Source organism: Genypterus blacodes, unplaced genomic scaffold, assembly GCF_046128005.1.
Source record: "Genypterus blacodes isolate CSIRO-AG114 ecotype Tasmania unplaced genomic scaffold, CSIRO-AGI_Gbla_v1 ptg000055l_1, whole genome shotgun sequence".
NCBI lineage: Eukaryota > Metazoa > Chordata > Actinopteri > Ophidiiformes > Ophidiidae > Genypterus > Genypterus blacodes.
Window position 1 is genome coordinate 2,425,771 of NW_027466867.1, and position 68,001 is coordinate 2,493,771.

Sequence of the window (68,001 nt, forward strand, 5' to 3'; positions counted from 1 at the left end):
CACATGAATGAGTGTGATCCCTGACTACACTTCCCAGAATGCACTGAACACGGTGACACTGATGAGAAGTAGAGGTCATAAAGGTCACAGGCCACAAAGCTGCTCTGGATCTCACACACTGCTCATCTGCAGGGGGGAAATAAGAAACAAAACAAGAACAAAGTCAATACTTCAGATTTCAAACATGAATGCAGTGAGATCCTGCAGCTTCAGATCATAAAAGTCAAACGTAAACAAAGCGTTTCCGGTGTTTTATATCACCATAAAGACAAAGATTCTATAAGCCAGCAGCTGAGTCAGGTGCTTTGCTTTGAAGTGTGAGGCTTTGGAGAAGCTTTCACAACTTCCTCAACTAATCTGAGGAGAGAATGTGAAGAATGACAGAGTTTCCCCAAAGCCCCCGGTGTTTACATGTTTACCACCGGTGAAGGGAGCGCAGCCACAGATAAGAGCCGCAGGATGGAGAGGCGGCTCATCAGGTCCATAAGTTGGCAGGATGAAGCAATGCAAAGCTGTCAGTCAGTGAGGTGTGTGTACACAGAGGGGACACAGGGAGCCTCTGAAGTGTCTCCTTCAAGGGAACAAAGGCGGGAGGAGAGGGGGAGAGAGAGGGAGAGAGAGACATCTTCTCCGACGAGTCAAAAACCAGAAACAGATGACCTACATTCTCTCTGAGGCCTCCTGGATCTCCGCCACACAGACAGACTGACTGACAGACAGGCGAAGGTGGTTCCAGACTGAGGAAGATGAGGAGCGAGAGGTGAGGAAGGCAGCAGGCAGGCAGACTTTCTAGTCAGACGAGGAGGGGGAAAGTTTTGACAGTAATCCTCCCAGCGGTTATATAAAACACATCACCAATTCTGTTTCCAAGCACATCAAAGAGGCACAACTGCTCTGCAATCTGCATATGATGCATCCAGGGAACAGTAGGAGGTGTGTGTGTGTGTGTGTGTGTGTGTGTGTGTGTGTGTGTGTGTGTGTGTGTGTGTGTGTGTGTGTGTGTGTGTGTGTGTGTGTGTGTGTGTGTGTGTGTGTGTGTGTTATAAGAGGGAATATTGGAGTCAGGAATAATCTTCTCGGGAGCGCAGCTCGATGGTTTTGCGTGGCGATGAGCCACACAGACGTGTAAGTGCTGACGTCGTCAAAAGACAATCACGCCACCACGGCAACCACGCTCCTCCAAACAAAACGCCGCCTCAGGAATCATTAACGGCGGAGAACGATTCAATTCAATTTACGTGCGGAGCTGTAAGCCTCTTCAAGGTGGAATGGCCGCGTTCACTCTGAACTGTCCCCAAAGACGAGAGGGGGCCTCGGCGTGAACGAGGCCCCCCCCCTGCTCCGCCCCCGTGTTGTGCTGCAGCTATCAAGGCTAAATCCGCCCCTGAGTGTTCATAACGACCTGGAAGCTTCTATGCCGCCGCTGGGATTACACGGCTGCAAATGAAGTCATCTCGTTGAGCAGCAGAGCTCAATAATTAAAACGGCTGCGGTTTACCCGGTGCACTGGCGCCCTCTGCTGGTGGGAAAGGGAACCTGCACATAGAGTCAGGGTCAGATTAGATGACTTTCTTCCGTCTTAATACTGGAGCACATTTACACACATTTGGGGCCGTTTGTGGATCAAATCTGACACAGATTCAGTACAAAAATAAAGGAAAATCTTGGGGAATTGACTTGAGGCATCATCAAACTTCTGCAAAACAAAATCGACCTCATAAGAGCGCTGTAAAACCAAAACAGTAAAGACCTTGACCCGCTTGTTTATGACCGACTGGATGAGTCTTTATTGTCTTACACACATCTGAAGGATAATGACATCACCCCTCGCAACATACAACAACACACAAGATCACATTTTGACTGTTATAGCGCCACCGTCAGGTCGATTGATGTGTGTGTACAGTTCTGTGACAATCCACCCAGGATCGTTACATTGAAATGCATACAATTAAAACACACACACACACACACACACACACACACACACACACACACACACACACACACACACACACACAGGCGTCACTATGGGAGACTAAGATTGAAACTAAAAGTATGTGGCTAAAGTGCAACATCCACACGTTTGATCACCTACAGGAGTTATAATTTAAGATAAGAGGAGTGTATTGATCCTAAGGGGTAAAGATCAATCTAGAACAATGCAGTCAAACTGAATTCTTAACTAATTCCCAGCTGAAACATCAGAGTGGTCTCACAGCTCACAGGCTCGGCCCCCAGGTCGTTTCAGTGTAATGACTCGTTTCCTCATCGCTGCCATCAGTCGTGTCCTCACTTCCTGATTGGACTGATTGTCTCCATTGGTTTCCTTGTGATGTCTCCGTAGTGAAACAGGACCCAGCAGGACCCAGCCGGACCCCCGTTCACATCGCCAGGGTCCTGCTGCTGGTGTATTTACTCATCCTCTTGGAGCCTATGCTGGGCTTGGACCCCATGCTGGGGACTTTCCTGCTGTTCATACTCCTCACTGAGCCGCCTTTGAGCTTCACGCTGCAGGGGGCGCTCTCCAACACCGCCTTCCCTGGAGGTTTCGGCTCCCGCTCCGTGTCTTCCTCCAGTATGAGGTTGTTGAGGCGATTGCAGTGGCAGACCCCCTCCTCCTCCTCCTCCTCCTCCTCCTCCTCCGTGGCTTCTCTCCTGGGGCAGAACAACTTCATGGAGCTGTAGCAGAGCTCCAGCGTGCTGGACGTGGCCGACACAACCCCCACTGCAAAGTAGAAGGAGAGGAAGATGGTTTTCTCTGCAGGGCGCGACGTGAAGCAGTCCACCGTGTACGGGCAGGGGAAGCGGCTGCAGGGGAACTGAGCCGCCACCCTGAAGCCGTACAGGCGCCACTGGCCGAACAGGAAGGCCACTTCAGCCAGAATCCTGAAAGCCACGTTCACGATGTAGAGCCTCCTCAGGGTGAGATCCTCCCTGCGGAGCTGGCGGCTCGTCTGGTTGAGCTTGGGGCTGCTGGTCCTCTTGTTGTGGTGGTGCATGGCGTACATGAGGAAGAGGAGGGACGGCGTGGCGATGAGGACGATGTGAAAGACCCAGAAGCGGTACTGGGAGATGGGGAAGGCGGTGTCGTAGCACACCTGCTTGCAGCCCGGCTGCAGGGTGTTACAGGAGAACTCCTCCTGCTCGTCTTCAAACAGGTCGCTGGCCACCGTCCCCAGGATCAGGATCCTGAAGACCAACATGAGTAAGAGCCAGAACCGGCCCAGCATGGGCGAATGGGCCTGCAGGTTGTCGAAGAGCCCCCCGAGGAAGCCCCACTCTCCCATGATGCGTGTGTGACGATAAGGCGTTACAGGCTGCTGTGCAGATCAGGGCGCCAAGTCCAAATGCCTGAAAGCAAGAAGGAGAGATTACTATCAACACAAAGACCCGATGGAAACATGATGACATCATCCTGAGCTGAAAGACAAAATGTCACATCTGCACATGAAGTTCATCTCAAAGGCACGACAAAGCATCAGTGTATGTACACGGTGACAAGCTGCTACATGTGGGCTCAAACTGGCTGGTTGACATTCATGACGACAAAATGAATCTGATCATTCACAGTGAAAGAACCGGTTCTCCTCAGGCTGGGCTCCTACCTCAGCAAACCCCTCTGCCAACAGGAAGAAGCCTCCAAAAGCTCAAGGAGGATTTCAACCAAACACGTCCATTCTGTCCGCTTAGTCGCTCGTAAATGGACCCCCGTGTCTGATGTTTGTTTGGGGGGAAGGTTGTGATTGAGGGGCGGCAACAGAAGGAACTTCCTGTTCCATCCTAATCTGTGGCCATCAAAAGCCCAGCGGACAGAAGTGATGTTTACACGAGAGGGGGCCGACTCTTGATGAGCGCTCCCTCATCGCAGGAAGGAGGCCCGACTCTGAGCTTCCCTCTTTACAGGGGAGGACAGAGAGAGAGCTTAGAACCCAGCAGCTTAGAACCAAGACACGGGGCGGACAACATGGGGAGCAACAGGGCCCAGCGGGCATCGACCCAACGAGGAAGAACAAACTCATACAAACATCAGAACTGATAAGAATTTAAGCTAAAATCTTTTGGCGGTGTGAGGAAAAAAAAAACTTGACTTACCCAGTGACCGTTCCCAGTGTAGATGTGTGTGTGCACGTGTGTGTGTGAGAGAGGTGCTGGGCTGATGCTCCTCCTGTAACGTCTCAAGGGAGGAGCTCAAAGGCCCAAGGTGTGTGTGTGTGTGTGTGTGTGTGTGTGTGTGTGTGTGTGTGTGTGTGTGTGTGTGTGTGTGTGTGTGTGTGTGTGTGTGTGTGTGTGTGTGTGTGTGTGTGTGTGTGTGTGTGTGTGGTGTCATCTTCTCAAATGATTCATCTCAGATAAGTGTCGGATGGAACGGATGGAAAGAGAAAGTAGCAGCAGCAGACTGAACCTTTGTACGCCGTAAAGCAGAGAGAAGAAATCACACACACACACACTCAAGTACACAGAGCCACTTTATTCTTTTTTTTTAACGTATAAAAGACAAAAACACAGAAATATTAACAAGAGGAAACAAACAATAAAACCATCACAGATACTCTTCTTCTTCTTCTTCATCATATAAAGTGAATGTTCTGCTTTCTAATCCAACAGACTGAAGTTCTTCTTAAAAACACCTTGGCTTGTCTCACACACACACACACACACACACACACACACACACACACACACACTAAAACCTCCACAAGTCCTGGAGAACCCGGACTCAAACGCTCAAACTGAGCGTGTGTGTGTGCGAGCGGCTCTGAGCGACACGCTGAGGCCTAAAAGTCATCGTCTGAGCTCATGTTGTAAACCACAGGCTTCCTTGCTCGACCCGCTTTGGCCCGCGGGGCGACCGGCGTGTCGTCGTCCGACGGCTGGACGGTGGTGGGCTCCTCCTCCTTCTCCCTCTCCTCCTGCTGCTGCTTGGGTTTCTGCAGGGAGGGGCGGGAAATGTGCAGAGATTAACGAAGGAGACGATTCAAGCAAAGCTGTTGGAGAGTGTACACACAGAGAGAGAGAGAGAGAGAGCAAGAGAGAGAGCGAGAGAGAGAGCGAAGGACTTGGTGGTCCGATGAAGCGGCTGGGAAAGAGAGTGGAGCTGAAAATGGAGAGTCTGCGGTGAAACCTGACCTTGCTGGCCACCGCCGTGGTCTTGGACTTGATACGGGACATGAGGTCGCCCGAGTCGCTGTCGGAGCTGTCGCTGCTCAGCGCCTGTTTCCGCTTGCCGGCCGACTTGGCCTTCGGCGCCTTCGGCGCCAACGGAGCTTTGGCTTCAACCTCCGAGTCGCTAGAGTTGAATGACGGAACCTTGGCGGCCGCAGGTTTGGGCTTGGACAGGGCGGCCATGATGGACGGCTGCTTGGTGTCCGGAGCAGCTGTGAGGGGGGAGGAACCAGAGCTTTAGAACCCTTATAGCGCCATCATCTAATCGATAGATGGTTGACTTTGTTTCATGAGTAGTGAGTGTGTGTGTCGTGGGGAATACCTGGCGACTTCTTCTTGGACGCAGCCGGTTTCCTGGCGGCTGCGGGTTTCTTGGCCCCCGCCCCGGCTTTGGGTCGAGCCGACGGCTTCGACGCGGCGGCCGGCTCGTCGGACTGAGCTGCAAAGACGAGGCAGATGTTAACTTCCTGTCGGGCCACCTCAGAACCTAAACGCGGCATTCCAGGAGTCGTGTCACAAATACTCACAGCTGGATTTGCTCCCCGCTTTGGTCACCGTTGATTTGCTTTTGGTCACTTTCTTTCTACTCCAGGTAGGAGAAGAAAAAGATGAGGAAGAAGATGAAGACGACAATTTAGACTCCAGCTGTATTGAGTGAGCTCTGTGGCGGGGCGGAGACTTACACAGGTGCTTTACGAGGCGGAGGAGTCGGGGAGGCCGAATCGATGTCATCGCTGTCATCGTGGTTATCGGCGTTGAAGCTCTCGTCGCTGACCAAGGCTCTCCTTTTGTGAGCGGTCGCCTTCCCCCAGTCGGCGAACTCGTCTTCGCTCTCAGACAGGCCGTACTTCACCAGGGCTGACAACACAGGGAGTCGCGTTAGCTTTCTGCTGCTGTGTGCTGCTGTGTGCTTTGGAGTGCGTGTGTGCGTGTGCGTGTGCGTGTGCGTGTGCGTGTGCGTGTGTTGCAGCTCCACCTTTAGTCTTGCGCTCCAGTCCCTCCTTGGGAGCCTCCTCTGCCCCGCTCTCGGAGCTGAACTCGTTGGAGAGCGAGTCCTTCTCGGCGAGCTTCTTCTCGGTGGGTTTAAACTTCAGGGTGGTCTGCTTGCCCGTCTTTGATGCGGCTGCGTGGGACGAGTGTGTGAGTGTGTGAGTGTGGTCAACTACACTTGTTACGGACATTTCATCCCAGCGGTCTGGTGCGCTCTTCCTCACCTTTCTCCTTGGGCGGGGCTTTGGTTTTCTTGGTCAGTCGAGCAGCGAGGCCGACCTCCTCAGGCGGAGCAGAGTTCTCTCCTTCCTCTCCGTCTTCTCCAAACTCCATCTTCACCACCACATCTTCATTCTGACATTGGAGGAACGGCCACGTGTCAAACGCTCGCCTCTTCATACCCATAATGCACCTGGTGGTTGATATGAAATCAGGAGAGGACGTACCTTGACCCTCTTCTTCGTCACCCCGGCTTTCCTGTTGGCGTCGGCCTTCATGGCGCTGGTGATGCGTGGGACGACGCGGCGGCCCTGCGGCGTGGGCATCGTCTCCTGCTTCACCTTCACCGTTTTGCCTCGTCCCGTCTTCCCCTTAGTGACGGGCATGGCGGCGGCGTCCTCCTTTTCCTTCGCCTCGACGCGCTGAGCAGGACGAAGAGGGGGAGAGAGAGAGAGGGGAAACGTTCAGCGCCGGCGGCCTCACATGTGAGCTTAAGGGCAGCGAGCTGACGAGCGGCGACCTGTCTTACCTCCAGTTCTTCAGAGAAATTAACCAGATCTTCCTTCCACAGGTCAGCTGGAGCCTTCATCTTCAGCGTGCTCAGCTCCGTCATCTACAAAACAACCAAGGTGAGGAATAACCAAGGTGGCTCAAACGCATCCCACACCTCTACTGTACAGATGTAACCATGGTTACCGCCGCACCTTGGCATCCCTCTGCTTGCACAGCTCGTCCTTCTTCTCCTTGCTCAGGTACCACATGGGCATGCTCAGCAGATAGTTGTAGTCCGGCCCGCTGGCGTCCTCCTCCTCCTCTTCCTGACCCTCCGCCTCCTCCTCGTTCTGACAGCAGACACACACACACACACACACACACACCACAGGCCGTCAGCTGGGGCGGAGAGAGTGACCGCTCGTCGCTCTCGTCACCGGCCCGTCTCTGGCTCTCCTACCTTCTCTTGCGCCCCCTTCCAGGTCTTGACCGGGTCCGAGTCGTAGCCCATCTCCTGCAGCATGCGGATCAGCTCCTTCTTGGGTTTGTTCTCTGCCGGCACACGGAGCAGAGTCACACTTCTGAACCAAACAAACTGCAGCCTCGCATCAAACACAAATCATTCCCAGAGGTACTGACCGATGACCAGAGTGCCCTGGATCTTCTCCAGGATGAAGCGGGCCTGGTTGGTGAGCTTGGAGCTCTCCGCCCCCAGCATGCCCATCAGCCAGTCCTTCCTCAGCAGGTAGTACTTCATCCTCAGCTCAAAGAAGTCCTTCAGAATGTCCTGCACCGACTCGTACTTCTTCAGGCTGCCCACGTGGTCGAACAGAACCTGTGGAGCAGAGAGGCAGAGGAGGAGTCAGCTGGAGTCGCAGGAGCTCGGCGGGCCCGTGGAGGAGGTGGCGGCGGTTCGTTACCATGGAGTTGCACGTGAGGGGGTTCTGCAGCTTGAAGACTTTGTGCAGCCCGTTGGACTCGGCCTCCCCCAGCTTCTCCTCCGTCATCTTGACCACGAAGCGCACGGTGGTGTCGGTGTGGTACTCCTTGTAGTCGGTGATCAGGGGCGGGACCTTCTCCGTGCCGCCCAGCATGGGCTCCAGCACGTTCTCCTTGTAGGCCTGAGTTGGGATTGAGCCACGGGGTCAAACGGGGGTCAAACTGCCGAGCGCTTCCCTAAGGGACGGGCGGAGGATTTACGCCGACTCACCTGTGTCCAAGTTTTGACGGGCAACTCGGAGATCTCGATGGTGGTGGAGTCGAGGATGGCAATCTCGCCGCTGTTGATGTACTGGTTGGCCATCACGTGTTCAATGGTGCCGCGGAAGCCTTTGTAGCTCGGAAGCTGTGAGAGAGAGCGAGAGCGAGAAAGTTGTAGGTAGGGTCAGAACATGAAGAGGAGAAGATGTTTAAATCAGACAGCAGACCCGTCCTCTCCCCTGTCCCCTCCTCTGTCCTCTCCCTCAGCCCCTCCTCTGTCCTCTCCCTCAGCCCCTCCTCTGTCCTCTCTCCCGTCCCCTCCTCACCATGAGCTGTGGCTCCTCCCCGTTCAGCATGCGGTGGATGTTGCCCACGATCTCCTGCACGTTGTAGTTGGGCAGCTTGCTGGCCCAGCCCGTGCCGATGCCGTCGGTGCCGTTGATCAGCACGGTGGGGATGATGGGGATGTACCACTCGGGCTCCACGCGCTGGTTGTCGTCGTAGATGTACTTGAGCAGGTTGTTGTCCACGGCCGGGAACAGGAGACGGGCCAGCGGGCTGCAAGGGACGGGACGAGGACGATTAGGTCAAGAGACGGACCACAACTCTGACATGTTTCAGCTGTGTGTGTGTGTGCGTGTGCGTGTGCTTGTCTGACCTGAGCATGGTGAAGATGTATCGAGGGCTGGCCGAGTCTTTGCCGCCGTGCAGCCGCGTTCCAAACTGACCCTGAGGCTGCAGGAGGTTCAGGTTGTTGCTCCCCACAAAGTTTTGGGCCAAACCCACGATGGTCATCATGAGAGAGGCCTGAAACAAGACCCAGCTCGGCGGTCGTTCATTTGAAAGCAACAAAGACACAGAGGGGCACAGGGGAAGGTGAAAGGTCAGCTCACCTCTCCATGGTGGTACGCAGACATCTCAGCCACAGAGCCGGCCAGCTGAGCCACCTTCACCTCACGCTTGTCGTTCCTCTTGAAGCAACAGTACAGCACCTTCCTCTGGCCCGGCTTCAGACCTGACACACACACACACACACAGTAAGCTCGGCCTCTCTCTCTCCGCGCCTCACACACACTCAGTCTTCCCCTCACCGTCCACCAGGCAGGGGATGGAGCGCTCGTTGTCAGAGTTGGAGAACTGCACCAGCTCCTTGTTGATAAAGTCGTTGTATGAGAGCGAGGAGGTGTGCTCGCCGTACAGGTAGTCCTGCAAAGACAAGACGGTCAGATCAGAGAAGAACAAACACCCACGGATCAAAGCAGCAGCGGGTGAAAGCGCGGCCGTCTCACCTCGGGCAGGTTGTGCTCCCTGCGCTGCCGTCTGTTGGTCATGAACTGAGTCAGCCACTCCTTACGCTCCTCCACCTTCTTCTTGCTGAAGGCCTGAACACACGAAGAGAAGGACAGGTTAGGACTAAGGTCAGACTTATAGTGGAGGTGGTTGAGTCCAGAGGCCACGTTACCAGGGTGATGGCTTCGTCGTCTTCAGGGCCGCTGTACTTGAAGGGGATGCGGTGCCTGTGCATGTCACAGAAGTACTCCTTGGCTTCCTGAGACGTGCTGGTCCCCAGACCTGGAGGGACACGCGGACAAAGACGACACACACACACACCGTTGAGGGATGGTAAAGCGACAGAGACACGCGGCGGCATGGGTCGGCTGTGGAGACGGACGCTTACTTGTCTGCTGTCACTACCACACAGGGGTCTAAGACAAACCTTTGTAGTATTTGACTTTCCAAGATTTGAAGTTGGACTGCTTCTCCTTCCAGGCGTTAAACTCAGGGATACTGTAGAAAGACATCTGGGTCTTCTTGAGAGAAGCCTGAGGAGAAAGAAGTTCACTTGATGAAGCCCATTGGTTGTGTGTGTGCCAGGGTTTAGCCACTAGATGGCAGCGTTGCTCAAAATTTACACAGACAAAGGTTCACTTCTTCTTCAGAAGCTCAGAGATCAAACTTGTTCACGGGCAAACTTCCTCAACCAGCGAGTGTTGTGAGGTCGTCTCCTGTGGGATCTGCCTGAGAGCACTTTAGCTCGAGCCGGACGGGACTAAGTACCTTGATAATGGGGGTGATGAACTCCTCCAGGAAGTTGTGGCGCAGCAGAGACGGCCAGTTGCAGTGGATGAAATTGATCAGCAGGCCCTTAATGTGGGAGCCGTCTTGATCCTGTTACAGGCAGGAGAAGGCAGTCACAGTTTAGTAAAACCATCAGTAAACTTAACAAGCTCAAAGACCGGAGGAGGGGGATCCTGTGAGAACACACCTGATCGGTCATGATCATGATCTTGCCGTAGCGGAGGCTCTTCAGGGACTCTGGGTCGCTGTAGTTCTTCTTGTACTGCAGGCCGAGGATCTTGATGATGTTGTTGATCTCAACGTTCTCCATAATCTGACGGGAAGGAGGAAGATCAAACACTGAGCCGACGACAGAGCTTTGACTGAACCGTCAGACTAAAGGGGGGGCGTTTCAGGGCCGAACCTGCTTGTGGGAGGCCTCCCGGACGTTGAGCAGTTTACCCCTGAGGGGGAAGACGCCGTAGCGGTCCCTGCCCACCACGCCCAGCCCGGACACGGCCAACGTCTTGGCTGAGTCTCCTTCGGTCAGGATCAGCGTGCAGTCTATGGAGTTCCTCCCGCCTGTCAGAGGACACGTTTATCTCAGCATGTCTGCAGCTCACCCAGGGTACCCAGCATGCATTGCGGTGTATGGTGGGGGTGGGGGTTGTCCCGGTGCGCTTACCTGCGTCGTTGGCATCATCCAGCTTTGGCACCCCTTTGATTTTGGTGTGTTTGACAGCTGAGCACTTCTTGTTGAGTTGCGACTGAGCCTTGAACTTCACCCAGTTCATCACGCTGTCCACGATGCCACAGGAGATGGCCTGAGAAGAAAGGAAAGGTGGACAATGAGGGACTGCCAGCTCGGACCGCCGTTTAGAGGGAAAGGTCTAGCTCGCGCGGTTGATTCCCACCTGCTTGATGAACTTCTCGCCGAGGGTACAGGTGGAGCCAAAGCTCTTCTGCTGCAGCGTCATGTTCTCTTTGGTCTGAGAGTCAAAGGTGGGGTTCTCCACCAGGCAGTTGACAAACAGCCACATGTGGTTCTTCACCTGTGACAAGCGAGGGGATGTTATGGTTAACAGTATTGGAGCGACTATGGAGGAGAGCAGGAACCCAGAGCGGGACAAGTGACCGTACCTGGAACGGCTTCACGATGACGCCGGCCTTGTTCCTCTTCTTCACCACGTCGATGAGCTTGGTCACCACCTGTTCAGCCACATAGTCCACGTGCCTCCCTCCCTGCGGGCCAGAGGACAAATGTTCACAAGGTCAAATCTCTGAAGTCTTAAACCGGAGCGACACAAAGTGGCTGGGAGAGCGGCCAGACAGAGACTTGGTTGCCAAAAGAGAAGAGCCGGCGAGTTCGGTCAATGTTTAAATGCTTTAGAGCTCCAGGATGCAAATTAAAAACCTCCTCCTCAGAAGAAGACTAAATAAATATCAGTGCTCAGTATTCCTACAGGACCATCGGTGGCTGTGATCGATCTGCGCACACACACAGCAGACACACTGACTGATCACCTTGGTGGTGGCGATGCTGTTGACGAAACTGACTTGCTGGAAGCCCTTCTCGCTCATGGTGAGGCAGACCTCCCAGCGTTTGTTGACCACATCGTGCACCACCATCAGGGGCTCGCCCGTCTCGCTGACCTTGTCCTTCAGGAACATGTCCACGTAGCTACGGAAACCTGTAACCTGGAGGGCAAAAGCAGAGGGTCAGTGAACAACACAGCTGCTTCTTCTGAACGCAGCAGCATTCTCTACCAGCATGATGACTTCAAGTCTAAAGTGAATCAGCATGAGTTTATTCACCGGCAGTTTGTTGCCGTTGAAGAACACGCAGATGCCGGCGGTGGCCCCGGCGATGTCATACGCCCGCCTGGTCAGCAGAGCCACCGTGTCTTTGTCCAGGGAGCTCATCTTGAACTTGCTCAGGTCCGGGCAGAAGGTGATGCAGGTGTACTCCTCCCCGTTAAAGGGTTTGATGTTCGTCTCCCCGGCCCGGCCCATGTTGTCGTACCAGGTCTGTAGCAAACACACACACACACACACACACAGACATATGGTGATGTGGTCTGCCATCGCCACTTGGAATGGCCACAACACAAACGTTGTGATTTCTATTTCCTCCCCACCTGCTTGAAAGTCTTCTTGGACTCTTTACAGGAAGTCTCCACCGTGAACTTCTTGCTGAAGATGTTGCAGAGCTTAGCCCCGTATCCGTTACGACCACCTAAAGAAGTGGGGATGTGCGTTACAAACCAGGAAACGGGATAATATTCTGAGATAAACAAATCAAATCCTATCATCAAAACCTTACCGGTGACTTTCTTCTCATCGTCGTCATAGTTACTGGAGGTGAGGAGCTGTCCGAAGATGAGAGCGGGCACGTAGACCTTCTCCACCTTGTGCTCCACCACAGGAATACCTTTGCCATTGTTCCACACACTGATTCTGTTGTTCTCACTGAAAGGAAACACACGCACACACACACTGCTGTTCAGCAAGACCCGAGTTGGGATCATTGGATGAGATTGGATGAATCAGTGCAGCTTTACACTCACACATCAACGGTGACCTTGATGCAGGACATTTCCTTGTCCCTCTGCTTGTTGTCGGCTGCATTTACTGTGAGGAGAAGAGAAGAAGAAACGCGTCGATTCAGTACAGAAGACCCGTCGCCTTTTCACATTAGAGAAACTAATCAATAAAAGCCAACGTTTACCCACCCAGGATCTCGTCAAAGATTTTGTACAGCCCCGGCACAAACGTCACATCTCTGCAGTTCAGCCCTGCATCGGCATCGAACACCCACATTTGCTAAAGATAGAAATTCAGCAGAGTAAATGAAAATGTCACCTGTTTTGTACTGTGTCAACAAAGGTATTATTCATTACAACTTCTTACTTGGGTGACCGGCTCCACAGATCCGATGTACGAGTCGGGTCGGAGCAGGATGTGCTCCAGCTGCGTCTTCTTCTGGTAGATCCTCTCCACAGACAGACGCTTGGGATCCTTCTTGGTCTTCTCAAGCGGGTTGTTGACGAACAAACCCTGTCACACATGAAGACATCGGTGCATTTAGGGGAAATCTAGCGCACTTAAAAAAGGTAATAGTTCCAGCAGAGTTTACAAAAGTGAGTCAGAAAATAAGTCAACATGAGAGAAAACGCTGTGAAGTAATGAACATGACGATTGCTAAACTAACTGGATACATTTAAATAGTTCAACAACCGCAGTTAAAACCCAAAGAACACAGTCGATCACCAGTGTTTCATCTTGAACAGAACTTACATCAAACATGTCTCAATCAAAAGTGTACAGCCAGAGGTGCAGAAGCGTAGGTTTAACTGTTTAATAAAAACAATATGACCAAGACAAACCTGTGTAAAAATATCTGATTACAATATTTTATATATATTGATTTTAATATTTTAAATAAATATGTGTTTAAATTACTGTTACTATTAATATAAATATGTCATAATAAACCAACTCATCTAAAAAAACACATTTCAAATCATGTTCATTGTTGGGAGGGCCGGTCAATTAATGTAATGTCATTGCGAAATCTACGTGATGACATGACAGTTTTACATCATTACACGTTTACGTCATTTAGCAACGTTTAGCAACAAAAAGAACTGCCTGTAGCAACTTCCCCTGAAAGTTAGGTGGCAACACTGAGTTCCACTTTTACTGCAAGTGAAGTAGCACAATGTACACACAAGCTACATGCAAAAACCTACTGGTCGCTTTACTGAAGAAAAAAGCACGCTGAAAGTCTGTTGGTGCGATCTAGATTTGGTGCCCTGCCAAAGGGAACTTCGGCAGAGGAGATGCTTCATGGTGAAAGAGCTCACAAGTTCACAGCGCGTGAATTGTTTGCATCCATCGTACATTTCTACAGTCAACACGGTCTAGTGTTACATCTGCATTTGAAGGCGAAATATCCGATTAGTTGCTAGAATAAAGCCGTTAAGCGGTTTTCGGTTCATAATCGTCTGAATGAAATCAAAGGTTAGCGGTTAGCAAACAAACGGCAGACTGAGGTCGATAGCAAAGCAGTAAGCGGTGTCGCTCAATGATGACGGTACCTTCAGTGGTTCAGCCATCCTTCTTCTTTTTACCGACACGAGTTTATAACGCTTATTTGTTGTTTTATCACGTTTTCCGTCGAGCTACACGAACCCTACAAGTGGCCGCGGCGTCCTGTCCTTCACGAACAAACTGTCCGTACTGGCGCTATAAGAGTTCGAAAGCAGAGAGGATCCTCGCGCCAAATAGCGGGCACCAATCAGCGGCACGCTCTCTGGGGTTTCATCCAATAGGAAACGTCCGTTCTGCTTCTTCAAGCCGGTGACCAGTGCGCGGCGTTGAAGCGACGGAAAGCCCGCCCACTTCATGCCCGACGTCCAATCAGGTTCCCCGGATAGAAAAGGAAGTAGAAAAAGAAAATGTGACGAAACTGAGTTTATAATTTTTCTGCATTTCCGAATTTAGTTATGCACACAATATCAATTAGTTTAAACTATAAAGCGTTACTCTAAGCAATTTTATTAAGGCATCCAAGATATATATATACGTTCAAATCGTTACCCCAAGATTACAGAAAAATGATCACCTTATCTGGAGAAAACGAACGCCTGTTCAAAGACATTATATATATATTTTGTTAAATTCTCCTAAATGTGACCAAATCTAAAAAACACAACATTGAAATCTTTGTTTGATATAGATTTGGCAATGATTTGTGCATGCACCAATGTAAAAAAAAACCAGGAAAAAGGTGAGTGAAATGTGTTCCATTTTCCTATTTAAACTACCGAGTTTAAGCATTTCATCACATCTCTGATCAATCCCATACAGCCACACAGGCCCATTGTACGTGACTGCAGCTGCCTGGAGGCTATTCAGTGGTAAATGGGTTTCTCTCTATGTAAGCGTGTGCTTGTAGTATCACAAGAGTCCTCAGATGGAGTGATTTTGCAGCAGAGCTTCGCCTCCTGTCTAACAGCTGTGTTTAACCAATTTAAAGAGAGTCCAATGTGCACCATTCAATAAAGCTCCATGAAAGGGAGAAAGAAAAAGGATTCTTTCTCTCCATGAAAGAGAGAAAGAAAAGGATTCTTCCATTCTTATCCGCTTTTGTTTCTGCCACCATGCCCACTCATCTGACCTTGACGAGGTAATAACAGGGCTGAGGAGCTCGAGCTGTACCAGTCCAGCAGATGTAGTGTAGAGTGTATAAACATGCACAATAATACACCCACATCTATTCACACACATGCACAGCACAGCGCATGATGTACTCTGTATCCTTAGCTGGAAAGAATGATCCGTCCTCATTAAGAGAAATAGCTGAATGTGTCTACCGCCTCCATCTTCTTTGCGTACATACAGAATCTAACTTGCATTTCGAAACTGTGTGTATGCCATCACATCATTGGCAACCAGAAACCTAAAGAATTACCAAAAACTATCCACACACTCTTTTATGTTACATCTTCCACTGCAGCCTTCACGTCGTCATCGTACCCAGAAGCGTCATTTTTCCATGCTTCTCTCATCAGAATACATAATCTGAAGGGGAGTACAGTTACGCTTTTGGAATACATAATGTGTCCGTAAGTATTCGCTTACTCTGCCAACCCTGTAACACACACACACACTCACTCACACACACGCTGCTCCTCTCATCTAGTACTTGTGTCCAGTTTGAACATGAATACCGAGTGCTTAGTATCCAAAAATAGTCTCCCATCTGAAGTTGTTCAGAGACGTTAGAGTAGATGGACCCTCGCAGGCTCCGTACCACCTGCTTCCCCCCCTTTATTTATTGATGGCCCTGTTTTCCTGATGCCAGATGCGATGTGACTGTTGAGAAACTGGGAGAGGGCACGGTGACGTTGATAGCTGTCTTAAAGGGGCTGTTTGGATGCATCTTGATGTCTCCCGTCAGAACCAGCATAGCGGTGTTTTAAAGAAGAGATGGGGCTGACAGGCAAACGGAGGCTTCTCCCATCTTAATGCTGGAGGAAGAGGTGAACTGTGAGGTAGAGGTAGAGAACACAACAATGTGTATTTTCCTCCATCTATACGTATTCCACCATCAATATAAAGATACTACTATAGATTAGTGTTTGGATGGACAAGAACCGTCTACCCTCTCTCTTTGACTTTCTATACATAAAGCAGTGACACAATAGAGAACACGTTTGTTTCATTACATGAGTATGAAGTTTAGCTGCCGAAATAATAAAATGTGTGTGAAATGAATAGATTTTCAAGCCTTTTGCTTAACAAATATCTAGATTAATTAGAGTTTCGCATGATAATCTCCTGAAAGAATGATGTCATTAAGTCTATTCCTTTACATTGCACAGAATGATGGAATTCCTTCAACATTTCTCAAATCTAAACATGCTTAAAGCTTGAAATGACACGTTGCCAAGAAGAAGAAAACAGAGGATATTGATATTCTAAAGGGAAAAATATGTTTGAGTGATTTCCATTAGTTCTGGTTGGTGTCGGGGAGGATTGACGAGAGGCAGAACAAAAGGCGACGTGCCTGCTTGAATGAAAACACTGAGCTACTGTGAAACAATGACAGAAAACATGAAACTCTGAGAATGAATCCAAAGCTTTGTGTTAACCCTGACGAGGCATTAAGCTCAGACAGCTCTGCAGATCTGTTTGCTCTTAAACTGGGATGTTTTCCGCCAGCAGTGTCCCCGGAGGTCGATAACATGACCTTTAAGGTACAACACCCCTCCCCGGTTCATTGTGAACAGGCCTGACAGACACAATGAAGGTGTAAGAATTATTAATTACTCTAAAGGGCAGTAGGAAACAGCTCCAGCCACCTCTATCCCGTGCATTCAGGCAACTGGAGGCCACCATAACATATTAACATTTGCGCTAACTCCTCCTGCGATCATTGACTCACTTTCTCAGTAAGTTACAGCGCCAAAGAAGGAGGAGAACACGGGGGTTTCTGCAAGGACAAAGGCCGGTCCCAAGCCACGCAGATTTAAGAGCTCACACAGCACATGTAATGTACAATGGGCTGAAAAATCAATACATTACTCTCCTTCAATCAGTTTCTGGCCATATTTCATTCAAACAGGCATTGACTCAGCTCCTCACATCACATCTGCCTAAAACGCTCTCCCGGCTCGTGTTCTAATACAGCAAACAAGTGTTAAACGCTCCACAACACACAACATTAATCTCTGGGAGCACTGAAGCGGCGTATACAACATTCCATTATGTTACCGCTGAAGATTCAAGGCTCACAGGCTTGTAGCTGGAGCACTTGACAGGACTCAGCCTGGCCATGGCTCCGTCAGCAAGGGGAATTCAACAAGGATCATTGAATAACTGCAACACTTTCACGCTGTTGGTCCATTGTTTCTTTCAAGGCGATGATAAAAACTTCAAAGGCTACATTCTGCACGGGGATGAATGTATGAGAGATGAGGTTAGGCGACCTCTCTCTTGCCTCTTTATGCACCTTTCTCACACTTTGATGAAACGGTTCAATACAGGCGAGGGAGTGAGAAAATGAAGCGGGTTAATGTTGCTTTCAGAGAAGATACAAAGACGTGGCAAGATGAAAGAGAGACAGAGAGAGAGAGAGACAGAGACAGAGACAGAGACAGAGACAGAGAGGTTCTGCTTGTTGTTTTGTTCCAAGGCTCCACATCAGGACTGTGTGGATGATTGTTAATGTGTGCTGGCATGTAGAAGCCACCGCCAAGACGCCTGGCAAAGAGGAAAGAAAGAGGAAATGGGGGGGGAAAGCCCTCTGATCCAAGTCTGGTCGGCTATAGGACCTGGTGATAAAAGCGTGCAGCATCCATCTCGCTGCCAAATGCAGCCGAGCATCTGACGTAATCTGATAAAGCTTGGAAAGACTGACTGCCAGTGCACTCTCCTCCTCTGACAGTAATCCCATTTTCTGCTGCTTCACTCTTATGTTCCCTATCTCATCTCCTCTTGACTTACATGGGTGAAGTGCAGGGGACAATGAGAGCCAATGACAGGGGCCGTCTGAGTTTCCATGCGGGGTTAAAGACACGGACGTGAATCACGGTCGTTTCCACGGATTGATCGATGTATTGACAAACGGACCGACCAATCCAATCAACCCAGATGACAGTTAGATGGTAGAAGACTTTGTTTCCCCAGCTGTTTGAATCAGCCATGGCTCTCACTCCTCCATCTTTGGCCCCTGAACGTCTAAACAGTGGAGAAGGAAAACACCACAGCTTTATTTAACAGAGACAATCATGTGGCCCGGCCTGAAATGTGAACATGAAAGGTTAGAACCCTGATATAATGAAGGCTGGGAAGATGTGAAGACACAGCAGACCCCCACTGTGTGTGACAGTTGAGACAGTGTGAGGCTCACACACTGGACTCCACTGAACAGCAGCTGCCTGCAGACTGAGAACATTTATATGACATGGGGGGACATGAAGAACAGCAGCAGAGAACAATAACTATATACTTGAGAGAGAAAAGGATTACACACACACACACACACACACGGACACACACCCATTAGGATCGATTTAATGATTCCCCAGCAGCAGGGAGGGAGTCAGGGTGGAGTAGCTTTCTCTATTGATTTCAGATCCATTAATGCAGCGCCACAGCTCCCGCTCGTCCTGTTTTCGCAGCGGGATGTGATCGGGCTTCCTTATCGGCAGGGAGCAGGCAGGAAAAGAGCCAAAGATCCACAGCAATGTAGCCTGTAATGCCTGGAACAGAAGATCAAACACGATTAGTGGAGCATTCCCAACCCAAGACTCCCCCACCCCCACCCCCCTTCTCTCTCTTACACACACACACACACACACACACACAGGGAGCGAGAGAGAGAGGCAGAGAGAGAGAGGGAGGGAGGGAGGGAGGGAGGGAGGGAGAGGGAGAGGGAGAGGGAGAGAGTCCTTGATTCACTTCATTGCACCTCAGAGCAACAGGTGCACATGATCCGTCACCTCGCTGCACATTTGCATTCATGCATTTCCTAAACTGGAATCTCTCCAGGATCCATCTTCATGTCTCCACTGGTTACCGGCTCCTGTGCGTAAAAGCGTTGCGCGCCGTCGCCGCTTTAACCGGCGCGTCGAGTCCCGTCCTGCCCGTCAGCAGCGCGGCCTGTCCCGCTGTCCTCACCGCTCATTACGCGCGGAGCTCCGGCGTCGTTGCCTCGGTCGTTGTTCCGGGTTGTGGAGCTTCTGACCTGAACTGGGGACCAGAGGAGGAGGGGGAGGAAAAGGAGGCTTCTCCAGTTTGAGTTCACCAGAAGGGATCCGAAGGTGGGGGAGACCTGATGGAAACGAACCAAGACACACCGCGCTCCTGTCGAGTCTGTCCATTTTGACGAGGACACTTGGTGGAGACGCGCACCATGAGAAGAAGAGGGAAAGCGGCAGTTAGGTGAGTGTGTGTGTGTGAGTGTGTGTGAGCGTCCATGCGGGCAGATACATATTTCTGGATAATTGGTGCGTAAATGTGACGCGCTGGATGATCTGCAACGACTGAAGCCGGATGAAAGGGAAACCTAAGAAGGCTTCAGCTGCTGGGTTTGTTTATTCTACGCCAGTTCAAAACATGTTGATACAGAAACTGAAGTTTTGGTTGAAGATACTCACACTGAAGACCGGATCAGTTCATCATCGCTAGTCTCCTCTTCCTCCAAAAGGTGTGTGTGTGTGTGTGTGTGTGTGTGTGTGTGTGTGTGTTAGCTATAAGAACATGTTTCCCTCTGTCATCCAAATCCTGGAGTCTCATTCTGTCAGAAGAATTGTGTACCAATGTTTATATCTCTGGTCTGACTGTCTTCCCCCTGGTATCTGTGGCGCTGGAGACCGTTCCAGTTCCAGCACAGCAGGGGATTTCTGAAGTGAGGAGCTGTGACCTTTGGCTCGGTATTTATGGTGTAAATTAAAAGCAGGAGAGCGATGACTTCATGAATGTTGACGGAGGCCGACAGATTTACGGCATGCAAATTGAACCGGGGAGGGATTTGGATCAATCAGAGGAGAGAGAGAGAGAGGGAGGGAGAGAGAGAGAGAGAGAGAGAGATCGCTGCTAATTGTGTCTGTGGAATTATTATTATATTATAATTATTATTCCAGAAAAGACAGTTTGAACCAGCGTGGCTCCCACCCTGCCAAGCTCTCCTCACCTCTCCTCAGCACCCACAGGCAACACCTCCTTCCCTCCTCTCTGTTTTTTTATAATTTCATTTCCTAGCCGATCCATGTGACTTTCCAGCGTCTTCACCCTGCACGGCGCCTGAGCTGTCACCCGGCCTCGCCACATCATTCTTTCTCTGCCCGTGTGTCCAATCTCCCTCAGAGTCCTCCCACCCTTCCTCCCTCCCTCTTCCTCCTCTCTGTCACCAACCTTCTCCTCCTCTAGCGGGGCGCTGGGGCAAATAGCAGCCTGGCAGTGCTGTGTGATGAGATAAGTGCAGCCTTCACAGGGGCCTAACGTTACCCCTGCTTCTTTATTTCCCCGGGTGTAATGCTGCGTCTGTCAGGCCGCATTGCTTTCTCTCCTACATCCGGACGATTAGAAGCACAGACGGGGAGAATTCACAAGTTGTTTTGTCTTATCTTGATGAATGAAGACGCGTAGATGAAGCCTCATGTCTGATGGAGGTAAACACAGCAGTGAGGGTCCGTGGCTTCATCCCAGACCTCCTTCTCCCCACAAACGCCTCATTATGGGGGCGGTTTGGCACGGATCTCTTCAACCAGAGTGACACAATGGGTGTTATTAGCTGTGTCCCCTCACACACACACACACACACACCCGGTTGCCACTCCACTGTGTCCTCTACCCCCCAAACGTCATGCGATACTGAGAGGTACTTAGAGATCGATTTCATTTTTTTAATCTTGGTAAGTGGATCTTGCCCAGTCTGCAGGCATTTTTACAGAATTTAAGAAGTCAGGTCGGGACTCGGAGGTTCAGGCCATCCTGCTGTCGACCGCGTTTAGCCTCGCCGCCGTTTGCAGCATTAGCCTTTACTCCGATTGGGCGCTGCTACACTGACTTAAGGAGTTTTTCCTTAAGAGGATTAGTAACAGGATAGGAGGGAGCCCTGATCAGCTATTAATGAAGTGTGTTAGGCTGCAGGGCCATTTTCAAAGGCTTACACACAAAATATAAAGTGTAATTTACACAACACGCAAACAAGCGTACACCCATGCCTCAGTGTTACTTGCACTTCCTGCCCCAGTCTCCCCTCGGTCAGCGGTGACGCGCCGACAGCAGCACAGAGGTCAAAACATTCAAATGGCTGCCGTCTTCAGCTCTGTGTTGATAGAAGTAACACTACTGCTTTGTTTGAAAGATTGATCTCTTTTGTTGGAAAAATGTTGTTCCTCTTGGTGTCACATCACTATGTTAATGTCAGTGTGTGTGTGGACTGAAATAGCCAAGATGCACCGCAGGGATGTCAATTATAAAAGAAGCAGAGTGAGAGCGAGCGGTGTTCTGAGCATTCCTCTGCTTCTTTATTGCACGGGGATGAAGGGACTGTTTCATACCTAAACTTTGCTGAAAATACAACTGAAATATATAAATAATAACTACCAGAACTATTTGACAACACAAACTGCACCTGCACCTCTCCATATCAACACAAGCCTTAAGCTGACATTTGTTGTTGTTTTCTTTCTGTCCCAGGCTCAACAGCTCCTGGGGCGGTTGATGAGGACTGAACCCTGTTTGCCCCGGTGTTCCTCCCTAGGAGCATGCTCACACCCCACAATGCCCCTCCTGGCAGGCTGGCTGCTGCGCCACTCGGTGGTCATGTGTTTGCTGCTGCACAGCCTGGTGCTGATGACCTTCTGCTTCCATCACGCCGCCACCAGTTGCTCCAAAAGCTGCTACTGCTCTGAGAGCGACATCGGAGGCAAAACCATGCGCTGCAGCAACCTTCAGCTCACAGAGATCCCCCAGGACATCCCCAACGACACGCGCCGCGTCTACCTGGACTTTAACCTCTTCACAACAGTCCCGACTAATGCCTTTGCTGGTTTGCCTCACCTGATGGAACTGGATCTATCCCACAATGAACTAAGCCAAGTGGAAGCAGGAGCATTTAGAGGCCTGGGCTCACTACAGTTCCTGGACCTTTCCTCCAACAAGCTAGTAAACTTTAACCCCGAATCCTTTGAGGGCCTGCGTGCTCGCGCCAACCTGACCAGCAACCCCTGGCACTGCGACTGCAACTTGCAGATGGCGTTGCCACGTGTGGACTTGGAGCCTGCGTCTCTGACAGGCATCGTGTGCCAGACTTCAGATCCAGCAGACATAGGTGTGGAGGGGCTGGCCTTCTTGTTGGCCCCAGACATCGACCTGTGCATGGTGACGAAGAAGACTACAGACGTGGCCATGCTGGTTGTTATGTTTGGCTGGTTCACCATGGTCATCTCCTACTTGGTGTACTACGTTAGAGCCAATCAGGAGGACGCACGCAGACACCTGGAGTATCTCAAGTCCCTGCCCAGCAGACAGGGCAAGTCAGAGGAGTCCTCCACCATCAGCACCGTGGTATAGGGCTGAGACTCGCAGGCCGAGCAACACATTTGCCTACTCAGTCAACGTCAGTGTCGGTCAGCTGTGCGTAGCTGCTGTGATGGAGCCAAGGTGGGCAGCAGAACGTGTGCCTGCACAGGAAAACCAGGCCAACGCAACCTGGCCCAGATGAATAATTCATCCCTCCGTGGCCCATTAGGAGTTTGTGTTGGCTGTGTTGATGTTCTAGTCTGCACACACACACACACAGAGGGAGTAAAAGCACCGGCGCCTCTCTGGTTAACTCCAAATATGGGATTTAAATGGGATTTATCCAGTGGTGCATGCACCTTGACACACACACACACACACACACACACACACACACACACACACACACACACACACACACACACACACACACACACACACACAATCTATTCAGGAAGCTGCAGCAACATAAACAGCGGGAAAAGGCAAGGATAGTATTAGAAACTCTGTAACTTCATATACAACTGCAATACAGCTCCATATAAAGCATACTTGAGGTATTTAACAGTATATTAACAGTAAAATGTTTTGCATTGAACTTGTGTGTGTGTGTGTGTGTTTCTCTGCTGTAGGTGAGATGCAATACAACAATCTCACCAAACACGTATGTGGTGTGGTGTGTGTGTGTGTATGATTGGATTGACCGCAGCTCTACTAGATTTCCATAGCGATGAGGACCGGAGGCCTTGAAACCGCGTCTGTACGTCTGACAGGAAACTCCTCCTATAGCTTTCCTGAAACCGCCACAGGATATAACTTCAATGATCGCTAAGCAACAGAGCTCAGTGCCTCACACACACACACACACACACACACACACACACACACACCGAGCACAAATCTCCTCCATGCTTGTTTCATTTCAATCAATCAGGGAGCTTTGTAGCGTCTGTGGTTGTAGGTTGATACACTGGCAGCGAGTCAACCCGGGGGCCCGACACCAACGTGACCCAGCTCTGTTTGTCCACCTGATAGCGCTAAACTTCTCGTGACATTTACTCTCTACCCGACACCGGTAATCCCGTATGTGGCATCGCTGGAGTTTATCCGTTAAAGCACAGACAATTAGCCTGAAGCTTAAAGTCACGCAACACACACAAGACAACAACGTCCCCCCCCTCGTAAGACAGTTTGATAAGTGGAGGGTGAGGTGGATCAGCTCGCTCTCAGTGTGATCAGAGGCTATTAAAGCAAAAGGGAGAGAGACTTATTATCCACATGAGGGCATTTCTCCAGCCAAACACTCGTTACTCTCACTTCTTCATCTGGAGTAATTAAGAAGCGGAATCCTCCATTATCGTGCCTAGTAATTTAGCATCTGCCTCTGTGGTGTGTGTGAGTGTGTAAGTGTGTGTGTGTGTGTGTGTGTCTTCCTTCCTTTTTTAAGTGCTCCAAAAAGCCACAGCGTTGTTGTCAGATGAAGTCACGGGTCATGAGGTTTATGACTAACATCTCCCGGCCCCACTGACCTGCTGATCCACTTAAAGGGAAGGCGTGGATCTCCTAATGCACCAGAGGCTGATGGGAGTCGGCGGGGAAGAGGCAGGAGTGTTGATTAAATGGGAACCAGACCTTCAGATGTGAGACAAACGATTCTCATAATGCTGGAAAAATGTCGCCTTTCTTTCTGACGTTTCCTGCAACACACACACAGAAAGAAAGAGAGAGGGGAGAGAGATAAAACACAAAGCAGTAACGGACGTGTGTATTTCTTTCAGCCCATCTATGCGAGTGTGTGTGTGTGTGTGTGTGTGTGTGCGTGGCCTTTTGTTCCCCCGTATGTACGACAGGTGTGTGTGCATGCTGGGAGTGAGGGTACCGGTAATGTAACACCTCTGTTCCCCGGCACATAACTGTCGCTGAGGTTAATTTAAATTTCAGGCAGGCTCAGTTTGCCCCCGCCTGCTGCCGTGGACACGTTACACTGGTGTGAGCATTACAACTACTGGGTAATGGGACACAAAGTGGGGGATAGGGTGACGGATCCAATCCCGCAGAGCGCAGGCCCGTTCGGCGTTGGGTTGCAGGTGAAAATGTTTCCAGGCACCGTGTGGGCACCTGTAGATTTCCTCCTCCGGCCCAAAGGTAAGAGACACTCATGACCCCGTTTGCGAGGGCCAAGACGAAGGACATCCCCTGGGTGAGTGACGGCCGACCTCAGATCGTCGGTGGGGGGGGGGGGGAATGCAAGACTTTGATGACAAAAGTCTGAGTCTGATGCATAACGTGTAGCACAGCGCCCCCTGGATCCACACAGAGGGAACTGTACACAAACCAATTCATATTCATATTAACTTCAAATTCCTATTATTAATATTCTATGTGATTGTAGCTATTAGATGTGTTTACAATCATTACACTATGCCTACGGACATGTATGTGAGTGTTAAAGGGTTAGTGAACGTAACAATAAGTAATGTTCACTGTTGTCTTCAACTGTGAACTAAAGCGCCAACATCATGACCTTTATCTGCACGTGCATTTGAAGGTCAAGGTGCTGGGTTCCAATCCCACGCTGGCCCTGTGTGCGTTTCCTCCAGGCGATCCCATCAACACATGGGTGTAAACTAAAGAAGTATTGATATGATTCAACACAGAATGAATTGAATGATGAAGATACTGCAGGGAGTTTTCTACAGAGTAATGGTTTCTGTGGTGAAATCTTTTTTTATTCTTTTACAAATCTTTTCCAGTCTGCACCCCCCTTAAAAGGTCAACTCCTCTAACCATTTTGAGGAGTCTGGACATGTTCTGACACAGATCCTCCCTGTAGGATTCAGATTCTTTCTCATGAAAAGGAAATTACGCAACACTTGTGTTCAGTCATATCCTGGGTCATCTGTTTTCTGTCCAGGGCTGAAGTGACTCACCCAACATGTTTTTTATTTATTATTTTTATTTTATTTCATCTTGTCACATTTTATTTCTTATTTTTTATTCCATTTTATTTATCTTGTATTATTATAGTTCCATTATTTCTTTGCCTGCTTATTTCATATTTAATTGTATTTTCTGAGACTTTAATCTATGTTTGGATGAGTCTCAGTGGTCTCCATGGCCTTTTTACCTTCTGATTGTCAGTGATCGAGTGTTAACATTTGAGATGGATTCAGTTCTCGTCGTGAGTGAACACGTTTGGTTTCAGCACCTGAAGGTAAACATTCGCATTCACAGGATTTTTATGTCCACAACAAAACAGCTGCTGTCAAACTGAGACAAACCCAAAGTAATTATAGCATCCGGTGACTTCTCTGCCTGAGGGCATCACAGACAAATGCTGAAAGGGTTTGACTGTCATTCTCAAAGCCTTCATAGAAATAAAGCTATAATTAGAAGCATTAGAAGTCATCACAGGACCATCAGCACCTGGTGAATCTTGTTTACCATCTTTAACTGATCGTTTAATACTCCTAACACTCCTCACATCCACATGCAGCATGCCACACTGATTCCAATGGAGCGCTGTGTAAATCAACGGATCTCTACGGTTACAGTTCCATTTGCAGTAATGGAAGCTTGAGTGAAACATCATGGCTGAAGCGGGCGGCACATTGTGCCCTGGTCCACCTGCGGGCTGGTGACAGGGCTATACAGCGAGGCCTCACAGGTGAATAATGGCCTCCTTTCATGTGCACGATTGATTGGAGATCAGACCAGTGTGGATTTCAGGGATCAGATTGGACAGCTTCACTTCACAGCCGATCAAGCATGGCCACGAGTAACACAGCTACACTGACGGATCAAGGGGCCCGGAGCACAGCGGCCTGCTACAATGGCCCCCTGAACGCCGTTTGCTTATGAGGTGATTACATCTCATCTCTGGAGGGGATGTTGAATGAAATGGATGAATTAAGCGGCTTTATTGATTAGAGGAAAGATGAACTTCATTGTTTACCGACTCCCTTCAAGCTATCTCATACTGTTTACATGTTTTGATGAATGGAATGGACCTCAATCATCTTTGCTTCGTTCATTTTGAGAAGCGCGGTACAAATGGAGACCCAACGCCTATCTTGCAACTGAATTCATGACACAAATCCTCCACTAGATGGCTCCCCTGAGTCACAGGCCCGGATCTTTACTCTGCAGCCACATTTTCACTCTTCCCATTACAAATCCTCTTTCCTGGGGTTTGATCAGTGATGCGTTCAAGGACAGATGCACTTGCAAATATTTCTCTCTAAAATCTGTTATATGTCACATTTTCCAGAATAAATACCAACAACAACTGGTATTAATAGAAACCTTTCCTCGCCTTGTGTTTCCTGTGTAGATTTCCCTTTGTGCTGTGTCAGAGGAAATGTCCGCTTCCTCCTGCTCTCTGCTCTACATGTGCGTTCCTGTCGCAACTGTCTGCTGCCTGTGTTGCATCAGTGAAAAAGGAAAATAAGAGAGAATCTCGTGAAGTAATTTCCCTTCATGAAATAAAACTCTTGTATTTTGTTACTTTGGAGGTTTACGCTGAATGTTTGATTGCGCAATAGAAAACGTATACAGTGACATAACGCATCTTCTCCTTTCTACTGCCTGGATCCTTATCTTTTATGTGTTACACTTGTTGTGGGAAATTACTTTCTGAGGTAAATGTTAAAATTAAAAGTTCCAAATCCAGATGTAACATATTGGGATTCTCTCAAAACCCATCTATAATCAATACATGATCAGAATTTTTGATTTCCTTTATTTTTACTCTTCAGTTAAACCAATATGAAAATAAACAGTATATAGCCTTATTATGTGTTGTGCTTGTAAAACAATGGGACCGAATGAATCTGTAATTCAAGCTACATACCATTACATCATCCTCATATCAATCAGTGTTACCAGTTACACGAATACTTTGAATCAAGCCCTTAAGTAATTGTGTAAGTTTCATTGGAAATCTCTCAGAATGAGTGGTGGGGAATTCCGAGAAGTTGGAGTAAGTATATATATATGTCCTCCATCAATCATGGCTGTGTGTTCACTTTCAGGTCAAACTTTAATACATTCCTCTGGACAGGCCAATGGACATCCTGATTGGTGAGTAATGAGGTCATGCATGCAGAGCGCCGCTTGGCGACCGACCGGCAGAGCGCTGAGGGAGTTGAAGGTTTAGAGCCGAGACGTGTTCGGACTGTGAAGCAGGTGGAACTTTAGGGCTGATCGGATTTTACGCACGGATCGCTTTTACGCACGGAGGTTGGGAGTGTTTACAGCAGAGCGGCTGGTTAATCATTACTGTATATCTTATCTGTATGTGTGTGTGTGTGTGTGTGTGTGTGTGTGTGTATTCAATCTAAGAGCTGCAGATACTTCTGGCGGAGGTTTCATGTTACAAACAGATTTATGAACTCATGAACTTCAGCTATTTTAGCTTGAGGGGAGAGCGGATCAGAGATAGAGACGGAGGGACAGAGACAGATAGAGACAGACAGAGGGGCTTCGTTCAGCCCCTGCACTGTGCACCAGGCTCGACGCTCACTTACTCACCCTTGCTCTTCTTCCTCTTCTCCAGCTCTTCTCCTTCCAATGGCCACCTTCGTCCGCGGCGCGCCTCTTCCGGAGCTCCGCACCGGAGGTGCCGCGGTCACCGAGGACGCGCACTTCCAGGAGTTGGCGCTGAGGAGCGCCAGCTTGGTCCAGAAGATCCTGATCTCCATTCCAGACACGCACAAGTCCTGCATTCACACAGAGGTAAGATGCGCCATTCGGGTATAGATGAGCTCATGTTTGACTGCGTGTGGTTCATCCGCGGGGGAGCAGGACCGCTGGGAATGAGAGACAAACGTTCAGAATATCTCCCGTCTGTGGAATCAAAGCTGCATTTGTAACTTGGGACATGTGTGATCGAACTGTTTACCTTAGTTACCAGTGTGAGTGTGTATATTTACAATAATACACTTAATTCCTTTTCATATGTGAAGTATAAGGCTAAGTTGCAATCCTCCAAAAATGGGAGGATTGGTATTACTTATTGTGCAGTGAATTCCTGAATTCCTCATCCGTCTCAATATCCTGTGGTTTCATCAGCAGCAGTAATACTTCACCATAGTGAATCCTTTGTGTTGCATCCTCTAACAACTTCCTTCTCTTTGAAACAGACTTTTCAACTCAACTCAACTGAGAATGCGAAGCTGACGATGATGATGGAGAGCATCGGCATCCCCTCTGCCCCTGTGCTCAACGTGGTGTCGGACACCGTCACCGCGGAGACCAGCTTGAGGAGAATGCTGGAGGGCCTCCAGCTGCACAGGTCCCTGCTGAGCTCCATCATGCCTCGGCTCAACGGCAAAGACAAAGTGACTGAACTCCTGGCTGACATCAGAGACCTTCTGATTCAGATTCCTAAGGTAACAGAACAATTGAATAGATCTTGGTTGCACAGGATTCACGTCTGACACGGTTCTTACAGCTGAATCTGCTTTGTGCGTCCTCCTCCAGATGTTGAGAACGACCCAGACGGAACCCGTGGTGCTGCCGAGCCCGGCCTCGGTGACCCTGAGCCTCCCGGGGGAATACGAGGTGCAGGTGGCGGCCCACCTCACGCTGGTGCAGCTCCAGGCCTTTGCCCGGGACATGGTCCGATCCCTCCGCAGCATGGAGCAGAGCGACGAGGACGAGACGGCCACGCCATGACAGCACAGCCAGCGTCTGGGCTGGAGCACAAAACATTACCTCATCCTGCCAACTTTTGCATGGCGTCTTATTTATTACTAAGATTATTTAATATTTGTATTTATGTATTTATGTATTTATTTATTACTAGAGAACTTTATTGTGATAGAGGGCTGCTTTTTGCTTTCCTTCCTTTGGTGTAACTTCTCATCTCTTGTCCAGTTGTGCCAAGGTTCATGTAAACTGCAGCTAATATGGAGACATTATTTAAAAAAAATGCCAATTATTTTTATAGGAATCTTATTTGTAACGTCTATTATTATATTCTATTTTTTTGATCATGCTTTCAATAAAGAAAAAAACATTTCCCTCAAAAGTGAATCGCTTCTCCTTTTTTAGTGAATAAGCACAACATCACACACACACACACACACGCGCCATATGACACGAGCACAACCTGCTGCTGCTGCTTCCTCTCAGCAAGGTTTTCCTAAAATTCCACTCAAGCCGATGTTGTGGTAAATCAGTGTAACACGAGGTGAGATGGAGGCGCTTGTGCCGGCTTTTTCTGCCTACACCACAGACAGGTTTGCTTGAGGAAGTGTCGCAAGGGGCGGGTGACTGGGTGGCGTTGGCATCATGTAGTACAGCGTCACTAAACATGGGACCATTCAAATGACTGTCAGGTCTGATGTCACTGCCCTGCTATTAGTCAGATTTACACTTCTATTGTTGTTGTTGCTATGCGTCTCTATGTCTCTCTCTCTCTCTCTCGCTCACCTTTCTCTATCTTTCTTCCTGTGAGAGGGGAATGTATCCTTGCCGCTGAAGTGAACTGTAATTCTTCAATGTTACCTGTTGATCCTCAAAGTGGGTTTATTTTTCTTAAAAATGTATTTACAATTTTTGTATAAGTCTGAAAAACAACATTAAGAAAACAGTGACATGAACACAAAGAGGTTTGCTTTCCAATAACGCAAGATCAGATTCAACCAATGATCCCAGACCCTGGATGGTGTGTGAGTCCGCGTGTTGACTCTCCTGCTGACGGCCAGCAGGGGGCCGACGGGGGCCGACGGGGGCCACAAGCTCCGGGGTCTACAGAGCTGAGATGGCTTTGGCCGCCACTCTCCTCCCTAGCGGCAGAGTCAGGTCGGTGATGGCCAGGACCACTTTGGGTTTGGCCAGAGCGGGAAGCTTCACCAGCTCTGACACCTGCACGCACACGCACACACACACACACACACACACACACACACACACACACACACACACATCATTACATTACAAATCCTCTTAATCCCTAAAGGTAAACATCTTCACTTCATCCTCCATCTTCCCTCGGCCTCCAGTCTTTGCTCAGAGTGACTTGCACTTTTTGGGGACTGATTAAAATGAAAATGAAAGCAGAAATGTTGCTACAAACTGGAAATGGGCCATCTTCCCAGTCTATAAACTACATGTTTGTTGCTTGTTTCTATGTTGCTGTTGCTGCAGTGTTTAGTGGGCGTTTGTCCTTCATCACAAACTGCTCACTTCCTCCTCCTACTCCCTGTCGTATGAGTTGCTCTTGCCAGAGAACTCGACCTTCTGGATTCCTTCTCTTCTACATTCATCACTCATCCAGATAAAAGCAATCTATCCCTGAAATTGCACAGGCACCTGCAGAACTCCAAACCTTTTCCCGTATCATCCGATGTTAGCCGTCACTCCCTTCCCTCCCCGATCATAACTCACCATGGTGAACGGCATGAACTGCAGGATGCTTCCCCGGCTCCCCTGCTCCAGGCACTGCACACACTCCTCCATGAAGCTCTGGACAAACTGGGTGTGAGGTCCGGCCATTTTAGACCCCAGGATGGAGGAGATGAGGAGGAAGAGGTTGGCTGAGGAGACGGGAACGGGCAGAATGCAGCCACACAGTAAATACAGGAATGTGGGTCGGTTGTTGCAGAGGTATAGAAGCTTTAAAGTGTGTGTTGTTTCCTCGTGGTGCATGGATCCATAAGGGTCCATTCCAATCCCAAGAGTTCATTTATCAGCAGTTAGTAACAATGCTGACTCACTAAACACTGCACAGATAATAAGGATGCAATGAGTGTTGCGTAACGTTGACAGCAGTGTGTGGAAGTTCATCATGCATGGAGGGAGGGAGGGAGGGAGGGAGAGAGGGAGAGAGTTCTCACCCAGGACCCGGTTAAGAGGATCTCGCATGTTGACGGTGTGGAGCTGGGAAGCGGAGAGGGAGCTGCTCATGGATCTGTCTCCTGTGAGAGAGGAGGGAGGGGGGAGAGGAGAGGAGAGCGGGGAGGACAGAGAGCATTGTGTAAGTACAGGCAACCACCTGCGTGCTTTGTCATTCTAGAAGCCAGCAAAAGGAATCTGTTCCTTCTCAAAAAGCCACCGCCATGGGTTCCTTCTCCTGCTGCGATGTCATCATTTTGTTCCTGAGAAATCTTCTTCAGTTTGACAGTCAGACTTCACTGACAACAGGTTTAGAGGTTATTCAATCTTGTTCTCAGTATTAGTATTATAAGTCAACCATGTGTCTCTTTCTGAATGATCTTCTTGTAATCAACAAAATCAAACACATCATCCATTTACAACCAAACATCACACCGGTGCTTTTGGTTTCACTTGTGACCTCAGCTGTCATAATAATAGGGACGTCCTCCCTCACATGGAGCAGTGTGAGGAGTTTCTATATGAGGCTACAGGTGCAGATCACTTGACTTGCATCAATACTGTAAATTCTAAGTTTCAATTTCAGTCTAAATACACCGAGCAAACCCTGAATGATGCAACACAGCTATCCTCACCACAGCTGTGGAAACTTCTGGATTCCTGAGCAGATTTCAGATCTCTCATATCCTCAGTTAACATGAGAGCGGATGAAGAAACAAACAAACGTCCACTGTCCTCCAAATACCTTTCGTTGAGTGCTGAAGTTTTCAGGTTTAACTTCAGATGATAAAAACGTGCAGAGCTCAAGTTAGAACGTGCTGACGGGTAAACACAGCAGGTAATTACAGATGCTACACCCGACTCCGGCTTGTCTGAGCTTATTTACCCTTTTCTTACTCATCAAAATATCCTTACAAGAGTGAACATGCTTGGAAGAAGGATTTGACAGAATCCTGTTTGCTTCCAAACCCTCCTGGCATTTTGCATTATCTCCGAGGTCAAAGGTCACAGGCGGCGTCGTGTCACATCACATCACTGACCTGGACTGGACAGGGCGACGGGCTCGTCCTCGTTTGAGCTCAGCAGGCGCATGAGTTTAGAGGGCTGAGTGTCGTCCAGGGGGAAGAGGCTGTTGTAGTCCTGAGGACGAGCAGGGAGAAACTAAGTGACTGATGTCTGCACCCTATACGTGTTTATAAATGATGGGATGCTTGTGTTACCTCGATGTCCTCTCGCTGCCTTTTGCGTTGGCGAGCTGAGAACGGGCCTTTGTGGTGAGAGGAGTAGGAACTGAGCGCACACCACACGGACAACCTGAGGAAGCAAACAGGACAAACGCATTACAGGAGAGCCGCACGGAAAACCTGCAGGCGAGCAAAGCGGAATAGTCTCTCTCTTACTTGGCGAGGGCCTTCCCCGGCGGGTCTGCCAGGCTGTGCCAGTGGGCGGAGTCTGTGAGCAGGTCGGGCAGGATGGTCCCCAGCAGGGTGAGTGTGATCTGCTGGGTGTCCAGGCAGAAGATGCTGTAGAGGAGCTCCACCACGCGACTCGCCCACTCCTGACGAGTCTCCTTCAGCAGCTCCTGAAGAAGACACAGAGCCACATTTACATCCAGCTACTGGTCACCCTGCATACTTCACCACCACTTGTTCCTGAAGCTCACCTTGACCATGTTGTTAGTGAACCAGAAGACCCCTCCCATGTTCAGGAGGCTCTCAAACAGATGCAGAGCCCGGCTGTCCACCCAGCCTTTACGCAGCACCGCCTGGAACTGCTTGCTGAGGGCCGTGTGGATGGGCTCCTTGGCCGGCAGCAGGTTGCGGTAGGGGATGGGCTCCTGGCCCTCCACCGGGGGCCGCAGAGTCGCCGCCGTCTGTTGGAAGACGTCGGCGCACATGTGCTCCATGATGGAGCTCATGATCACCACCCTGTTTAAAGGAGGGGAGGACAGGGAGACAGGGATGTTGTGGGGAAGATGGACCTTCTGTTTGATGCACTAGCGGCTGTGGTGTAAGTACAGTGTGTGCTCCCTGTCTTTGTACCGTTCAGTGTAAAACTGCAGCGTGTTCTCCCCGAACAGCGGCGTGACGAGCTGTCGGATCATAGTCTGAGGCTTCTCCCGCTCGTCCCGCCCCAGCATCCTCACGTGGGCCACCAGCCAGGCCACCGCACAGATGGCCATGCTGCACACCTTCCCCTTAATGTTGTCTGTGATCTTCTGCACTCAAGAGAAATGGAGACGGACAGATAGTTTAGACCAGCAGGGAAAGGGGAAGGATGCGGTCTGGGGCATCAGAGGATATTGGACATGCTTGGGTAGGGAAAGTGAACTGTGACGTAGACATTACGTCTTTCCTCAGCACCATGATGTGTAAACCTGAGTGGAAAGGGGAAATGACAGTAAATAGACCAAATATGCACAACTTGGGCACGGAATCTCTGTTGCAAGTGGTTAAGCGGATATTTGTCATCTTCCGTCGTCACTATCACTTTAGTCATGAGTCAGGAGGAAGGAAGGGGAATCTGCACAGCATTGCAGCGGTCGGGGAGGCTTCATGTGACATCACACGCCATCCACACCAATAACGCCCCAGCCTTTTCTAAGAATAGGGAAGATGAGGGGGAAAAGAAGAAAAGGCCGTGACAAACCTGCACCGCCTCCACCGACAGGACGCCATTCTCCCACGCGTTCAGGACCTCCAGAATGGCCGCTGGGGTGCTCAGGCAGATTTCGTGCCATTTCACCTGACTGGCAGAGCAAAGAAAGCACAAGTTTGAAAACCGTAACGCTTTGGAAAACAGTCGGCAGTAACACGGCGTCCACATGCAACATACACCAGCTTCATCTCTGACGAGTTGTTCAGCAGGGTCACCAGGCTCTCCACTTTGCCCGGCTCGGGTCTGAAGCAGGGGTGGTCCGGGTTCAGGGTCTTGCCTTCCTCCGGCATGCACGTCTGCAGCCAGGTTTCGAAGAAGGGCGTCTCTCCAGAGGGGCTGGGGTCTGACAGGATCACCTGGAGGAACGGGGGACACCAGTTCTAACTGAACCGACCTCGCGTGTGTGAGCTTAGGAACATTTGACCTCTGACCTTAACATGAACTGACCTCTGAGCCGTACGTCTGCACCACGTGGCAGAGCATGAGGAAGGAGATGTCGAAGAGAAGCGCCCGCACCGAGGCCGACTTGGCTAAAAGGAGAGGAGGGAAGGGGGAAAACCCTTAGTGTTTAGACTTAATTACTTCAATGTCAACACTGACAGAAATTCCCAGCCAATCCCGTGTTCGGACTCACATCCTTCGCCGCTGATGTGCTTGGGAAACTCATTGAGCCTGTAAGACACAAAAACAACACTGAGTGAAAGATCCACTCTCTGATCCGCCTGGAGTTCCCAGCTGGATCAACATGCTGGTTGGCGTGTTGCCTGTCTCAGAGGTCATCAGTTTGCCTTCTGTCCCTTAAACCCCCCTCCACTCACTTGATGAACTTCCGGGCGAATGACTTGAGTTTCCCAGTGGCGGCGGCTGCTGCCAGGAGCAAATCCAGGCTCTTCCCAGACAGCATGTGTCCCAGGACCCCTAGAAGGCCCTCGGGGGACTTGGAGTGGTCTGCGTCTACCGTCTAGAGAAGGAGAGAGGAAGAGTTACACCACATGTGCTTGTTTCCCTGGAATGGCCACGGTGCTGCTGTGAGCCCTGTGAACCACCTTCAGCCCAACATCATTAGAATCATGTCCGTATCTCCTTAAATGGCAGGACGCTGGTACGTACAGCAGGGCTGAGATCAGGTTAAAGAGCTTTCTTCACCTTGAGGATGTTTGTGACCGTGGGCTCTGCTCTTAAGATGAGACCTGGGTTGGGCTGGATGTTGGCATTTTCTGCTGTCTTTGGCCTCGGGGTGAACTCCCTGTCCTCCGCCGTGAACAAAGTGTGCAGGGGAAGAGGGGACAGAGGGGACGGAGGCGACCGAGGCAACCGGGGAGCAGAGGAGGGAGGGAGAGGAGGGCAGGACGGGAGTAAAACAAAGTGAACACGTCAGGATCAAAGCCTTGGAGCAGGACATGGGTATGAGCTTGATTCTGTCCTTTTTTTCGCAGGACGCAGGATGTCCCCTGTCACGGTGTGGGACAGGAACCTGTACCGTTTAGCTGTGAGCGTGGTCGTACTGGCGTCGGACAGCAGGCCCAGTTTGTTACACTCCTGGAGCAGCATGCCCAGACAGTCGCAGCTATGCAAAAGAAGGACGGGGCAAAGTTCAACACCTTTCAAAGTATCTCTCTACATTTGCACGTCCAACAATGTCATCACAGCTGAACACTCACTTGCATCTCTGGTCGGCTTTGTCCAGCAGCGGCGTGAGCTTTAGTAAGTACTGGAAGGCGATGCTCACGTCCTCAGTGAAGTCCTGGAACACATATTGACTCTAACGGGTCATCATATTGTCTGCGCATCTTACAACAATGATTATGCGTGCGTTTATTTGACTTTTCTTAGTGTTCTACCTGTCCTTTGTCTCCCTGAGGGTATTTCTTTAATCTGAGCAGAACTTGTGGGATCTAGAATGAAGAAAAGGAATAGTTAAGATTAATATTGTAATATATCAACAAAGAGAGTAACTGAAATGACGCTGAGTCCATACAATCGTTCTTTTAGTAGGCAGGAAGTTTACATAGCAAACTGAGTGTGATCAACTCCAAGCTTACCTTCAGAAATGTGAAGGCGGTCCATTTGAGCTCCTCGGTGCCCTCTGGTGACTCGATGAGGCCGGTGAAACAGGCTTTCCAGATCTCCAGGACAAAGAGAGGAGCAGGAATATGCTGGGGATGACAGGGAAATAAAACCATGACATCTCTCGACAGGTTACTCAGGGACGCGATGAAGGCTTAACCGATGATTCACCTGCATCCTCTTGATCATCATCAGCTGCTCCACCAGAGGCTGTGTCTCCCCCGTTAGATTCATGGTCCCCTCCAGCATGATGAAGGCATGGACCGAGGGGAAGGAGACGTGGGCTGCAGGGTCACACTGCACCGCCAGCATCGTGGGAATACTGAAGCCATGAGTAAGAAGTTAGAATCCCGCCCAGGATCAACACGCCCAGCAGCTTTGCATCATTCAGACATCCTCACCCTTTCACCAGAGACAAGCTCTCCTCCAGCTTCGTCCTCAGCGTCTGATGAGAAACACTGGCCAGGTTCTCCGTCACTCTCAGCACCGCCTGTTCCACGTTGCTCCAGGAGCCTGCAGGAGGAGAAAACCAGCAGACACTCGGCATTAGAATCTCTTTAACCACTCCTACACACACACCTGACGAATCCCAGTACCTTGATCTTCTAGCCGTGCGATGTGGACCAGGGCTCTGTTCTTGGTGCTGCTCATCAGGATGTGCAGCCTCTCCTGGCAGGCCCTCAGGCTGCCCTCTGTGCCGGCCGACGGACCCATTTCCCTCAGACGCTCACAGTACCAAGCGCAGCCCTGCAGCAGCCACACCACCACACCCAGCAGAGCCCGACACATGCCGATGCATTCCTCAGCTTTACCGTGGCAACTAGAGGCCAGAGTAGCAAATGGGGTTCATTAGCGAGGTGATTAGTGATGAAATTGGAAGAACACAGAGAAGGAAATTGGTCTTGGGCAAACATATGTGACTTACCTGAGCAGATGGCAGAACATGTCCATGATCTCCAACAGTGACTTCACACACAGCCCCCGGGAGAAATCATCAAACTAGTTTTTAGGAGGAAATAGAGACATTAAATCATCATTTAAACTCTCATAACGTGGAGAAAGAGTTCATTTAAGACTGTTGTGAGAGCTGAACTGACCTTACTGATGGCTGTGAGCACGCTGGAGTAAGACACCATCTGTGGAGGAGGGAGAGGACCACGTTAAGAAGAAGAACAAGAAGAAGAAGAAGAAGAAGAACAACAACAACAACAACATAATGCAAATCACACACACATCTGAAATTGAGGGGTTCGGTGCCTTGCTTGCCTCTGCAGTGCCCTGGAGGCAAACTGGCAACTCTTCGGCTGCGAGCTGCCTTTGCAGTTTATCAGCGTCATGATTTCTTACCTGTGAACTTATGGCGTATTTAAGGTAGGACAGGATGAGAGGGTTAGGAGATGGACCAATCAGAGCCTGCTCCATGAGGGCCTCTGCAACACATACACACACCGTTTACAATCAACAACAGGACCAACAGGTAACGGGGTCGGATTCTGTCATTGTCTGGGGGCTGTGACCTCTGACCTGCCAGGTTCAGGTAGTCCCATGTCGCTCCTTTGGGGAAGTTCTTCTTGATGTTTATAGCCCACTGATGGTCGCTCCAGCGCTCCTTCCATGCCTGCAGAATGGCTTGTTTCAGGTTGACCACCTTCATCCTGGTATGAACGAATACACACGAGTATGAAAAAGTAAAGAATTGTCTAATTTACTCCGTAGTTCTTAAAGCTACTTTCCATCGCGTATCATTCATTGAAACCGATTGTCAATTGGCTATCCGGCTAATGTTAGCAGCGGAGTTCATTCGCTGATGAATTAAGATAGACTTGAAAAAAAAATTAGAAAATGCGATAATGTTTGTCACACTGCGTCACCGTCAACTCGTCGTCATCTTACCTGACGATTTTAGTACGTCAAAACAGAAGAAATGTTTTGTTTTTGGAGTAGCTAATTCACAATGAAAGCGCTGCCATCTTTGTTGTAAAGGTCCCAAGCGCCCATTGGCTATTGTTCTGGACGTGGTAGTATTCCCTCCGCTGATTGGCTGGAGAGAACTCAAGCGTAAAGTTATCAGTAATGACTAAGCAAAACCGCTAGATGACGATGTTGTCACATCTATATTCAGGGTAAGCAGCAAATGAGCCCACGGAATAACTTTAAAAACAAAGCGATTCAAGCTAGATAATATAATTAAGCTAATAAGTGCAGGTGGGTATAGTTATATTTTGGTCTTCACAGTTTATTGTGTATCCGCTGATGTCATTTTTTTGGTTTGTTGCCCCTTACATCTGTTTTGGTGAGTTTTTGGTATATTATGTCACCTCTGCATGCGCAAACTAGGCTTAAGAAGTTTGATTAGTTTAACTATTAAGATCCAAGCCTTTGTTGTAGATATTCTTGTTTTGTTTGTAACAACATAACTCCAGTTCCGATGACACTGGACAAGGTTTATCCAAGGTTCTTCAAAGTCTGTTCAAACGACCAAACTAAATTGGTCAAACATACCAAAAAAATAGTTTCTTCCAACAGAAGCTACTTAAACGAACAGAATTGATGTCATCCTATAAAACACGAGAGTTACAACAATAGAGTCTAGCTCATCTTTGGCTCATAGGTTTGGGAAGAGCTGAAAGACGCCTGGGGGCCAAATCAGGTGAGAGGGTCAGGGTGCTGCTGAAGTGGTTCAAAGCCACAGTTATGGATAGCAGCCAGGAGTACATAATTACATCCACATTCTCCTAGTTTGTCCTTTCTGTACAACTCGCAGCTCACTGTCTACCTCTGGAATCTGTAAATCCTAATCACTTGGCTCAGAGGAATGCTGAAGCCCGACCTGCGGTGTTGTTACAAACATGCGTCTCCTCTCCACTTTTACAGTGAGGAGGGATACTGTTCTCCCGATCAGAATCAACTAACTGCTTCTGGGAGCAGGAGATCATCGAGTCCACCGCAACAAAGGCCTTCATTCTACGTGACATTAGAGACGCTGCGCCGGCTATAGAGTCTCGCGTCTCTGTCCCGGGACAAAGAGATGCCGGCCAAAGCAGCCAGAGATGACCCAGGCACGCTGGCATCGTCCAGGTAGGCTGAGGCTGGAGGGATGGAGCATCGGATGGGTTGTGGTATGTGTGTGAGGTTATTAGGGGAGACGGATACGGTCTCTTTTGCCTGCCATTGAGCTCTAAATTAGATAATGGTGCTGACAGATTTGAGGCGACCCCTGGGGAGAGCAGAGAGGCTGCAGTTTGCGTCTGTTCTCATGGCTTCACTGTGAGGATGGACCCTGTTCATGTCCTCTCTGCTCTCTAGCCATTCCTGGAACTACAACATCTAGGGGCGACTCCTCAATGGAATTTGGTTTGTCTCTATATTAACAATAACTTAACGATGTCGTGAAGGCGTATATGTTTTACAGTGAACCTATTCTGTTCCTTCGACATAACCTCTCTGTCTTGCTCTTTCTTTCTGTCCTTCTCTTGAACACATTGAGGGCCTTTGGGCACACAAAGGTAATTACCAAGGGTTGAGGCCCAGGAAATGAGAGTGGCCACCTTACGTCCCCTCAGGTTGTCCATTCATGGTTGCATCATGAATCAGAGTCGACTCCAGGTCTGTACAGTAACAGGAGAGGAGATAAGGAACATGGCGTGTAATGGCAACCTCAGTCCAGTTAGTCCATAGCATTTAGTTTCCATCAGCTACCCGTCGTTACTCAACACATTGACCAGTAGGAGTTATCTGACTCACATCGTTCAGTCAAACACAGCCCAATATTTGCTCAACAGAACTCCACTTCAAACCCGTGAGTCATAAACCTTTGTGATGCGGTTTAAGTGACGACAAGCTGAGATGGTGACAAACACCGGCAACCAATAACCTGTAGGTGTCCCAGTGTGTTCCTATAGGCTCAGTTAGTGTTGGCTTGATTGTTTGACCTGGATGACCTTGGATGGATCGATTTAAATGATTAAATGTTACAGGACTTTGCCTCCATTTTCAGTACTTGAGCTCAATCCAGTCACTTTATACACTCGTCCTATATTCTGTGTTTACATTGTTCTGGCTACCGTCCCTTTAATCATACATCATGCGCAAACACAAACACACACACATACACACACACACAAACTAGTCCCCACTAATCTTCATAACATATCATCTTCATTTCCCTGTACAGTCTGAATTCTGTGATGATGACTCTTATTGACCTTCATTCACAATGCAGAAATGATGAGGTCATCCATTCCCCCGTCCTATAATTCCACTATATATTTCCTTATTATTATACATACATACCAGGCGCCTTTGAAGAAGATTATATCCCTGCCGAAGAATAGAAGTCTCCTGAACAAAGACTAGTTTTGATCCAGTGGCACCATCACAATAACTAATAAGGAGTGCTGTTAGCAGTGAAAGTGGAAGCCAGAGAGCCACTTACGACTTGACACTGAGCTTTATATAGCTCCTTCAACATGATTTCCACTCATTTCTCTGTCATCAAGAGACCCGGGCTACAGGGAGTCAGTTCCTGTGTTAATTATAACGAGAGTGTATAGGCTGGCTGGCAGGCACGGAACGCGGCGAGCCACTTCCTTGCATCCTTTCACGTCCCCGCCTCTGGTTCCAGGAGTCTTTTAGAAGGTGTAACAGCGAGCGAAAAAGTGTGAGAGTGTTAGACCCCAGCTGGTCCAATCAAGTGTTCCCTGGGTGTCGCAGAGGGGTCGCTCTCACGGGATCGTGCTGTTGCATAATTTAGGCCAAATATCAGGGATGACGTAAGAGAGAAGAGGCAGAATCTTTTCGGGGAACGTTTAGAAAGAGACGCAAATATTGAACTATATTGTTTTACGTTCACCTCTGTGTGTATGTAGGCTTGTACTACAACGACTAAATGAGTGATCAGGAGGAATCAGCTGTGTGTGTGTGTGTGTGTGTGTGTGTGTGTTTGTCTTTATGGTTCACCAGCTGTGGGATTTCTTTTTTTCCATCCAGCAAGAAGAAGTTACGTGGCAACAGCCTGCATGTCGTAATGAATAGCTTTTATTTGCAGGAGGCACTTGTAGCTCCGGGTTACAGACGACTGTGAGCAGATCAGCATTGAGTTTCAGTCAGTAGGAGAAACAATCACTGTCAGGCAAACAGCTTCCCATGCTGGAGCCTCGTCTGCTAGACAGACATCAGTCCAGTGGATCTGCAGAGACGAGATGCTAGGAACCATTCCGTTCTACCTGCAGAGAATTAGACAAGTAACTGAGGTCATAGTGGGATCATCCCATCTGTATGACATGTGTTTGGGATTACGGTGCCGTCAGCTCAGTTGCCGGGTAGTTTATCCCTACATGGACTTCATTATCCAGGACTTCTTGATGTCTAATCCTAACACGGCTGCACAAGTTTGGTGTCTATCTCTCAAAAATGGTTAGGGTTACAGCATTGTCGTTGAGTGAAATGGAATTCTTCAGGTCCGTAACGTGAAGATACGCGTGATCGGGAAAAGGGAGGGATTGAAGCTGGAAGGCCTCGTCCACCTGCATGTCCACATATGCTCATTAACACTGTCCACCACTAATCCTCAAATCCTCACTTCTGCTTTATGTGCCATGCCAAACCACACAAAGCCCGACACACACACACACACACGGGCCGACCCCTATTATGTAACCACAGTTGGCGAATGCTGCGAGCGTGGCCTCGGTGATCTCAGTGTCAGAGCCTCCGGACTCCAGCAGCCTGAGCTCAGCACAACCCAGTGACCGGCGTGTTAATCCTACATCTGTCACTCACTGGGGCTGATCTAATCTCCCCAAACCTGAATCATTTACAAAGAACGGATGGCCCGGAGATCGCGTGTAAAGAGTTTGGGATTATTCCTCATGAGTTTGGTGGTGCTGGTGAGGAAGCAGGATAGTTGCGTAACAGCCGTGTTACTTTCAGCTGTTTCCTATATGTACATAGACGTAAACATGGATGTTTTAGATGTTTTAGATGTTTCATGCAAGTTTTTGTGGTATCCTTTTCGCCACATTCAAATGGGAGGAGCTTGGATCATTCTGCAACCTATAAATACATGTTAAGTGACCTAGTATCACTTTAAACATGGGAAAATAACTTTGTAGTTGTAGCCTAATAGGAAGTCAACCCTGTATTGTTGACATAGTGCTCTATTTTGATGCATAAGTAACCTCAAGAACACGATTTCCTGTTCCAAACAATAATTGACCAAAGACACCTAAGCAGTTTTTGTGCAACAATGCCGTTTCATCTCTGTCTCTTCCCTCTGAGGTGGTAGAATAATATTGATCCCTCTGATGTCAGGCCCTCATTGAGCTGTGAAAGTGGGCTGCAGGCCTCTTCCTCCTCCTCCTGCTCCTCCTCCTCTTCCTCCTCCTCCTCCTCAGCTCCGCGGGGCCAAAAGGCCTCCCGGCCCCGCTGGTTGTTTGTGTGTCACGGTGATTAATTGATGAACCTTCTTGAATAATTGGCCCGGGCCCAGGGAGTCATCTGACTGCGGTGACACAACTCTTGATCTCTTGCTCTCGACACCTCCTCACAGTGACCTTTGACCCCACCTGCCGCTTAATCCATCGATAAGTCAGGATGCGCCCGAGTTTGCATTGGATTCTTATTTCAATACAATCCAGACCACACAGGTACAAAAATAGGAAAAGAAATCAAAACAAAGAGGTTTTCTTTCACAGTTAGATTTTTAATTGAATAATTTAAATGACTATGAATTATGCATTAAAATTAAAAAGCCCAGTCGACATTTTGCTGGACATAGGAAGACTTCTACAGAGGTCAAAGGTGTTTCCAATCATCCCTTTAAGAGAAATACCTGTTTAATCATGAGCTTCTGTGCTGAAACCAATCAACAGAAATTAAATAGCAAAATTCATTTTTCTGCCTCTCATTAGTGATTTTATTGTATAATTCTGATAAAAACAGATAAATATCCATCATTGTATTCTATCAAAAGGAACTTTGTATAAAAATAAGCAGATTTGTTATAGTTTCTCTATGTTGCTATGCTGGTTTGCACTAAAAACCTTTTTTGTACACTTTTAAGATTTATCTTTAATTCATTTAAGGGCTCAGGTGGACAACATCAAAGCTAAATCGATCTGAGAATAGAATAACTCTAGGAATGATCGAGCTATGTGCATTTCAGTGACGCAGCAGAGAAGCCGATGATGCTTCCACCGTGTTTCCACTGAAGGTTTGTGAGTCGGTGCACAGGCGTCACACAGCAGGGGACAGAACCTTCCCAGAAGGCAATGGGCATCATAAATGTTTAGGGGTCGGGTAAAGAAAGGCTTTCGTTTATCAGCCCAAAAAAAACTCTACAGTCTAAAAATAATCTATAAAAAGGAACTTCTTCTAGAGTTGTATTGTAGAACCAAGCATACCCCTGGAATTAGACACTAGGAAAATAGCAGTCATTGTGACCAACAGAACGACCATTTTATGGTTCTCATCTTTGCGTTTATGTGGTTGATCAGCATGTTTCTATAGGTTTCCCCTTTAATACAGATGGAACGTTTAGTGTGAGAGGTGTAGAAGTCTCACAGGGACATGATAGCCACATTTCAGTGAGGTAAAGTGATGAACTAAGATTGATTTGTACAACATAGGTTTGAATATTAAAGTGTGTTTAAAACGCTGCTGTCCATGCCAAAGAAAACAAACATCATGCATCGTCAATTCCTCTCAATCTACAGCCTACAGTGATAACAAATGATTTCACCCTAACTCTACTGCTATTCAGTCTAAAAGGTTTGGTTTGAACTTTGTCTCGATTGTGCATTAATGGCATTTTTGTTTGTTTTCCGGTAATTTGACTCCAAAATCTTCCGTTTTGGAAAATGTTCCCAGTCGATCCTAAACGTCTCTAATCTAAACTGACCTCCATCGCTTTGGTTACAAATTGGTATCTGCACAAATATCTACGCAAGCGGAGTACAAAGGGACAAAGTTGGGGTCAGACCTCCTCGTGTTGCGTCAACACAATGATACAAACGCACAGAAATCAGAAATGTGCTTCAGTGTTTATTGCTTCCGTCCAGACTTTAGTCCAGAGTCTCTTCATGTTCACGTATTGCCTAAATGCATGAAGCTCTTTGCAGTGTGTGGTGTTTACTAATGCCAGAGGTTAAAAAACACTATGAGCTGTGTGTGTGTGTGTGTGTGTGTGTGTGTGTGTGTGTGTGTGTGTGTGTGTGTGTGTGTGTGTGTGTGTGTGTGTGTGTGTGTGTGTGTGTGTGTGTGTGTGTGTGTGTGTGTGTGTGTGTGTGTGTGTGTGTGTGTGTGTGTGTGTGTGTGTGTGTGTTACTGTGTCTCATGTCTCCGCTCTGAGTGGACAGCAGAGACAGAGAGGACACACGCGTTGATGAAGCCACGTCACACGATTTCGAATGAAGGGAGAACACAGGCGCAGCTGCAGCACCTGAGGTGATGCGTTCATGGTCCTCGTCATGTCGTTCGTTTACACTTTTGCCGATGTTTACAGGTTTTTTATTCGACCCCCTCGAACATCTAAACACGCCGTTTCTGTCTTCATCATAAAAGTTTGAAAGATCATCGATGTTTTGATTATTATTTTGATTAAAATCTTATCAAAATAGATAAATAGACCAGCTACTTTTCTTTATATTGAGTTTTAGCCAAGATTTTCACTTCAGGATGTTTTCCCTAAAGATTTTTATGTCACAACTGAAGTAATCATTACGTCATTTCATCACACAAAACTCTATAGACTTCCTGTGCCCTGATAGTGTTCATAACATGCATAGTTTCATTTTTAAAGGAAATAAAAATGGATCAGTGTCATCAAATAGTTTAACAGTCCTAATTTCAGTTTGGTATGGATGGGACCATGGGTTGAAGCTATTTTGAATATGATGACAGTACATCTGCACGTTAAGGTGCCTATATTGTGCCGTTACAATATATTGCTGCAAATCATATATGAATTTTGCTGAATACAAATTAATATTGCAACAGAAATCTTTCAAAAATGTATCAAAGTACAAAATGTTGTCCTTTTAGTTTTTGTTCTCTGCTATTTGTGCTTTAGTTTTGTTTACCTGTCTACTTAGCAAAGGTTTGTACGTGTGTGTGTGTGTGTGTGTGTGTGTGTGTGTGTGTGTGTGTGTGTGTGTGTGTGTGTAGGCCAGTGCAGCAAAAATCACAATGTTGGCGAGTAAGATGTTCCAAATATGCAGCATTATAGAGTTACATTTCAACAGCAACGTGTCGTCAATATTCCTTAATTCTCTTGATTTTGGCGCCTCCCCCTACAGTGGTCGATACTGGTATTGCACTCCCTACGCAGGTGTAACATGGTGTGTTTCTCTCCTGCTCACACGTCTTATCGTGCAGTGCAAAGGTTTTAAAACGCCTCGCTGAACTCGAGACCAGCAAACTACAGCAATGTGAGGAAGCTAAAGAGAATCCTGTGCCCAAGAACAGGTTGAAATAGCAAATACTCTTTTTTTTAGAGGTGTTTTTTGGAAAATGTTACTCCACACAAAACAGAACTTATCTAAGAATGTATTTACACCTAATGTTTGATTATAAGGATTTGCCATAATAGTTTTGATCATGAAACACTCTTGAACTCAAAATGACCGTGTGAAAAAGATTCAAGTTTCTATGAAGGAAGAAGGTCTTTCTTTAGCCTTTCCCTCGTTTGTAGACATTCTAGAACACACCTTTCTAAGCTGTGTGCTCCTCCAGTAAGTCCCTTTTACTGTTGTCCTATTTGTTTTCCAGCCAATCACAGCTTTTCCTATGGCACTTTGCATTGTTCTGCATTCTGACCCTTGGATAAAGTGATTCGACCCCGGGTCATTGGACAGAGGTCATATTTCTGACTCTCGGCGATATGACCTTTGATCCAGTCCCCTGTTGACCTGCAAGCGTTCAAACTCTTGTCGGCTGTTCCGGTCCGGACTGAGGTTAGCTAGCGCTCTGCCCCCTACGTCCTCCTCCTCTTCGTCCCGGTTGAGGAAGGCCAGCTCGTTCTCGTAGCAGAAGGAGTTGGAGTTGGGGACGAGGAACTTGTTCTCCATCATGTCCTTGGCACTGCAGCGAGGGGTGGACGGCACCTCATAGGTTTTGTGAAAGTGAGAGTAATCCACCTTGTACAGGTTCTTCTCCTCAAACAAGACCGGCTCAAAGCGGTGACCCCACAGGATCTCCGAGGCTAAGTAGGAGCTGCGAGCCTGCGTCGTCATGGCGGTGGCTTCCACCATCCCCTCCAGGATGACAACAATCTCAAAGTCTGCTGCCTCCAGGTCCTGTTTGCTGATCCCAAAAAGCGGACTCTCCTCATCGATCTCATGGAGAATAGTGATGGGCGAGACCAAGAAAATCCTGTCCAGGCCTTTGTCAAAGCCCACATTGATGTCTATCTGGTCCAGAGGAATATACTCCCCCTCGTCTGTGATACGAGGTTTGATGAGCTGCGCCCTGACGTGGGCCTCCACGATGTGGCTCTTGCGCAGGTTCCCCACCCTCCACATGAGGCTCAGCTTGCCGTCCCGCATGGCGATGACAGCGTTGTGGCTAAACAGCAGCGTCTGCGCTCGCTTCTTAGGCCTGGCCATCTTAGCCATGATGGCGCCGATCATGAAACAGTCGATGATGCAGCCCACTATGGACTGGAAGACCACCATGAAGACGGCCACCGGGCACTCCTCTGTCACGCAGCGGTAGCCGTAACCGATGGTGGACTGCGTTTCGATGGAGAATAGAAAGGCCGCCACGAATCCGTTGACCTGCAGGACGCACGGAGTGAAGTTGTCGTCTCCAGCCGGGTTATCCAGGTCGCCGTGCAGCAGAGCGATCACCCAGAAGGCCAAGCCGAAAGCCAGCCAGGAGACCACAAACACCAGGGTGAAGACCACGAGCATCCATCTCCAGCGGATATCCACGCAGGTCGTAAAGATGTCGGCCATGTAGCGCTGCGACTTCTCATCCATGTTGGCAAACTGCACGTTGCACTGGCCATTCTTTTTGACGAAGCGGTTGCGGCACTTGCGTCGCGTGTGGATCTTGCCATTGCCAAAGCCGTTCATACCATGCATGGTAGTGAGGCGGAGGCCCTCTTCCTCGGACGACACCACGCTGTAGCGGTTGATTCCTGCCACACTCATGCTCCCGGCGCCGCCTCCGGCTGCAGGGCGGGAGCAGGAAGCGCGGCGGCAACCTGGAGTCCCAGCGTGCGGTGGGGGGCCCCTCACAGCTGGATCACGGGGGAACGCTGCATGTCAGACGGGCACGGACGCGGAGCTGCACGGGCGGGCGGGAGGCTTGAGTTTGAATCCCTGCAGAGAGAGAGAGAGGAAAGTGAGCGACAGACGTCTCATCACAGCAAACCGGAGGATCACATATCAACACAGAATCATCATCAACCAGGGAAGCTGTGAGTGCCTGAATGTGAAACAGCAAATGAATAACAACACAAACATCACCGTAAACTTTATTTAGCAGTGTATCACCTTTATTTACAACTCAGCATTTTATTAGCACACTTAAAATAAGATATGAGGAATATTCTCGTGCAATCTTGGTTGTTTCTATGAAGGAATGCGAACTTTCCTTCTATTCTTTGTTTGTGTGTCGTGTTGCTACTCTGCTCTCCTAAATGGACTTCTCAGCGTCCATTTTGTCCATTGGTCTGGCAGCACAGGTCCTCTAGTGTTCTACCGTCCATCCATCATAGACTCTCTGCCACACTCCTCCATCCGTCTTGCTCTCTCCCAGCGTCACGACTCTGCATCCAATTGGTCCTGACTGAAGGGTCCTCTTGTCTTCGATGGCGGCTTTGTAAATGAAGAGCCCCCCCCCCCCCCCACACACACACACACATCTGCCTCACCGCAATCTCTACCATTCCCTCTCTACACCGTGGGGAGGGAGGGGGGGTGCTTGTGTTGTTACAGGGTCTCCTCGGGGACGAGTATGTGTGCCACTGATTCCATGGGCTCGCGACTCCAGATGCTGCCCCCAAAACAAAGCAAAGAGCGGAGAGAAAGACTTCTTTTGCTGCTGAAACACTCATTTTTGTCTCGTATTATTTCAAGCTCTATTTACTCGGCCCCATTCTGTACCACAGGCCGTGTTATTAACCCCTGAGTTAGGACGCTGTGAGATTTGTAACACCGTCCGGCGCCTCTCCCAGTGAATAGATGGATTGATTTCTCCGCTGTCCTCTGCCCCGGTCGTACGTTTACGTCGCAGACACCCTGGCCCGCTGCTGGACGTTGCACCTCTGGGTGAAGGTGTCCTCTCTCTCTCTCTCTCTCTCTCTCTCTCTCTCCGCAGGGTCAGACTCCCAGGCCCACTCTGGCGTGACCTCATCCGCTCGGCGCGTCTGGCTGCCTGAAGATTTGACAGCTCACTGACGCGTGCAACCAAATGCTGGGTGAGACCGCCGTTTGTCCCACACACACACACACACACACACACACACCGTAAAACACCTCACACTCGCGCTCATTCAGGTGGAAGTGCAACCTCAATCCCTGATCCTAGATGCAGACTGATATCGAGTGCGATCTCTAACTTTCATCACTTTGCACTCCGACATACTGGCAGAAGAAGCAGAGCCGTGTTTCCTTCTCACGTTTCCGACGCTGCGATCTAAACCCAGCGGTCGTCATACGTCTCCTCTCAAATATGCAAATACCCAAAACGAGATTCCGACAAGCTTTGACAATTCCTACTTAGCACTTTATTGTTATTCAGATCCATGCAGTGTAATCAGGCTTTGTGCTCCCTGACAGCTCACCCGTTTACTGACAGGTGGGCTCGGCTCTGCAATATAGTAACCACGCCGACAGGGGTTACATAATCGTGACAAATCCTCAGCTGGAGCTCGGTCTCGGCGTGGCGTTTCACATTATACGCCTCCCCTCGCTCTGTAGACGACACGCTTGACCCGGGCGGCCTCCTCCTGCGTCTCCCTGTCCTCCTGCGTCTCCCTGTCCTCCTGCGTAAGCCTTTCACGGTGTCCAGTGTCCGGCCAATTGGTGAAATGAAAGTAAAAACCCTCTGTTGCGTCCTTTGGCGTCATTGGATAAGTCCCTCTGAGGTCTCAGGCCAGGGAACCTTTACTGTAGCTCCAGCAGAACACACATGAACCTCTTTAAACCAGACGCCTCCCTCCCAGCGTCTGACACATGGTGCTTAGAGTTTAATCTGAGAGAGACCAGCCAGCAGCCGGGGGCCGGGGCTGGACTCTGACTGTGATAAAAGCTAGCGCATCAATCTGAACGGCTCCCAACAGCTACGTCTATAGATCTTGACTCAAACTAACCGCAAGTTAAAGGCCCAATCAGCCGCCTTTTGAATCGCGGGTCTATCAATAAAGAATAAGCCGGATCCTGAACCGTTGAACATCTGATTTAGTTGTTCTCTGCTCTCAGTGCTCACTTCAGACATATAGGGGATAAATCCTGTCTTAGCTCATAATAATGTTGACATGGTGTGAAATTGCTGTGGCCGTTAGTTAGTGTGTGTGTGTGTGAGAGTGTGTGTGACATGAGACTGTCCAACTGCATCAGATACAGGAGGGGTTATCAGTTATCATCCGGCAGCTCCAGTCAAGAGTTTGGCTCCCAGCTGACACGTGATTTACCTCTCAGACACAACAGAGAGAGAAAAGAGTTCCTCAACCTCTCTGGGGGATTAGAGAGGAGAGGAGGGGAGAGGAGAGGAGGGGAGAGGAGGGATACGATACGCTCTGTGGCTGATTAAGCTGAATAGAATGAATAATTGGATGCGCAGTATAATGGCGGGGATGAGGAGGAACAATGAGGTTCAGAGGGGAGAGGGTACTTCACCTCAAGACGAGCTCACCAGGAAACCCAGCTCCACCACGAGCTCCGCCCCCCTCACCCCTCCCCCCTACCTGCCCACCTCCCAGGGCCTTTGTGGAGGAAGAGGCGGCGGCTCAGGTGTCATTTGTATTTTCCTATAGCTCACCAACGGCGAGCTCATCACGTCTCAAGTGACCCTACAGGTATTTTCCTATAGAATGGAACACCGTCTCACTGGCAACTTAAACCTAGATTTCAAAACCCTGCCCCCCCCCCCCCCCCCTCTTCTTCACGTCTTCCTCATTTCCCTAAGCTGTAAACGCCAAAGTTGACAAAAGGAAACGGAGCGATCCTGGAGGCTGTCGCTTGGAGAAACGTGCTCATTACAAACTGAGTCACCTCACTTTGTTGTTTCCCTTTCAGAACCCCGCCTCTGGACGGGACTAACAGCTGGGGTATCGTATGTAAACAAAAGGAAATCCGTCAGTATTTGCTGGCTGTTCCATCATTCTGAGACCTGCTTTGTGCTGATTGATGAATCCCACATGTGAGCGTCCCCGCTGGGTTTATTTCACCTTTTATTCCTGCAGTTGTTTAATTACTTCCAACATGAAAAGGCCTGATCGTCCGTCGTAAACCCCAAACTATGCACGTCCTTATTCTAAGAGTAACCTATTAGTTTGGCATTGAGAGTAGAGATGATTCGTGACTAAACGCGCTTTCACCTCTACTGGGAAAATGTCTGACATGACGAGGCTCAATCTGTGGTCCACGTGTCGCACCGTGCCCGTCCTCTCTGCGTCCGTCCTCACCTCGTCCTCGCCGCGTCCTCGCCGCGTCCTGTCTATGTCAAATGTCCCCCACTTTTTTTATTTGGGATCATAAAACTGAGCTGAGCCAAGCAGAGATGAAAAGCACGATGAGGTCATTGGACTGTCTGAGGGAAAAGAATAGCCCTGCTATCTTCGTCCTCTTCATCCTCTCTCTCTCTCTCTCTCTCTCTCTCTCTCTCTCTCTCTCTCTCTCTCTCTCTCTTTCAGCCTCACAGTGATTTCTTTCCGTGCTTTGTTCAACCTTTGATTGGCAAAATCCTGCATAATTCCTGAAGTAGCAGTAACACGTTCTAACCGTTCACACCTCCGCTCGTTATGCCAGCGTTAATTTGAGAGAGAGAGAGAGAACAAGAGAGAGAGAGAGAGCACCCGTGCAGAGAACTCTTTCCATTTCAGAAGTTTGATCCAATAATATTTTTAGGTGTTAAATAAATGAGGAGGAGTGCCAAAGAGCCAAGGATCACTTATCTGCTCGTTTGTAGAGGAGCATCGCTATGACGATACAACACACAGCACATTAACACTCCGGTGCTTCAGAACAAACAGGGATAAAAACTCAAAAGGATCCAGTTGAAATCATCTAATTGCCTGTTTTTGTTAGCTTCCCTTTCTGTCTTTGTTGTTGTCGGCGTGTGTGCAGCCTGTTGAGGTCATCTCTGGCATGACTGATCCCGCCTGTGCTATTCCTATTTCTATCCATTTCATATATTATTGAACAGAACAGAGCAGAGAGATGACAAACACTGATATGAGCAGGAGTTCACAAGTTAGCAGAGGAGTTCTGCGTCCTTTTCCTTACCTTTTATTTCCACCTGTTTCTCCCCCAGGCTGCAGGACTAAACGCTGGTCTCGTCTCTCCCGGTGTCCCCGTCAACCGAACTGAGGCATTCTCTGCGTGTCTGCCACCACAGCTGCTCCCGGCTCATAGTGTGTGTGTGACTCTCATACTGGAGAAAACCACGCCATCCTCGTCTTCCACAAAAGGCACAGGCGCCCTTTGAATTTCTTCATCCTTACTTGTGTGTCTTTGTCTCTCCCTGGCTTGTTTCAGGAGCGCCGGCACAGGGAGCAGAAGTGCAGGTTCACCCGGGAAGAGGAAGAGGAGGAGGAGGAGGAGGAGGAAAGGCGCCAGAACCTCAGGCCGAGCTGCCGCCGCCGCTGCTCAGTCGGCGCTGGACGTGTCAAAAAGGTGCAAAACATTTATAAATGTCAAAATTCAGGTTTGTATCCCCATCTTGTGTGTGGTCCTCCTCCCTCAGACGCTCCTCTGCTCCTCTCTCATCTTCACCAACATTTCCCAGAAAAGTGCACAATTCAGCCTCACTGCTTATTAACTCAACAGCTCTCTATCAATCTTTTGCAATCTGATCTAGTTGGGCTGCAGTTGTCTTTCCCTCTCTCCTCTCTCTCTCTCTCTCTCCTCTCTCCCTCTCACTGCCTCTTGCTCGCTCGCTCCCTCCCTCTCTCTCTCTCTCTCTCTCCCCCTCCCGTAGTGTCACAGAAGCTGCCATTTGCAGCCTCCCTCCCTCCCTCCCTCCCTCCCTCCCCCCCTCCCTCTCTCTTCTCTCCTCCCCTCCTCTCTCTCTCTCTCTCTCTCCCTCTCTCTCTCTCTTTGTCTCCCACATCATGGCACTACCAGTTGTCAGTAACTTGATGCACAGACGTATCATTCAGAAAGCACAGGGGCGAACAAGCCACGCCGTTGTGTATCTGTGTAATAAGAAAGTAATTGAAAGCACTCGTTTATGAAGATGCGATGATGTCACAGACTTCCCACATCAAACAAGCAAGGAGGAGCAGGAGTTTGCAGCCTCTTCCAGTCTGCTCGTCCACTTATCCCCTGTATCTTACTTCATTCACAGGTTTGCCTTCATTTGTTGATTCATGACGGAGTACTGTGCCACCTAAAGGTTGGGTTACCGGCCTGGTAGTGCGGAGGAGACCGACCGCTGGGTAACCACAACGTGAGCCAGGGGGGCAAATCTTCACGTGTGTGTCTTTGGCCCCCTAATGACAGACGTGTGGCATGCAGCTTTTGTGTGGATACATGAAGCTGCTGGCTGTTGTGTCTGAGCGTAGACTGATGCCCTTCACACTTGTCACCAACAACTAATCAACAACATGTGTGTGTGTGTTTGCTCTAAGTGTTTTCCAGGACTCCCGTGTCGGTGGAGGCGTGCCAATCGATTCTATTAAGCAGCTCTCAGAAGCACCGGGGGTCCGCTGGGGTCCGTGCGATGTACATTTTGTGGACGGCACGTGCAGAAACAGCGGGGGAGGAACAGAAAGGCTCTCTGTGGTTTCATTAACCAGGTTTGGTTTCCTCCCATCTAACACACACACAGGTTAGCTGAACTGGAAACTCTGAATTGCTCCAAATGTGTGAATGTGTTTGTCTGTCAATAAACAATTAGCTCTAGCTTTTTTTTTTTCTTCTTTCCCCCACCTGTGTTTCTACAAGAGCGTGGGCGCTCCAGAAGAAACGACACAGAAACCTGCCAACACTCAAAGGTTTGTTTCCCTCCTTATCCGCATACAACCGTTACCCTTGACAACTTCCAAATGTGACATTATCCCCAACACCGAGTTCAAGCTATGCGTTTTCTCACATCCTTCCCAGAGAGCCAGTCATCAGTCAAACGCTAAAAGAGATGACAATTAGTACGGAGGGGGTTGAGAGAGTGAGAAGTTTCTAAATACGGCCTCAGCTCCGGCTTTATCACTAATGATTCATCAGTGCAGGAACCCTCCCTCTCTCTCTCTCTCTCTCTCCCTCTCTCTCTCTCTCTCTCTCTGTGCGCCACACTTCTGTCCTTTCTCCCTCTGATTTCAGACTTGTGAGGGTGATTTACAATAGCCTGTGTGTGTGATCATCACCAGGCTATTGTGTTTGTCCAGAGGACGCCAACTAATGGAGCCGGCGGCGGCGTCCTTTGGCAAAAGTGCCTCTCTGCCTGTGTCGGCAACAGGTAGTACAATGACGGCCGCCCTGCATAATGTAAGGACGCATCGTGTCACGGCGGTGGCGGCGCGGTTCGGAGCACGAGGTTCACGCTCACGTTCTGAACCGCCAAAGCCTGGGTAACTGCGCCACGATCACAGGTGGCGGCTCACATATCCTATGCATGTCTGCGTCTAAATGAGCAGGTTTTGCCTCCCGGGGAGAGATGGCTAAGTGGGAATCACTGTTGCTTCCATGGCTACAGGTATAACACCCTCACCCTATTTTCAGACGAGAGAGAGAGAGAGAGAGAGAGGCAGAGAGAGAGAGGGAGAGAGATAGAGAGCAGTTAAAGGGGGCTATTATGTCTCTATACACTATATTAGACATACAGTGTATGAGGTAACCTTCACATCTTAATGACAGAGGGTTATTGTCTCCATGGTGTTCTAATGTTGGTCTCATTGATGAATCATCTCAGCAGAGCAGTAGCAGAGCAGTAGCAGAGCAGTAGCAGAGCAGCAGCAGAGCAGCAGCAGAGTGCAGTCAGTAGTTGGGTCAGTCGGAGCTCTCCACTCTGTAATCTGCATTAATCAGAATCAACTTTTCATGATCTGGCGCTGCTGATAGTGATTGTGGCGTCTCGTTCTCCCCGGTGGAACTCGCCTGGGGCGCACCGGCGTGGCAGGAGCTCCGTTGACGTATCGCTACTGACAGCTCCATCCCGCTCCATCATAATCAAGGAAATCTCATTTAAAGGAGTTTGACACCCAAAATGAAACGCATGCAAAATGCAGCGGGGCGGCGTCAGCGATGTCGTCTCCAACTTCGTTTTAGAGAAAGAGGGGGGGGGGGGGGGGGGGGTTTGGGCTAAAGCCATCTTCATCTGATTGGTTGATGGTATGGATTGAATTCATAGATTAGGAATTGCTCTCAAGTGACCCCATATGTTCCCCTGATAGGCTTGAATCTCTCCCTCTCTCTCTCTCTCTCTCTCTCTCTCTCTCCCTCTCCCTCTCTCTCTCTCTCTCTCTCTCTCTCTCTCTGTCTTTGTCTCCTCTGACAGCTGCACACATCCTCCGCCCTCTTTACCTTTCATCGTAATGACACAGCACTGCTAAGGCACGGCGAGGTCACTTTGTCCCACACATACACGTCTTTCTTTGCGTTGTTGAAGCAACGAGAGAGAGAGAGAGAGAGAGGGAGAGAGAGAGCACTGAACTCTCTCCCTCCCACCGCTGCTCGCCTTGTCACTAAGCACCCCAATTACATTATTCTCTAAGCCTCCTGTCTGATGCAGCTATTTCAGGCTTTGGAGCCATTCCTGTTCATTTCATTTCAACTTCACTTCTTGTCAGTGGAGATTAGGAATGTGATATCACCATCGCCAGGCTCTCACTGGCGGAGATACTTGTGAAAAGGCCCTGTTGTTCTCCGGCCCAGCTGGTTGTTTGGACAAAGCTGTGTAACTTTAGGATTTCTTTTTTATCTATTTGGGCAAAAAATGAATGCGACAACCCACGCTGCTCTGCGATGAAGTAGAAACTATCTGTGAGCCTGGTTGAGGAGCGTTTATGGCTGAGAGGCTGAGAAGTATCCAGTCTAAGCTTAGAGAGTAATCCTGCAGTAATCTCATACTAACTATTTAGTAATCCTATAGATGTTAGAGGAACCTGTGTTCACTCAGTGGCCCCTAACACGTGCAGCCAAAAAACATGATGATGACGTCGTCCTTTGTCTCTTCTTTGTTGTCCGGGAAGAATGAGGGAGTCGTTCAGAATCCAAACCTACAGGAAGAGTTGTAGATGTTAATGCTTTTACATAACGACTCCCATAACTGCACTCAACGTTCTTCCTCGTCTTCGTCTTCGTCACTTTGAGTCCAGGGACGGACAGTGATTCTCCCTAACTAGCGATTTAATTACGTGGCTTTAGTTAACGATTACGTAATGTCTCCTCTGCTTCTGATTGTTGTTTCCTCACATTATATCTCGCTTCCCTCATCACAGATATTTGTGATATTATCCGTAAACGAGCCCGGTCACAGTATCTGTCTGCTGTCACACACTCAAGGCCATCTGACAGATTCAATACACACGTTATGGATCATACAGATTAGTTTCAATATGGGAATCTCTGGCATTAAACTGGATTTAACATATGGCACATGACTGAAATGACCTGGTGTGTGTGTGTGTGTGTGTGTGTGTGTGTGTGTGTGTGTGTGTGTGTGTGTGTGTGTGCGTGTGTGTGTGCGCGTGTGCTTGTGTGTTTCCCCCTGTCCTGTCTGGCAATGCAGATGGAACACTAATGGTATTTTCCACGCCGTCCCTACGTCCCATAATGAGGTTAAGGCAACATCCATAGTGTGTCTCATTGTGTCTCATTGTGTCTCATTGTGTCCTCTCATTATATGACAACAACTGGTGTTCAGAGAAGTATCAGACGGCCGACAGTAAGGAGGAATCCACGCTTTCACACTCGGGCCGTGCCAGGCAGCAGCAGCAGCAGCACCCTATGCTGGTGAGTGACACCCGTTGTGTGACTGTTACACACTTTTAATCTACAACCGACACATTTCTGACAAATCCACTCATAATAAACCGGTTTGAGATATTTTGCCGACCAAACACACGTTCACGCTCCCTTGCCTCAGCACTGTCATGCGTGCTGAGTGAAAACATGACTTTTCAAGGGTAATGTCCTTGTGAAATTGCCCATTTTCTTCAAATGTAATCATTCAGATTGATGAGCTTTAGGATGTTAATAGACTTTAGGAGAAGCGAAACACATTTTAACTTGGACCTGAACCGGAGTTTCATTACCTAATGTGCGGCGTGATGCGATGCGGGGGTGACAGCCGGGTGTCTACGCTTCGCCGTGTCCTCGCTGTGACTGCACGCCGAGAAAAGCTCCTGTCCCCGACGCCCCCGGGGGTGAGAATGAATCGGATCAGGATCAGGATCTGGTGTCCTCGCGGCCTTTCGCCTCTTTTTTTCCGCTCAACCTGACCGCTGACCTCTGAGCAAAGCAGCAAAGACACTGAATGCTTCAAAGCTTCAATCATCCCATATGGACCTGATGAGTCAATCCCAAACATGCTCCCATTTAGAACAGAACTATTTTGATGACCTACTAACTAAAATCTATAGATTCCCTCCAGCACAAATGTAACACAATGATCCTGAGCTGTAATTGTCTCTTCATCGCTGCCATCTCCATGTCAACAAACAGCTTCATTGCTTGCGTTCATTGCTTTCCTCTAGTAATCAATTACTGCGCCGAGCCATAACGCCGTGTTCCCACTAAACGAGTGGACGCGCGTGTGTGTGTGTGTGTGTGTGTGTGTGTGTGAGATATGCTCGCGCTCACCTGATGTTCCTGCCGCGCCTCACGTTTCCCATGTGACCCCGTGTGTGTCTTGGCGTGTTCCTCACAGCAGATGTTGTCACTCATGACTCCAATGAAACCCCCCTCTGCTGAACTGATTAAGTCTTCAGGCGCTCCCTCTCCGTTCCCCTGGCTGGTATTTTTAGAGACGCTTCCGTCCCGCGAATAAAGCTCATTTGTGTTCCCGGGCACGACCACCTGTTTTCCCACCTCCACGTACGGATGAGTGCTCGTCGCTCATCCAGAAAAAGACTAATGGAGTTTGTAATCACTCTGAATAAAGCGCTGGCTGTCTTGGAACGCAGACATGCAGACTTGCTGCTCGGTCTCGATTAAACCGGTGCATATTTTTAAAAAGTTATAAAATCCTCTGCATATCTGGCAAATTAGCCCACTTTTTATTTTGCACTGGCAGAACGAGGACAGACGGAACAGTTAAGAGTCAGCAGGCACGTTGACACTTCATCAGAGGTGTGTGTGTGTGTGTGAGAGAGAGTGTGTGTGTGTGTGTTTCTACCGTTCCTCTAACCTTGATGGCGCAACTGGAACGGGATTGGACGGGTCCCTGCTGAGACCTCAGCGTCCGTCCCAGGCAGATGGGGGGCGGGGAGAGGGGGGAGTGGGGGAGACAGGGGGGAGACAGGGGGGAGGATGGTCATGACGTCAGACGAGACCAAGCGAAACCAGGCCAGGAACCGGATCACGTATGAGACACACATGAGTCTGTACATGTATAAATGGAACACTTTCCCCTCTCTGTACTGTGTGTGTGTGTGTGTGTGTAAATGTGGACTATGTTATGTATTTGCCGCGCACATTTGTCTGTGTGGGCGTGTGTGCATCTGTGTTCCAACTTGTCTGTCGGCTCATTTTATGTGTGTGTGTGTGTGTGTGTGGGGGGGAGCTATTTGTAGGAGGTCTAGCTCCCTGGGAACCCATCCTCCATCTGTCGATTCCACCCCAGCCCCGGCCCTGTGAAGCCCCAATTTTACCCTAAATTTCCCAGCAGCTGACCCTGTTTGCCATGGCAGCGTCGCTCTCTCTCTCTCATATTCTCTCTCTCTCTCTTTCTCTCTCTCTCTCTCCTCTCCTGCTTTCCTCGCTCACACTCCGGCTCCCGTGTGACGCTCGCACACACAGTCTCGTCACCTGCACACTCTGTCACACGCTCGCCTGTAATGTCGCTGGATGCAGGACAAGAACAACAGATGCAGATCCAAACACCCGGCCGCCCGATTTAAAGAGCGTACAGTGCAGAGGGGTTGAGGAAGAGTTCAGTGCCACGTTTTTATTTTGGTGCGAGCGTGCCGGCACGTTGGGATGCTGAGGAACGAGCTGGTGGCCTGGGGTAAATGAATTAACCAGTGGGGCATATGGAGGCTCGTGCAGGCATATGGTGGGACGCCACTTGCCCCCCCCCCCCTTTGGCTTAAGGCCTTTTTGGAGGAAGATGGGATTCGTTTCCATTCATAAGAGTGGACGAGAGAGAGAGAGAGAGAGAGAGAGAAGAGAGAGAGAGAGAGAGAAGAGAGAGAGAGAGAGAGAGAGAGAGAGAGAGAGAGAGAGAGAGAGAGAGAGAGAGAGAGAGAGAGAGAGAGAGAGAGAGAGAGAGAGAGAGAGAGAGAGAGAGAAGAGAGAGAGAGAGAGAGAGAGAGATCCACCATTACAGTTCATTTAATGTTTTTAGAAATTACCTTTAATTGCAATTTAGATCTCTGCTGTGTGTCTCTCTGTAACTCTACGTTTTGTGTGTGTGTGTGTGTGTCTATATATAAATGTCCCTCAGCACGGTGGTGTGTTCGGGGTCGGGCCCAGCGTTGCGTGGCAGGAGCTGATAGTAAGTCCATAGCTGCACCGTTGCGTCAACCCTATTCTCTGCCGAGGCTTTACACTAAATCGCTGCATCCGATCTCGCTGCGAGGCGTTCAATGGCCCCGCGAGGCGTTCAATGGCCCCTGCTCAGCGGCTCCCAGGCCCAAATATTTCTCCCATTGTTCCCTGAGAGAGGCTGGATTTACACGGGATGGCACGGAATGCTCAGCAATTTTCCGGACTGCTACTGTTTACATTGTGTGTGAGGTGCGTGCGTGCGTGCGCGTGCGCTTGTGTGTGTGTGTGTGTGTGTGTGTGGATCAGCTTATATTTGGGTGTCAACGAACCAAAGTAACTGGCTGGTAATTCACTTTTGTCAGATTTTGGTTGTTTTTTTGAGCCGCTGTCCCTCTTTAACAGCTCTCACTGTGGGCGTGTGGCTGAGAAGTGAGAAATAGACCGAGGCTGTGAAATGAGTAAAAGTCAGCCCTCGTTTGAGTTTAGAGGCTCAGACTGTTACAGGGGCAGCAGCAGCAGCAGCACTCTCTCTCTCTCTCTCTCTCTCTCTCTCTCTCTCTCTCTTTCTTTTTCTTCTTCTTCTTCTCCACTTCTTCACAGGCGCTCCGTAATTGGTGCATAACGACGAGATGTGTGACTTTGGATCCACCGCAAAAAAAAAAGCTGCAAAGTATTTTGACGATCGCACCCCCAAGTACAAATCTGTGCTTGTTGATGTTGATGTGGGAATTGTCTGGAAAAATGGGACGAACCAATCAAGCGGAATCTAAAAATACTGTCGGCAAACCAGGGAGGCAAATGGAGAAACGCAAGGTGAGGTTAATCAGGGACAGGTGAAGCTCAACAGGGCGGGGCAGAGGAGCGACGAGGGCAGGAAGTGAAGCATTCAGAGGGCGGGTGTGACAAAATAAAACAGGAAACAGCAAAATAAGCCAAAATAAAAGCGTTAGTTTTGGGAAGAGAGCATATGAACACGTATTTATATCAGGCAGAGGTCTTAAAATAAACAACACTCTCTCTAACGATCCTGTTTTAATTAGAATTACGCCTACGAACCGGATCATCGTCTAATCGCCCCGGCGTTAAAGCCCCTGAAAGTCGCACGCTCATAACATTATTCCGCCGAGGAGACTCCGGGGTGGATACACACTCCCATTACGCCCAAATGAGCCTCCTGAGTGAGTCCTGGTGTCACCATGGGGGCTCGGGGGGGGGGGGGAGAGAGAGAGAGAGAGAGAGAGGGGTGCAAAGTGACGGCCCTGCGACGTTCTCTATTACAGCCATGATGAGGAGAAGCTCTCATCAGCTCCACAATACACACGTCAATAAGAGCAGAACAATGGAGGAGAACACCCTCTGAGGTTTTGTCTCAGCCGTAACTCCATCTGTGCCCTTCCATCCTGCAGCCTATTGCTTTCATGCATTTGATAGGTGAGAGGTTTGGACACGTTTGACAACATGAACCATAAAGTAAAACTCCACATTTTTGGGCCCAAATCTCTCCTGAGTTTTCCTAGCCAGTCAATTGTTGTGTTTTGGCTCCAGACAGAAGGAATCTGCCTCGAGCTTCATTAGAGTCACGCTTACAATCGGCTTCATCAACACAAAAGCAATGTTGATGTAGAGAACAGTGATGCCAGCGGGCGGGCAGATGTCCGCTCCATCCCTCCGTCGCCGCTCTTTTCTCCTATCTATGATCTGAAACACTAATGTACCCGCAGCAGAAGCTCTCTTTCCTCTCACAAATGAATGTCTGCCTCTCTCCGCGTTGGCGCTCTGACCCGGGATGATGAAGCTGTGGCGCACCGGGGACGTGACAGCGGTGTCGTAACGCCTGCAGGATCGTCGCTTTGTTTTGCATCGGAGCGTCGCGAGCGGCAATAACAGCAGAGGACGGGAAGGTCCCACGTGGCGCCGATGCTTCATGCTCTCATTTTGGAGGACTTATTTTATTTTTGGCTCGTTGGGCTCACACAAAAGCTGGAGTGGCTGTGGCCAAAGCACTGTACAGTCACCTCAGCGCCATTAGTGCCTGACAGACGGAGCTCTGCTGTCTCATGTTTGGACAGAAAATGGATTTCTACCAATTCAATCACGAGTAGAGACTTCAACACAATCGTCTCTCAACCTGTAGCTCGTTTGTTAGGTTTTAAATGCGACTCTTCTAAATCAAAATGTGACGCAACGGTTTGGAATAACAACATTCCAATCATTCCAATCATTCCAATGGCATGTAAGAAGAGTTGATTGATTGATTTGGAGTAGCACAATCTGTCTCACTTTCCATGGCGATCCTAACACACATGGAGGTTAAAGCCAGAGTGACGCAGCTTATCAGTGGGGAAATGGAGCTTTTTAATCTTTCAGCGACTGGAAACGATCCTCTAATTACTGTAATTGGTCGGCGGGGAGGGGAGGGGTGAGGTGGGGTGAGGTGGGGTGGGGTGAGGCGGTGTGCAGCACCCTGATCACCGGCCTGTGACTCTGTCCTCGCTGCGTCATCGTCAGCTGCTCCGTCACCTCCCAGCACCCTATCCTGCTGGATTTAGTTTCGCCCTCCCTCCCCCCTGTGGAGAACTCACAGGAAGGGCAGCAGCACGGGACCGGACCTCCACTCCTCTGGAAACTTCTTTTATAGATACTGGAGTCCTGCAATACCAGAACAAGGTTCCGCCTCCATGACACTGAAGCTGAGACGGGAGAGACCGACCAAGTCTACTCCCATAATCGATCAGTCAATCAATACAAAACAATCAAAGCGTGTGTGAGGTAGATGATGATGGTTCTGCTGCACATCCACTCTGTCCCTGACTAAGACGGGATAAAAGTTTTCCTCCTCGCTCCCTTTGACAGCCGCTTGGTTACTTTGCTGGCTGGCCGCTCGCTCAGCAGTCCTGCGCTCTATAAAAGCCCAGAGCACTTCATCATTCCTCAGGGAGAAGAAGAGAACAAACACAAAGCGACGTCCCCATTCCCACTGCAAAAATAAAGGGAAGGAAAGCGGAAGGAACGCCTCAATCAACGGCACGGCAGACAGATGAAACCTAAAGCCTCCTCAAACCTTCGCCGCTCTTCTGATGAGCCTGAATGATTCTCAGGTAAATCAGGAACAACCGACCATTAAAGAGCCCCGGTTACAGCGTCTGTTACATTGATCAATCAGTGTTAATGGTGCGGACGTTCCCCGGCGCAGCAGATGAAAAGGTCCGTCTCATTACGTAGTCGCTTAAAGGTTAGGAGGTAAGAAAGTGAGGAAGAGTACGGCGTCTTATTAAAGTTCCCAACTCCCGCTGGACCAGTCGCTCTTTGTTGTAGCCGAAAGAAAAGTATCAGTGTTGAAGTAATAATTGCTCTCGCTGCAGCAAGTGTGTGTGTGTGTGTGTGTGTGTGAGTGAGGTCCCACTCCCTGCAGATTCATTTGAACACGGCTCTAATTACACGCAGGAGCTGATGAGACGTTCCCTGCAGAAGCGACCGGGAGGAGACCCAGACGGCACAAAGACAAATGAACCGCCCCCGAAACCATTTAGATAAGGAGAAGAGAGGGGATGACGTCACCTCGCCAGAAGTTTGGCTCGGGGTGGCGTTCGGAAAAGCCTCTCGGAGAAACGAAACAACGCTGTCGTTCAATCAGCCTGCGGAGGAACACACACACTGACACACGCCTCAGGAGGCCGTGATGAGGCCCTGTCACTCACTATTTGGCAGGAAACAACGATGTAAAGGCCTCTTTGAAGTCAGAGGAACTCACCCCTGACCCCTATGACAACACAAAGGTCATGACCTCATAACCAAACCTCATTACGAGTCTAGAAATCTGAAGTAAAAATGTTAGATAAAGATGAGTGATTGTTAGTTCCACCTGACTGAGCCCCGATGTGTCCGCTGGGCGGGTGGGTGGGGGCGGGGCTACTGTTGAGGGGGAGGGTAAAGGTCACCCGCCGCCGCTGACGGTAAACCAGGCTGACGGCACCAAACTCTCTCTGCTCGCCCTCGTCTTCCTCAATTAGCTCCAAAGGCAGCAGCGGCAGCGATACACTGGTTTCCTCTCTGATGCCTCATCAACAAAGAGCAGCAGGAGACGATCATTACGGCGCAGGTTAATGATCTGCTCTGATTAGAAACGCGATTTCTTTCACTCTTCCATCCATATTCAAATTCAGTTCCCCCCAAAATCTGTTCTTGTGTGGAATGGAACAAAGCTGAGATCAGGACTTCTTCTTCCTCACGTCCTCGTCTCCCTCATCTGAACTCATCTTATTATTTACCTGATGAACCGCCGCCACCGCCGCCGCTCGTATTTTTAGAATCCAGGTCAGTTCAGGGTAAAACGGCCGGAATGTGAGGCGACGACGATGACGTTTTGGAACAGTTCACACACGTCCCCTTGCTCCTGCGTGTCGCCGAGTGATCGCGTTCCGAGCTATTTTCAGACGGTGAGCCACGAGATCAACATCAACACTTTGGATTTGGATGCATTCTCACTAAAACACAAAGTGTCAATCGCTCGTAGAAGCATAGCGATCCGGACGCTTTTGACCATATATGGCACGTACATGTATGTGTGTGTGTGTGTGAGTGTGTGTGTGTCACAGGGCCCCAAATGGCTCACAAAATACATAAAAACCCACTGTGCTGTTTGGTTGGGGAATGCTTGTCTTCCTACTCACGCTGAATGTTGTCTCCACCACGCTCCTCTTTGTCTGCGCTCAGGGCTGCACAATCACACTCATCATGAATCATCTCTCACTCTGAGTGCTTTGTTTTGTGACCAGGCTTACCTGCTGCACCCCACAGCAAAAGAGTTCAACCTGGACCGGACTAGTAGCTTTAGATCCCGGCGATGGTACTGGTGAGAGAACTCTGCTCATACTTCTACATTCGTCCTCGCTCCGGTGTAAACATGTCACTGAGCTAAAATTAGAAGTGCGCATCGTTGCCATGTCACTCGTAACAAGACATATGTTAGAAAGATGTGCAGAAGATCACACACTGAGGAAACCTGTGATTGTTAATTTGCACTTACCGAAGCTCACAGACACTTTGGGGGAGGAGGAGGAAGAGGAGGAGGAGGGGGAGGGGGAGGAGGAGGAGGAGGAGGAGGAACCGTAGCACTGCCATTGATTTGTGTGCGAAGTGTGAACGTTATGCATGCATTGTGCTGTGTGTGTGTGTGTGTGTGTGTGCGTGCGTGTGTGTGTGTGTGCGTGTGCGTGTGCGTGTGTGTGTGTGTGCGTGTGTGTCTGGTCGACGCAGCATAGATCAAACCAAAGCCGGACTCCAGCTCTGGTTTCTACTCTGACCGTCACCCGAAACCTTTACATCTACAACCCTTCAGCTTCATCTGTCACTTTCACACACACACACACACACACACACACGGCACACACTACAGGGAGATGATGGACTCACTGTATTAACTGTAATCATGGCCATGTTGCGGAGGAGGAGGAGGAGGAGGAGGAAGGTTAAATGAGGGCCGAGAGAGAGAGATATGATTTGAAATGAGACAGATTGATTAATATGAATAAGTAATGAATCAAACCAGGTGTTGCAGATTTATTTTGAAAGCTCTAAAGTTTGGTTTATGAGGCTTTAAACAGGAGAGAGAGGGGGAATCGTTCATATGGAATCATGACCGTGTTGCTGCAGAGGAGTAGTAGTTGAGGACTTTGTGTGTGTGTGTGTGTGTGTGTGTGTGTGTGTGTGTGTGTGTGTGTGTGTGTGTGTGTGTGTGTGTGTGAGAGAGAGTCTAAATGTCCTTTTTTCCGTTTCAGCCTGATGAGGAGGCCGCTGGCTGGCTCGGCCTTTTCAGTCAAGCCGTCAGCTCACTTTCACCTGACTGCCGCTGAGATGCACACACCCCCCCCCACACACACGCAGGCACACACACACCCCACCCCTCCCCCGGGCCCCCTACCCTTGCCAGCCTTCCTCCTCCTCCTCCTCCTCCAGCCGCTCCAGTCGCTTTGTGTCCCGCCCGCCCCCCCAGCCGCCGCCGCCTGCCCAGGAGCCCGAGCGTCCGGCGAAGATGTAAACTAAGCTAGCACAGCAGCGGCACGCACCCTCCTCCATTATTCATCTGGCCCTTTAATGAGTTTTCCATTCACCTTCATGCCTCTACCACAATTAAGAGAAACAATTACGTCGCCCTTTGTTCAATTGAATTTGTCCAAAGAAGGCGGCGGCGGCGGCGCCTGTCGCCGTCACTAAACGCCTCTCCTGTGCTTCAGCAGGTGGGCTGCACTGAAACATGGAGGCAGCAACCAGGAGGCAAGGTGCAGCACTGAAACACACTCTGCTTCCTCCGTCTCACTCCTCTCTGGTTGCTTACTTTACAGAAACCAAAATGTCCACTTAAACGTCTCCTGCTCTGATTCAATCTTGAGGAAATTAATTTGTTAATGCCTCCTCCTCCTCCTCCTCCTCCTGTGTGCCGCTCTTTCCCCCTGACACTAAAGAGCTGTCTAAGCTTTCACCGGCGTGCCAGGGTCCAAAGATCGCGTGTCAATCACACAGATAATGTTTGTTTACATACCGTGATCATGAAAAGGAGGCCAGCTTGAATATTTCATGGCTTCTTCCAGTTACCAAGGCAGAGCTGGGCCTGTGACCCGGCACCGCGGCCGGACCTCAGCGCCCCCGGCTCATTGTTAAACACCTCTGCAGAGCGCCGGATCACGACCTCGCTCACACAGCGGCGTGCTGTCGTGTTGCCTCACAGCAGGATATCCTGTCCTACATGGGAGACGCTTAGAAAAACACAATCTAAAATGTGTCAGAGAATCACTTTATTCTCTTTACTAAGCCTGATATCTTGGCTGCTGTGTCTTCATCCTCACACACTCCTCATCATCGCAGCGTCCCTGACCTCACTTTGACTTCCTGACACACTTACATACACTTTACACACTTTTAGCATTAAGTCCCAGCGGGCCCAGCTCAACCAATCACAACTCAACTCAGAGGTACTCGCCACACTACTCATGTCACACACACGCACACACACGCACACACGCACACACACACACACACACACGCCATCAGTCCTCAAACCATGCATGGCTGCTTTGAAAGGAGGCAGGAGATGAGACGGCAGAAACACAAACAAGGCAGTGAAGTGAGACGTGACAGCGGAGGAAACATCTCTGCTGCATCTTTGCCTTTCCTCAGCTTTTGTGTCGCCCCAAACCCGACACTTTAGACCTTTAAACACAAAGTAAAGCTCACTCAGACATCCGGATCCATCCACTTTACTTATGAGGCTCCTCGGCACAGTTTGTTGTTTGTATGGCGGTGATCTGTAGCGCCCCCCTGAGGGCAGCGGCTGGAAGGTCGGGTCAGAGGCGACGCTTGCTGAATCTCAGCCGATGAGTTTGGTTGAGTTTAGGTGTGAGGCGTCGCTGCGTCGCTGAAGAACGTGGATATCCATGACGATAACAGAAAAGAAATAAAACAGAATAGAATGCTCAGACGCTTCTGTGGAAAATGCTTGATTGCCTTTTTCCTTGAACATACAGAGCGACCGTGATGAAGATGATTGCTCTTAATGGAACCACTGAGGCGCCCGATCTGATGAAGATGTAATAATTACTTAGATTACACGTGAAACAATGAGCCCTGATCACGCTCTCCTTATATTAGAGCGCTTCAAAGGCCCTGAACACCAGCGAAGAAGAGCTCCGTGTCACTGCGGCTTGGTTGCTCCACATTTAGACTCTCATGTAGATCTGTTTCATCACGCCGGGTGTCAGATCGGAGCGCGTTCGCCTCATCTAATGGTTCTGATGTGATAACAACGCTCGGTCTTTACTTAATGATGACTCAGGTTTAATCACGGCAGCTGATAATGTGATCTGCATGGAGGCAGGCTGAGCAGGTAAGACGAGGAGGAGGAAGAGGTGGAGGAGGTGGATTTCCTCCTTTACTACCCATCTCATTACCTTATAAGCTCCTTTAATACGACGTTAGACACCGGACTGCTGCATGACTCTGCTTGCTGCCCTTTCTCCTTCTCCTGCTCCTGCTCGTGCTGTTTCTTCACCATATTTCCCTCAGGGTCTCTCTCAATCCCCTAAATAATGCACATGGAGTGAAGGGCTTTAAGGGAGCCCATGATGGATGGCTCTCCTCTCTCTGGAGCTGCTTGCTTGCTGCTTGTATTCTCCTCTTGCTGAAGCTTATTTATCATTTCTGTAATGACACCGCTGCTCTCGGGTGTGTGTGTGTGTGTCTAAACACCTATATTTATACCAGACTCTCTATAAGGGGGAGAGCGATTTCTCCATGATCCACTTTTTTTTTGCAGGACGTAACCCTAAAATGGGTCACAAGACTTTTATTTTGAAATCCCAATGACGGGACAGTGACAGAGCAGAAGGTTTCCCTGTTTATCCAAAGTTTTACAAAGTACTGCACTTTTTGGATAAATGTTGCCTTCAGGGGTCTTAGGAACAGAATTAAACAACTTAGAAACTCCACAGATGTGATTTACCATCTTCCTCATTTGTCCCAGTGTTTATTGAGCGATTTAAAATAGACTGAGAGGAGAGGAGAGGAGAGGAGGTGCTCCGGAGAGGAACCTTTTGTTCTGTGCAGCATGAATAATGTCTGCATGTCTAAAGTTTACTTCGATAAAAAAGAAACTTTATCAGTCCCCGTGGGGAAATGGGGTCAATGCATGGATATAGAATGAACGTATAAGAGGAGAGAACACAGGGGAGGTGAGAGCGACTTTGGGTTTATCTGCTTTCAAACCTAAACTCTCCAACTTCCACATGCATTGCCTTCATTTTATGGCAGCTTCATACTTTGCTCAGCCCAACAGTTGCAACAGGAAAGACTTTTGAAGATCAGAAAGAACAGAAACTGTGCCCATATGTCACCACAAAAATATTCGCAGTCATTCTCCATCCCTGTAATAGAAAGTAACATGGACACAGAGATTCTATTAAAG

The 68,001-nt window shown here is 49.2% G+C and overlaps 6 protein-coding genes across 9 annotated transcripts; 2 read left to right on the forward strand and 4 right to left on the reverse strand.

Moving 5' to 3' along the window:
* Positions 1 to 1,779: 1,779 nt before the first annotated feature.
* On the reverse strand, positions 1,780 to 4,205 carry LOC143001731 (gap junction delta-3 protein-like). Of its 2 annotated transcripts, none has more exons than XM_076151481.1 (2): positions 4,096 to 4,205; positions 1,780 to 3,354 (listed from the first exon to the last, which is right to left on the reverse strand). In XM_076151481.1, the coding sequence occupies exon 2, from the start codon at positions 3,288 to 3,290 to the stop codon at positions 2,385 to 2,387; it is 906 nt and encodes a 301-aa protein (XP_076007596.1). In that variant the 5' UTR covers positions 3,291 to 3,354; positions 4,096 to 4,205; the 3' UTR covers positions 1,780 to 2,384. The 2 variants fall into 2 exon arrangements, with proteins under 2 accessions (XP_076007596.1, XP_076007597.1); XM_076151482.1 differs by lacking the exon at positions 4,096 to 4,205 and adding an exon at positions 3,609 to 4,044.
* Positions 4,206 to 4,451: 246 nt separating this feature from the next.
* top2a (DNA topoisomerase II alpha) lies at positions 4,452 to 14,391 on the reverse strand. Its single transcript, XM_076152290.1, has 36 exons — positions 14,226 to 14,391; positions 13,036 to 13,182; positions 12,858 to 12,948; positions 12,693 to 12,756; positions 12,449 to 12,594; positions 12,264 to 12,361; positions 11,941 to 12,153; positions 11,650 to 11,823; positions 11,266 to 11,367; positions 11,040 to 11,177; positions 10,811 to 10,949; positions 10,550 to 10,707; positions 10,334 to 10,459; positions 10,126 to 10,236; positions 9,785 to 9,890; positions 9,530 to 9,639; positions 9,357 to 9,449; positions 9,159 to 9,273; positions 8,961 to 9,082; positions 8,726 to 8,874; positions 8,394 to 8,625; positions 8,078 to 8,212; positions 7,788 to 7,988; positions 7,507 to 7,702; positions 7,328 to 7,419; positions 7,080 to 7,217; positions 6,905 to 6,988; positions 6,603 to 6,797; positions 6,381 to 6,510; positions 6,143 to 6,289; positions 5,850 to 6,024; positions 5,694 to 5,749; positions 5,489 to 5,605; positions 5,131 to 5,378; positions 4,671 to 4,931; positions 4,452 to 4,636 (listed from the first exon to the last, which is right to left on the reverse strand). Exons 1-35 carry the CDS (start codon positions 14,241 to 14,243, stop codon positions 4,779 to 4,781), a joined length of 4,719 nt encoding a protein of 1,572 aa, XP_076008405.1. The 5' UTR covers positions 14,244 to 14,391; the 3' UTR covers positions 4,452 to 4,636; positions 4,671 to 4,778.
* A 4,947-nt stretch (positions 14,392 to 19,338) lies between these two features.
* lrrc3ca (leucine rich repeat containing 3Ca) lies at positions 19,339 to 23,150 on the forward strand. The gene is made up of 2 exons (XM_076152080.1): positions 19,339 to 19,578; positions 21,841 to 23,150. The coding sequence occupies exon 2, from the start codon at positions 21,865 to 21,867 to the stop codon at positions 22,714 to 22,716; it is 852 nt and encodes a 283-aa protein (XP_076008195.1). The 5' UTR covers positions 19,339 to 19,578; positions 21,841 to 21,864; the 3' UTR covers positions 22,717 to 23,150.
* A 4,520-nt stretch (positions 23,151 to 27,670) lies between these two features.
* csf3a (colony stimulating factor 3 (granulocyte) a) lies at positions 27,671 to 29,710 on the forward strand. Of its 2 annotated transcripts, none has more exons than XM_076152047.1 (4): positions 27,671 to 27,747; positions 28,223 to 28,401; positions 28,809 to 29,057; positions 29,149 to 29,710. In XM_076152047.1, exons 1-4 carry the CDS (start codon positions 27,732 to 27,734, stop codon positions 29,341 to 29,343), a joined length of 639 nt encoding a protein of 212 aa, XP_076008162.1. In that variant the 5' UTR covers positions 27,671 to 27,731; the 3' UTR covers positions 29,344 to 29,710. The 2 variants fall into 2 exon arrangements, with proteins under 2 accessions (XP_076008162.1, XP_076008163.1); XM_076152048.1 differs by lacking the exon at positions 27,671 to 27,747 and adding an exon at positions 27,813 to 27,906.
* A 471-nt stretch (positions 29,711 to 30,181) lies between these two features.
* Positions 30,182 to 38,214, reverse strand: med24 (mediator complex subunit 24). Of its 2 annotated transcripts, none has more exons than XM_076152300.1 (26): positions 38,125 to 38,214; positions 37,756 to 37,886; positions 37,579 to 37,661; positions 37,329 to 37,367; positions 37,157 to 37,230; positions 36,828 to 37,051; positions 36,633 to 36,744; positions 36,403 to 36,553; positions 36,207 to 36,320; positions 36,006 to 36,059; positions 35,826 to 35,908; positions 35,645 to 35,731; positions 35,311 to 35,410; positions 34,983 to 35,125; positions 34,799 to 34,836; positions 34,612 to 34,694; positions 34,342 to 34,520; positions 34,156 to 34,255; positions 33,549 to 33,724; positions 33,170 to 33,434; positions 32,907 to 33,088; positions 32,727 to 32,820; positions 32,547 to 32,646; positions 31,509 to 31,589; positions 31,060 to 31,208; positions 30,182 to 30,537 (listed from the first exon to the last, which is right to left on the reverse strand). In XM_076152300.1, the coding sequence occupies exons 2-26, from the start codon at positions 37,883 to 37,885 to the stop codon at positions 30,421 to 30,423; spliced, it is 2,958 nt and encodes a 985-aa protein (XP_076008415.1). In that variant the 5' UTR covers position 37,886; positions 38,125 to 38,214; the 3' UTR covers positions 30,182 to 30,420. The 2 variants fall into 2 exon arrangements, with proteins under 2 accessions (XP_076008415.1, XP_076008414.1); XM_076152299.1 differs by having other exon boundaries at positions 35,826 to 35,926.
* Positions 38,215 to 46,088: 7,874 nt separating this feature from the next.
* kcnj12a (potassium inwardly rectifying channel subfamily J member 12a) lies at positions 46,089 to 47,384 on the reverse strand. Its single transcript, XM_076152037.1, has one exon. It carries the CDS (start codon positions 47,382 to 47,384, stop codon positions 46,089 to 46,091), a length of 1,296 nt encoding a protein of 431 aa, XP_076008152.1.
* Positions 47,385 to 68,001: the final 20,617 nt, after the last annotated feature.

Bases quoted from the DNA above. Each gene is read 5' to 3' on its own strand.
- kcnj12a (XM_076152037.1), bottom strand. From the start codon at position 47,384: ATGAGTGTGGCAGGAATCAACCGCTACAGCGTGGTGTCGTCCGAGGAA.
- top2a (XM_076152290.1), bottom strand. The intron at 6,511-6,602 runs GTACGTCCTCTC...CTCCAATGTCAG, and splicing joins TGACGAAGAAGAGGGTCAAG to AATGAAGATGTGGTGGTGAA. The intron at 5,379-5,488 runs GTATTCCCCACG...CCCCCCTCACAG, and splicing joins GTCCAAGAAGAAGTCGCCAG to CTGCTCCGGACACCAAGCAG.
- lrrc3ca (XM_076152080.1), top strand. From the start codon at position 21,865: ATGAGGACTGAACCCTGTTTGCCCCGGTGTTCCTCCCTAGGAGCATGC.
- med24 (XM_076152299.1), bottom strand. From the start codon at position 37,885: ATGAAGGTGGTCAACCTGAAACAAGCCATTCTGCAGGCATGGAAGGAG. The intron at 34,521-34,611 runs GTCAGTTCATGT...CCGTTCCTCCAG, and splicing joins TGCAGACGTACGGCTCAGAG to GTGATCCTGTCAGACCCCAG. The intron at 32,647-32,726 runs GTAACACAAGCA...GCTCGTCCTCAG, and splicing joins GGCAGCGAGAGGACATCGAG to GACTACAACAGCCTCTTCCC.
- csf3a (XM_076152047.1), top strand. The intron at 28,402-28,808 runs GTAAGATGCGCC...TCTTTGAAACAG, and splicing joins AGTCCTGCATTCACACAGAG to ACTTTTCAACTCAACTCAAC. The intron at 29,058-29,148 runs GTAACAGAACAA...GTCCTCCTCCAG, and splicing joins TTCTGATTCAGATTCCTAAG to ATGTTGAGAACGACCCAGAC.
- LOC143001731 (XM_076151481.1), bottom strand. From the start codon at position 3,290: ATGGGAGAGTGGGGCTTCCTCGGGGGGCTCTTCGACAACCTGCAGGCC.